This window comes from Rhamphochromis sp. 'chilingali' (assembly GCF_963969265.1).
Source record: "Rhamphochromis sp. 'chilingali' genome assembly, chromosome: 18".
Taxonomy (NCBI): domain Eukaryota; kingdom Metazoa; phylum Chordata; class Actinopteri; order Cichliformes; family Cichlidae; genus Rhamphochromis; species Rhamphochromis sp. 'chilingali'.
Window position 1 is genome coordinate 17,503,907 of NC_137945.1, and position 68,158 is coordinate 17,572,064.

At 40.3% G+C, this 68,158-nt stretch overlaps 7 protein-coding genes and 1 long non-coding RNA gene across 16 annotated transcripts in view; 3 read left to right on the top strand and 5 right to left on the bottom strand.

Annotated features, from left to right (window-relative positions):
- Nucleotides 1-2,183: 2,183 nt before the first annotated feature.
- On the top strand, nt 2,184-11,566 carry sgk3 (serum/glucocorticoid regulated kinase family member 3). Its single transcript, XM_080864972.1, has 17 exons — nt 2,184-2,422; nt 6,332-6,502; nt 6,627-6,710; nt 6,865-6,937; nt 7,020-7,095; nt 7,298-7,373; nt 7,560-7,609; nt 7,706-7,763; nt 7,983-8,066; nt 8,155-8,286; nt 8,625-8,737; nt 9,219-9,255; nt 9,598-9,684; nt 9,941-10,036; nt 10,189-10,344; nt 10,534-10,623; nt 11,259-11,566. Exons 2-17 carry the CDS (start codon nt 6,407-6,409, stop codon nt 11,427-11,429), a joined length of 1,479 nt encoding a protein of 492 aa, XP_080721098.1. The 5' UTR covers nt 2,184-2,422; nt 6,332-6,406; the 3' UTR covers nt 11,430-11,566.
- Nucleotides 11,567-12,507: 941 nt separating this feature from the next.
- mcmdc2 (minichromosome maintenance domain containing 2) lies at nt 12,508-19,441 on the top strand. The gene is made up of 14 exons (XM_080865188.1): nt 12,508-12,644; nt 12,721-12,851; nt 12,935-12,994; nt 13,198-13,393; nt 13,486-13,608; nt 14,714-14,815; nt 15,902-16,030; nt 16,168-16,405; nt 17,022-17,227; nt 17,312-17,469; nt 17,807-17,986; nt 18,060-18,199; nt 18,603-18,712; nt 18,900-19,441. Exons 1-14 carry the CDS (start codon nt 12,548-12,550, stop codon nt 19,064-19,066), a joined length of 2,037 nt encoding a protein of 678 aa, XP_080721314.1. The 5' UTR covers nt 12,508-12,547; the 3' UTR covers nt 19,067-19,441.
- LOC308385957 lies at nt 18,786-22,405 on the bottom strand. The gene is made up of 6 exons (XR_013969676.1): nt 22,303-22,405; nt 20,970-21,021; nt 20,680-20,746; nt 20,156-20,217; nt 19,448-19,510; nt 18,786-19,034 (listed from the first exon to the last, which is right to left on the bottom strand). It is a non-coding gene; the product is annotated as an uncharacterized lncRNA (long non-coding RNA).
- A 1,382-nt stretch (nt 22,406-23,787) lies between these two features.
- On the bottom strand, nt 23,788-27,032 carry tcf24 (transcription factor 24). 3 transcript variants are annotated; one of them, XM_080865590.1, is made up of 3 exons: nt 26,913-27,032; nt 24,600-25,034; nt 23,788-24,349 (listed from the first exon to the last, which is right to left on the bottom strand). In XM_080865590.1, exons 1-3 carry the CDS (start codon nt 26,913-26,915, stop codon nt 24,239-24,241), a joined length of 549 nt encoding a protein of 182 aa, XP_080721716.1. In that variant the 5' UTR covers nt 26,916-27,032; the 3' UTR covers nt 23,788-24,238. The 3 variants fall into 3 exon arrangements, with proteins under 3 accessions (XP_080721716.1, XP_080721718.1, XP_080721717.1); XM_080865592.1 differs by lacking the exon at nt 26,913-27,032 and adding an exon at nt 25,488-26,674; XM_080865591.1 differs by lacking the exon at nt 26,913-27,032 and adding an exon at nt 25,403-26,674.
- On the bottom strand, nt 26,809-32,402 carry ppp1r42 (protein phosphatase 1, regulatory subunit 42). Its single transcript, XM_080865589.1, is given in 10 exon segments — nt 26,809-27,123; nt 27,500-27,581; nt 27,905-27,956; nt 27,958-28,037; nt 28,212-28,329; nt 29,907-30,023; nt 30,866-31,004; nt 31,091-31,257; nt 31,342-31,564; nt 32,265-32,402. Coding segments are annotated over 9 exon segments (912 nt in total). The 5' UTR covers nt 31,474-31,564; nt 32,265-32,402; the 3' UTR covers nt 26,809-27,098.
- A 1,638-nt stretch (nt 32,403-34,040) lies between these two features.
- Nucleotides 34,041-39,383, bottom strand: cops5 (COP9 signalosome subunit 5). Its single transcript, XM_080865815.1, has 8 exons — nt 39,099-39,383; nt 38,609-38,843; nt 37,760-37,888; nt 37,289-37,354; nt 36,969-37,054; nt 36,717-36,828; nt 35,876-36,024; nt 34,041-34,331 (listed from the first exon to the last, which is right to left on the bottom strand). Exons 1-8 carry the CDS (start codon nt 39,233-39,235, stop codon nt 34,241-34,243), a joined length of 1,005 nt encoding a protein of 334 aa, XP_080721941.1. The 5' UTR covers nt 39,236-39,383; the 3' UTR covers nt 34,041-34,240.
- A 227-nt stretch (nt 39,384-39,610) lies between these two features.
- On the top strand, nt 39,611-53,136 carry cspp1a (centrosome and spindle pole associated protein 1a). 6 transcript variants are annotated; one of them, XM_080864295.1, is made up of 30 exons: nt 39,611-39,656; nt 40,349-40,424; nt 40,524-40,607; nt 40,722-40,819; nt 42,448-42,528; nt 42,931-43,032; nt 43,271-43,614; nt 43,732-43,809; nt 44,426-44,511; nt 44,613-44,709; nt 45,180-45,219; nt 45,432-45,760; nt 45,844-45,968; nt 46,555-46,678; nt 46,880-46,991; nt 47,081-47,231; nt 47,336-47,437; nt 47,548-47,606; nt 47,759-47,905; nt 47,980-48,120; nt 48,203-48,301; nt 48,387-48,444; nt 48,535-48,661; nt 49,448-49,572; nt 51,204-51,338; nt 51,413-51,447; nt 51,579-51,642; nt 52,155-52,234; nt 52,319-52,430; nt 52,650-53,136. In XM_080864295.1, the coding sequence occupies exons 3-30, from the start codon at nt 40,562-40,564 to the stop codon at nt 52,775-52,777; spliced, it is 3,225 nt and encodes a 1,074-aa protein (XP_080720421.1). In that variant the 5' UTR covers nt 39,611-39,656; nt 40,349-40,424; nt 40,524-40,561; the 3' UTR covers nt 52,778-53,136. The 6 variants fall into 6 exon arrangements, 4 of the variants coding, with proteins under 4 accessions (XP_080720421.1, XP_080720420.1, XP_080720422.1 ...); XM_080864294.1 differs by lacking the exon at nt 39,611-39,656 and having other exon boundaries at nt 40,102-40,424; XM_080864296.1 differs by lacking the exon at nt 39,611-39,656 and having other exon boundaries at nt 40,102-40,424; nt 46,555-46,642; nt 52,650-53,132.
- A 143-nt stretch (nt 53,137-53,279) lies between these two features.
- Nucleotides 53,280-68,158, bottom strand: part of arfgef1 (ADP-ribosylation factor guanine nucleotide-exchange factor 1 (brefeldin A-inhibited)) — a 53,953-nt gene continuing 39,074 nt past the window's right edge. The window contains exons 17-40 of one of the 2 annotated variants that reach the window (XM_080864292.1): nt 68,098-68,158; nt 67,904-67,988; nt 67,599-67,764; nt 67,194-67,345; nt 66,960-67,088; nt 66,706-66,864; nt 64,630-64,774; nt 64,448-64,538; nt 64,239-64,279; nt 63,927-64,096; nt 63,260-63,411; nt 60,596-60,768; nt 60,295-60,455; nt 59,742-59,872; nt 59,363-59,492; nt 59,073-59,208; nt 58,669-58,807; nt 58,229-58,301; nt 57,893-58,052; nt 57,655-57,794; nt 57,386-57,557; nt 57,076-57,214; nt 55,792-55,909; nt 53,280-54,633 (exon numbers count right to left, since the gene is read on the bottom strand). The exon at nt 68,098-68,158 is cut by the window's right edge and continues 145 nt beyond it. In XM_080864292.1, the coding sequence (XP_080720418.1) occupies nt 54,427-54,633; nt 55,792-55,909; nt 57,076-57,214; nt 57,386-57,557; nt 57,655-57,794; nt 57,893-58,052; nt 58,229-58,301; nt 58,669-58,807; nt 59,073-59,208; nt 59,363-59,492; nt 59,742-59,872; nt 60,295-60,455; nt 60,596-60,768; nt 63,260-63,411; nt 63,927-64,096; nt 64,239-64,279; nt 64,448-64,538; nt 64,630-64,774; nt 66,706-66,864; nt 66,960-67,088; nt 67,194-67,345; nt 67,599-67,764; nt 67,904-67,988; nt 68,098-68,158 (3,230 nt within the window). In that variant the 3' untranslated portion in view covers nt 53,280-54,426. The remainder of the gene's footprint in view (nt 54,634-55,791; nt 55,910-57,075; nt 57,215-57,385; nt 57,558-57,654; nt 57,795-57,892; nt 58,053-58,228; nt 58,302-58,668; nt 58,808-59,072; nt 59,209-59,362; nt 59,493-59,741; nt 59,873-60,294; nt 60,456-60,595; nt 60,769-63,259; nt 63,412-63,926; nt 64,097-64,238; nt 64,280-64,447; nt 64,539-64,629; nt 64,775-66,705; nt 66,865-66,959; nt 67,089-67,193; nt 67,346-67,598; nt 67,765-67,903; nt 67,989-68,097) is intronic. The other variant, XM_080864293.1, reaches the window with a different exon arrangement.

Below are 68,158 nucleotides of genomic sequence, written 5' to 3' on the forward strand. Positions count from 1 at the left end.
AACTATTCACACTCATACAGATACAGTTTTGGTTACTATCAAGATGACTTAAAGGACAGCCGATTTCAGCAACAACAAAAAAAACTTTTTAAAAAAGTAAAAACTATTTACTTCTCACTTTAGCTATTAAATATATGTAAATATTCAGTCAAAATGTAGATGTCAAACTTTTCTTTTTAAAATATTTACATTTAATGTTGGCTTAGCTCTTCAGATTTGTTGTGGAGAGCACTACTGGGGCCTTTCTCTTGTATCAGCTCTGTCAGGTCTGACCTGGACTACAGTGTGTTTAGGTGTTGACCACAAAAGGTCAGACACAAAAGCACTGAAAGTTTAAATCACACTTTTTTGTTAAAAAGGATATTACCACATTTATGAAGCACTATATTAAATAATATGAACTAACAAAATATTAATAATTGCATTATTATTAAATGATTCATAATTGAAATAATTCATCGTGGATACTTCATAGTTGCTGGCCTTCAACTGTCTGAATACTGTTATGATTGTTGGGTTTCTGTTGCCTTCTTTCCTGTTGGTGGCGCTGTTGAACTGTTGGATTTCGTCAGAATCAGAGTAAACCAGCTGTGCCAAGCAAACATGACCGGAAGTTTTTGTTATCCCAGGAAAATAAGAGCCCAAAAATGTTTATTGCGTAATCAAAACGTCGTGATTTTATTAAAACACAAGTTTTGAAATTTTAACCAAGGACATTTGTGTAATTACATGCATACAGAGTTATAGGATAGCTGGCCAAAATTATTTTTAAATGCCTTTTTAATCGCCAGAGTAAACAAACTCATAAAACTAAAGAAATGTTGGCAAATTTGCTAATTTAGTTAAAGGTGACTGTGTCCTTGAAGGCCAGTGTAAATTGTTGTGTAAATTGTGTAAACCACTGTTCAGGGACAAAATATAGATTTTATAAAAGGTGTTCCAAAGCATTTGAAATACAAAATATCTCTCAAGAATCCAAACATATCACAGATTCTTGATAACCAAAATTGCATGTCAAATATAACAGTTAAAATGAGTTCTAAATGCATACTTGTTGTTCGGATTTTGTTGACGCATGCCTTTATTTAGATTGGAAAGGGAATCAACAAAACAGTGAAAATGACAAAGACGAATAATGCAACATTTCAGCTCCCAGAAGTCAGTCCTCTTTGATGTGCTTTGTATTTTTTCTAATCTTTTCTGACTAGATTGAGTTGCACTCTCACCAGTCCAACCCTGTTACACACATTTCCAAAGGAAGGCAAATTAATTGAAAAGATTCCTTATTTATATGACTGCATGTATCCTTGACTTTCCATCATCACATGTATCATATTCTACAGCTCGCACCTCTTACAAACACATGCTAAAAACATATATGTAAACATAAATAACATAAACAACATTTCTGTTGTCTGAAATATATATAGCTATGTACAAGCACAAGTTCTATATGTAATAAGTCATTATGTCTTGTGTAAATGGTTACTCAAATTGTAACCCTGTTACCATGTCATGTTAATAATATAATCGTAAATGTTTTTCCTAGCTCTGAATCTATTATCTTTGCACTGGTTTAAATTATTAGATGAGTTTATTTGAGAAATTTTTTGAAAATAAACCAAAAAAGTGGGACTATTGAAAAGTTAGATGTGGTAAGGTTCAAAAGTTGCTAAGATTAAGTCTAAGTCTAAATATTAATTAGTTAACTAACTAAAATATCTCATAAAAAGTGAACCTTTGATGCCTGAGGTGGACAAATTTAAGGGGTTTTGTTTGTTTTTTATGGTTTATCATTTGTTTTTCTTAAATACATAGATTATAAAATAAATGCATTATCACTTATTCGCCACTTTTGAAACCTAAACTGCCCAATTATAGAATGACTCAAAAGTATTATATGGGTTGGGCTCCAGCAGAAAGCACAGCTTTTTATCTCAGAGGCTACAGTAAGATGTGTTTAATATGTTTAATTAGAACTATGATTGACGTGAGGATACGGTGGACGGGAACATTAAAGTAAAACAAAGTGCTTAAAATGTGTTTGTTTTTAGCACAGCGGCTAAGCAAAAGACATCAATTCAGGAAGTTTTATTCCCCTTATATTTTGAAAAGCAGCACCGGAAGTAAAGTGGTGTCTAGTGTGTACTTCACGGCGGTCGCGTCTGTCCGTGTGAGGTCCCGTGACAAATTTCATTGGAACTTTGTGCGGCCAGGAAACACTGATGTTTCCTGCTGCGCTCACTTGTCGGACGGCTGTGAGCAGTGAGAGAAAGCACACTTTCATTTGGAGGGTTTAGGGACTTTCGTCCCTGCCCGACCTGGACAAATGTTTGCTACCTTAGCAGCTTAACTGCCGTAGAGCGAAAAATCCCCGCTGGAACTGCGAAAATAAAGGAACACCGCGTCAAAATCCTGAAAGGTACGTGATGTTCACGTAACTCCTAACGACGTGTTGGCTAGCTGTAGCTGTAATATTTACTTCAAATGAGGAGAACTGGTGCCAGTGTAATGTTAAGTAATATAATGCTAGTTATAACATTAACCGTTTGTTGCTCAAATATGTCACTAAAGAAAGTTTAGCCGAGAGACGCTTAAAGTTACTAACTTGTGTTTGTGTTTGCTCATCTACTGTTTAGTACTCATCATGTCCTTATAGCTTAATACTGTATTGTTTATAGTTTGTGTTACATTTGCGGTCTTGTTAGAGTGTATGAAGCTTATCGTTTAGTGTCTGCCGGGGGTTTATTTGCGTGTGTGTGTTGAGCTCCTCCCTCCCCTGTCTCTTTTTTCTTTTCTCTCACGTCCTCGGCTCGAAAATGTATTATTAAGAAATTATTTTCCCCTCAATACACGTAACATGTGCACAGATTTAAAAGTAGTACCGGTGTAAGTACACCTGTACTCTTTGTAAGCTTTTGCCGATACTTTTGGCAGAATGAAACAGAAATAGTAAACGAGGCCTTTTTCAATGCTGTCTTCAAGGGAACTGTCATCCACATAGCTCTACGTAGCTTTCAGACTTCAGAAGCTGTCACAATGAATGTTCACCTTGAATGTTTATCCAAGCTTGTGTGATATTAACACGCACCAAAAAACTCAAATTTACACTGACAGGAAGGTTGCTTCCCTTGGTGATCCCTCTTCATCACTCCGTTTCCTCTTATTATCCAAAGAGTATATTTAAACTCACATGTGGACTCTCATCTCATCTGTCCATTTGCTTTGACTGGAGGTCAACTTCACATTTCCTTCCCTGATGTTAATGTGTGGTTTTATGGGACAAATACTCACATTACAAAAGAGCCAGCTCAACATCTGTCATAACAGAGCAAGCTCCTTAAGGCTGCTGAGCGTGCTCTCTTTGAGTTCTTATTTTCTGCAGCTGATGAACCGGTCATTTCTTGTCAGTGCACACACTGATTCAGGTTTGCTGCGAAAAGGAAGTCAGTAGACACTGCGGCTGTCTCTAAGCTGTCTCGACTGTCAGGTTAGGGTAAGAATTTGGTCATGTGCTGATGCACTATGTTTGTGCTCCCCGCACTACTCAAGCTGCACTTCCTCTATCAGAGATTTGCCACTGTTGTGGCAACGCAGACTGGTCTGAGTAAAGGTTAGAAATTATCTTTCGTCCCCTCAAAACTTTGCCTTTTTTTTGTTGATCAGCAGCTGCTTGCCTGACTGAGCTTTCGTGGTCTTCTAGTGTTGCTTATGCTTTACTGTACATAACCACAGATGTCCCTATGTTTGAACTGATCATTGAGAAGTTTTTTTTTTTTTTATCCCATGTAGTAGGCTGTAATATTTTGGGTCTGTCATCACAAGTTAATTCATGTTGTGATGTGGGCATAAACTGTGGCGAGGACACATGTTTAACAATAGTCTCATTCCTTCTTATTCGCATTGTGATTCCCACTCTTTGTTTTCACTTCTTATTATTTAACTTGACAGTGCGTGCTGGTGGGTGTGGTGAGCTGCAGCATTCCATACTTAGGAGTAGCAGCCTGTGTCAGGCTCCAAATGTAGGTTTCACTGCACGGTTATATGTTGTTTCCCCCCATCAACAAAAAAAAATTCTGGAATGTTAAAAAGCGGGTCCTACCCTGTGAGCTTCACAAGCCATTTAAGCATGAAAAACACGCACAGATGTGAGGCAGCTCGGCGATGTGCACAGGCATTTTAGTGTGTGCCAGCCACAATGACGCAACCTTTTTTTTTTTCCATTACAGAATTGGTGTACACCGATTCTGTAATAAGATTCAGTCAATTAGATCAATACATATCCTAATTTATCACCAGAAAATATGTTTTCCTGCTTTTACCTGTTTTTATTTTTTTTAAATCTTAGGTGGCGGGTGTCACGAGAATTACACATTAAAAGGTCACCTTGGGCTGAGGCTGATGGGTTTTGATAGACTGAACAGTCTCAGCAAAATGAAAATATTTCCTAGTTACAGCTCTATTTTTAAACAAATGCTTTGCATATGTGGACAAGCAGTTGTATTAGAGGGAAAAGTTAGTACTGGTAATACTGGCTCTTTGTGTTCTTATAAATGTGAGTAAAAGTGAAACTAAAAAGAAAGTTTTACAGTGTCGTGACAGAACAGAAAGAACGCCTAGTGATGAAGAGGGCATGAAGGTCCCTCTGACTGCACTCATGCATTTTAAAGAGGGCCGCTCTTTTACCGTTTCCTCACCCCAACGTGAGCAGAATGAGATGCCCACTCAGGATCCACTCAGGATCCGTACGCGGCAGGAGAAAGCTGTCACAGAGCAGGTTTTCTGTGTGTTTTGAGAAAGCAGCAGGGCTCGGAAAGATAAAACTACTAAACAAAACTAGGCTGACCTCACAAATCTCAGACAATGGTCAAGTCAGAGCAGCAGACAAAGAGCTTTGTTCTAAAACAACAGACGTTACATAACGGACAGAGAAGGATATGCCGCTCTCTGTGTGTTCAGTTAGATTACACAGTGTTGAGTATTTACAGTACACATGATCGTTTCAGGTCCCCAGTTAAGCTGGAGACAGAAGACACTTCTGTTACAGTTTATTAGAATTTACTCATTAAGACTTATCAGTATTAACTTGCTCCCCCTTCACCTTAAATCAACTGAAAGCCTGACCTTTTGTTAATTCAACAGTCAGGGGAAGGAATTTATTGGATCCCAGCAATTTGCTTTATTTATTTCCTTCTAATGTTTTGCTTGCTGTGTAACTCTGGCTTCAAAAACCCCTGCAAGGTTTAAAAAAAATTATACATTTTTCTACTGAGCCAAACAAGGGAGAATGTCACAGACTCAGCATGTTTGAGAGCTAGTGTGTGAATCACTGTGGGCTTGTATGTGCTCAGTTGTTAGGGGAGACATGGAAGAGATTGCATGGATAGAGTCATCTGGAAGAAGATGGCACGATTAACAGCAAAATAATAGCTAGTATGTGCTGTATTGATATGTTTAAGTGTTATGTTATTAAAACTGAGGGAGGATGGGATATGCTCACAGTAAGGAGTGAGTTAACTGGTTGCCCAGGAGGAGGGAGCCCACCTGCTGCCATGTTGCAGCTCACTGACCCATCTGTTGTCCCTGTACTCTCACCACAATCTTCCCTTTTTAACTCTTTACCCCTCAAAAGCCTAGCAGGAGTAACCCTTGAAGCTCTTTTATGAAACTAATGGTTTCTGTCATATTTTAAGCCTGCTTAAAGAACAAAATGACTGGGTGTGCATCAGAGGCAAGTGAAGGTGGTCTCTGCCTAGGCAGCTACCCTTGGAAAAATCCAGAAACTTTATTTCTTAACAGTCAGATGATATATGATATATGATATAGTCATTTTTATGGGTGAAAGAGTTAAGAAAGCCGAAGGACTTGTAGACAGACTTTCAGCCAAGACTACATTTGAATAACGTCTTTTTAAAAACGATTACCTGTAATGTAACAGATAGTGACAAAAAAGAAGAAAAATACTTACACTCTTCAACGTTTTAACATACGGTGTACATAACCTAGTTTAAAAATAACTAGACCGGTGTTACATATTTTGTTCTGTTGTGTATTTAACATATCTTAATGATATGAATGTTTGATCCTTGGCAAAATAAAACTGAGCGTTTCTAACACATGGGATGATACCATTTCGAGAACTGAGTGCTTATAAAGTGCAAAGCAGTTACAACAAATACTGTGCCGATATAATCTGATTAATGAGCAAAGGCTGCCACCTCTGAAGTGTGCAGTGATGTAAGCCCTGCAAGCTGATATGTGTAGTGAGCAGAGCAAGACCAGTTTCACTTCCTGTATAACAGAGTAAGCTCTTCTCTTTCCTCTTTTGCAGTAGAGACCCAGAATGAGGATTGGCCAGTCGTATACTTGAAGCCTTTTCCTGGGGGACACATTACTGCACCTTTGAATGCTGACCGGCCCTAAGATGGAGGACCAACCCAGTTTTCCCAATGTCAGCATCCCTTGCCACAATGAGCAGAGGGACAAAAAAAAGCGTTACACAGTGCGTACATTGGTTCATTCATATTTTTTCTGCAGGAAATGTAATCCCAGAAATGGTCATTTAAATTAGGACTTGCTACTTTTCTTAATGTTTACATGAATTATGGTTGTCTGTTTTTTTTCAGGTTTACAAAGTGATTGTCAATGTTGGACAACAGGAATGGTTTGTCTTCAGGCGATATGCAGAGTTTGATAAACTCTTTAACACAGTAAGCAGTGGAACATCTTGATCTTCCATCAAATCTAATTTGGGGGGCAGATGTTGTGTTTTATGATATTAAGAATCATTCAGAATAATTACAAATATGTCAGAATAATCTTCTCCCTTCTAAAATAATTTTCTCTGTTGCGCTTTTAACACAGTTAAGGAAACAGTTTCCATCTATGAACTTAAAAATTCCAGCTAAAAGGATATTTGGGGACAACTTTGACCCGGGTAGGTGTTTGCATATGACTAAATAGGCCCTGCTTGATCTTTGTTGCGTGCAAGTGATTGATTGTAGGTTTGTTTTAAATAGAGTTCATCAAGCAAAGAAGAGCCGGGTTACATGAGTTCATCAAAAAACTCGTCTCACATCCTCAGCTTTGCAACCAGTAAGTGTAGCAGCTCCTACTGTTATTATACAACACTATATTATATATTGATGTCTGATGCTAACTTTATTAGGATGAGTTGTTCAGATTTTTTTAGCCGTGCTTTGTGCTTATTTAAATTAAAAGTTGTACTATGTTGGCTGTCACCTGCTGCTGTTAGAATGTTTTTATTTACCTGCTTGTCCTGTGTTAAACTTCACAGTCCAGATGTGAGGGCATTTTTACTAATGGAAAAAAGGGAACAAATATCAGATGCCTCTGAGGATGAAGATGAAAAGGTATGTAGCAGTTTTGGATGATGGTTTGCCTGTCCTGATGATAGCATCTTGTCTGATAACCCTTTTTATACATGCATAAATATATCTATATAAATATTTCAGACAGTTATTTTAGGCTGTTATGTTAATATGGCAGCTGTGGGTCTCACTGGCTTATCTAAATGATGTTTTTCTGCTCTACAACAGAACAACTCTACCTCCAGAAACATCAACCTGGGACCCTCTGCAAATCCACAGTATGTTTACTAGAACATAGCTGACAAGGCCTTGATGTTTTTATCAATTATTTCTATCTGAAATGCCTGTAAATTTAAAAATATTTTATCTTTCAGAGCCAAGCCCACAGACTTTGACTTTTTAAAAGTCATAGGAAAAGGGAGTTTTGGGAAGGTATGTAATTGGTGCAATACTGGAAAATATGTTCACTTTATCTTCATCCCAGATGTTAGACAGTGACAAGTTTTAATGTCATTACTGTTGAGGAAGCAACAGGTTTTAGTTCTGCATGTGTTGCCCTTTCCATGTAGGAAGTGAGAATCGGATAAGGAATTATTTTGGTTTTCAGTGTTGATGAAATTCTCAACGTGCTCTGGTTCTCTCCTGATGCAGGTTTTCCTCGCTAAACGAAAACACGATGGAAAGTTTTATGCCATCAAGATCTTACAAAAAAAGATCATTCTCAACAGGAAAGAGGTAAAACTTTGATCACCACTGAGTTTATCTGTATTTTGGCTTGGATATGTGTATGATAATGGTTCACATATATTGTTGTGCCAATCAGCAAAAACACATCATGGCAGAACGCAACGTTTTGCTGAAGAACGTGAAACATCCTTTCCTGGTTGGGCTTCATTATTCCTTCCAGACTAAAGACAAGTTGTACTTCGTGTTGGATTTCATCAATGGAGGAGAAGTGAGTTGTTTCACTTTTATTTGTAATAAAATCACACAGAATTGAGTCACACTGTCATGAACAGCTGAGAAATGAAGCAATAAAGAAACTTTTTTAAAAATCCCCCTTTACTGTTAACACACCTCCATGTGTGATATTTTTATTAGCGATTATAGCATTACTTAGAGTAAGGGTGGCTTTTGCATGTTACTGCTTCAAGTGTGATTGGCTTTTTTAGCTGCGCTGCGTGACAATCAGCATGCCATTAAAGCCGAATCTTACTCTGAACTAGATGAGCAAAACATGCCAAAAATGAAATATCAGTATTTATAAGTTCTCCATAACTTTTTTCTTTTCAGCTTTTCTTTCATCTTCAAAGAGAAAGGACGTTTCCGGAGCCCAGAGCAAAGTTCTACATTGCTGAAATGGCAAGTGCGCTGGGATACCTGCATTCTCTCACGATTGTTTACAGGTATGCTGCTGTTCAAGTGTCAGTCAAGCCAAATATGTAAAGCCAAGATACAGTCATGTGAAAAAGAAAGTTCAAGTGATTCTGTGAAGTCATGTGAAAAACTAATACTACTACTACTAGCAAATAGACCGTGCAGAGAAACTATGAGGAGAAAAACCCCGAAGAGCTACGTCTCAGACATCTCATGATTGAAATGCTATGGTGGGGTCATAAAAAAGCTGTGCATAAATGAATGCCTGCAAAGCTCACTGAACTGAAGCAATGCGGTAAAGAAGATGCAGTGTGAGAGGCTGATTACTTCAAGCTAATAAAGCTAAATGTGTTTCTTTAAGCTGTTATAGGATGAGATATACTTAGTTGTTTTTTGTTTTTTTTTACAAGACTTTCTTCAAGTGTAGAGCTTATGAAATTAAATTGAAATTACATTTACTTCAAACATATGGGCGTTTAAATGCAACTGTGTTTGAAATTATTTTTTCAGAGACTTAAAGCCAGAAAATATCCTTCTTGACCACGAGGTAAGTGTTCAACGAATCCCGAAATATATCTCAATGCCACTTTTGGATATCATGTTAGGGTTATAACTGGTGGAGGAGTTATTACATAAAACACGTACAGGACACATTTCATTCTCCTGCTGTCATTTCCAGTTCCAGCTGGACAGAAAGCGTGTGATTGGATTAGGTCTTATTAATGATTTTCCTGCCTAGCCTCATTGAGAAAGTTAGGAAACGGTGAATGTGACTGACTGCTGCAGCCAACATTCCTAGTAAACAATAGTATCCTCAGTCCCGGGGGTTAATGAGCTGCTTGTGTAGCACATGTTATCTAAAAACATCCCTATGTCCTCCCTTTTCTAGGGGCATATCGTACTCACAGACTTTGGATTGTGCAAGGAAGGCATTTCCCAGAAGGACACTACCACTACATTTTGTGGAACACCTGAGGTTTGTGTTCCAAGAAAGCCTTTTGTTTAACATGACAACCATTGAAAACCTTGTTACAAAAGTGAAGTTAATAATTTTCCGCTGTGTGTGTGTTGTAATTTGTTAAACTACTGGAGAATAAAATACACTTTCATATGCAAAAGAACTGTAGCATTGATAACTGTGTTTTAAGCTAGAAGGAAAATGTGAGAGTTAATGTCATATTATTATGTGGGGTTTTTTCTTCTTCTTCTTCTTCTTCTTTTTAAATGAGCAGTACTTAGCTCCAGAGGTCTTGAAGAAGCTGCCGTATGATCGCACAGTAGACTGGTGGTGTCTGGGCTCAGTGCTGTATGAAATGCTCTTTGGTCTAGTGAGTTTTTACTTTGACATTTCCAAAAATAACTCTGATTTGTAAATCTGCTTTAGTGATAAATGTTGAAACATTTCAATGAGTTGCCACATTTTCCTACTCACTTATAAACCTCTACTTCCCCCCCCCCCCCCCCCCCCCCCATATTCTAGCCACCTTTCTACAGCAGGGACACACACGAGATGTATGACAACATCCTCCACAAGCCGCTAACCAGGCGTCCCGGTGCCTCCAACACAGCCTGGTCTCTCCTCGACGGGCTGCTGGAGAAAGATGGCAAGCGCAGACTGGGATACAGGGAAGACTTTGTATGTCTCATTTATTAAATTGATTTTCACTACAGAATTTGTAACTTTTGAGCTCCCTCTAGTGGCCCATACCTTTAATGTATATGCGTGTCACTGTCTCTAACACTAATTAAAAATGAGTGTCATTCTTCTCTTCACGCTCTGTTAGCTGAAAAATCATGTTGAGGTTTATTTACTCTTGACTTTCAGATTGAGATCAGAAGACACAGCTTCTTCTCTTCCATCAACTGGGATGACCTTGAGCAGAAGAAGATCCCTCCCCCTTTTACACCACTTGTGGTAAATATTTTTTCCTGTAATCAAAACCACCTGGGTATTTTATACTTATTTTGACTCTTCACAAGACATAATTCTCTTGGCTTTGCAGTAGTATAGACTTACAGGATGTTCTGTACAGTACATTGTTTATATACTATTCTAATCACACTGAATGACTAAAAACATCTTTGTGGAAATGGAGTAGCTTTAATATTTGAGTTATCATGTTTATAGTATGAGTAGATCTAGTTCATAGTAATTCTTAAAGAACAAACAAGAATAAACTTGTAACAAGCGTGCACATACATGCAGTCCAACAAAATTAGATATGCAATCTAACAGAGTATTGACACAATGAAAAGGTCACATTTCGCTTAGGTAAGCTTTGTTGCAGGGGTATCTTGTTGTTTGTACAACTACAAGTCTTGATTTTTTTTTTTTTTTGTAAACTGGCAACTCCATTTATAATTTTTTATGATTGCCGTGTCTTTTTGGAGCACAGTGTAAAATTGAAACAATGCTTTTCTGTCACGGGAGTAAGTCACCCTTAGGTGACCTACTCTGTGATGGTGTTTTGTATTTTTTAACATGAATGATAATGTGACCTCTGCACTTTTTTTTTTTTTTTTTTTTTTTTTTTTTTTTTTTTTAAACAGAGCTCTGTCAGTGATATCTCAAACTTCGATCCTGAGTTCACAGAGGAGATGGTCCCCAACTCAGTGTGCTGGTCTCAAGAACAGTCGATTGTCAACGCTAGTGTTATGGAAGCCGATGACGCTTTTGTGGGCTTTTCTTACGCACCGCCTTCTGATGATTCTTTCCTATGAAACATTCCCATAGAAGCATTCAGTTGCCTTAACCATTCTAACTTTTTTTTTTTTTTTTTTTTTTTTACTAAAGGGAAGCAGTATAAATGGATTAACTTGTTATGTGAAGCCAAAGCACGCAGCTGAGAAGGAACTGCACTCAAAATAGATTTTGGTTGAAACAAGGTATTATTTTACCTGTATTTATAATAATAAAAAAAAGACAGATTCTATTTTTTAGATTTAGGGACCACTGTTCTTTATTAAAGTGATTTCTGTCAGTTTACAAAATAAGCCTTTATATTGCCTTAAAATTATCCCTTAAATAAAGTCAGTAAGCAGTTTTCTGACAAACTTGAACAGTTCACTGGATTTTAAGTGACTCAATTTGACTCTCAGACACAATTGTGTTTGTTTATGTAATTACTGTAAAAAAACAACAACTATTGTTTATATTCACATTCACATTAAGCTGGAAGTGGGGATTACTTGAGAAACCAGTAAATGCAGCATTTTGGTTTGTAGGTCACATTTGCAAAATGGAAAAGACTGTCTTCTGCTTCATAAGTTACCTTTCTATGTGATTTTTTTTATTGAACTGTATGTGTTTATTTTTTCTGTTATTTGCATTAACAGTTTTTTTAAATTCAGAAATTCCACAATGCTTTTCTTTGTCTGGCAATTAAGTAGTCCTGTATTCCTGCACAACAATAAAAGAAAATTTAAAAAAAAAAAAAAATCGGTTTGAAATGTTTGTGGATAAATTTAAGCCCAGCTCCCTTGTTTTAATAACATCTTCATTGAAGTATGCATAAAAGTGTGTATTTTAAATTTGCTATAAATTAATATTAAGCAATAACGTCAATTAGAAACCACTGAACTGACAAATTTTCGCATTATGGAAACCAATTTATGAAATTTTCTTAACAAAACAAGAAGTTCCATAATTTTCCTTAAAATATTTTCTTTATAGCCGGAAACCGAAACTATATATATTTTAGTTTTTCTGTATGTACAGTTATAAAAAAAATTTTTTAAAATTATTACGTCACATTTTGTTGAAGTTAGCTCCCCCCGCTGAACCCGGGCTAACCTCAACTAAACATTAAACGTCTTCATGATATAATTTGTTTTTAAAAATGGCTGACATTTTATCGCTGAAAGAATCGGTTTTGGTGTACTTAGACAGAAGCGGTGGTCTTAAGAAACTTTGCGAAAACTGCAAACATTTTAACGGTATGAGGTTCCGCTCCACGGCAGCCATGACAGCTAAAATCACCGAGTTTTTAACTTTGCTAACGGTCATTTTCAGGCACACAGCAGACCGAGGCGGTGTACAGGTTTTGTATAGGTGTTAATCCGGCCGATGTGCTGGAGCTGGATCCTGTACTGGGGGACTGTGTTCTCCATGACCCCCTGAAAGCCACGGCTTTGTTTCAGTCTGTAAGTGAAAACTGTGGGCAAAAATGAAACGTAGCTACACTTTTGCTGTCAGCTTAACTATATTTAACCAATTCCTCATTTAGGTTTGTTTCCTGGCTATAAAGACCCTTTCACTTATTGAAAAAATACACATGGAGAGTCAGGTAAACAACCGCTTCCCCTTTCACCGAAACAATACTGTGTTTTGTATAAATCCACAAGTGAAGGGCTCGTTTCCGTTTACTGTCCCAGTAAACAATGACTCCTAAAGGGAATGCAGCCCTCATTAATACACCTGGGCTTTTCCTAGTGTAATAAATCAGATGATGCCTCTGTCCTCTAACAATGTGTGTGTGTTTCTTTTGAGGTGAATGTTATTTTGAAGTTCACACACCTGCCTCCATTCCCCGAGTACACACTGGACCTTTCCAGTTTTCCTCGTTTATGTCGCCCTTTGAGGCCTGTCTCCATGGAGGGCCTGGTCATTTCCATGACAAGGGTCACAAAGTACACCCAGGGGGCGAGGTTCCTCTGCACTGATGATGACTGCCCCTGCTCTACAGGTACTGCAGTACATACACATACTCTGTGGTTTTTAAGTCAGACTAAGACAAATGCAGTATATAAATTCTCATTTCTGTGATGCTGCTTGTAGGTTTTCACCACATTCGAGTGCACGCACCCGGAGCAACAGAGTCAGCCACAGTGAGAAACGACTTCAGCTGCATGATGTGCAGCTCCCAATTGAAAGAGGATGTGAAGTTTAGAGTTTTAGGAGGTACTATTGATTCAGAATGCTGCAGTGCGTTGTAAGGTTTGATTTTAACATATTACTACTGCAAAAATATCAGGTCAACCCCTCATTTTTTTATGTTTTGCTTCCAGTGAGCCAGACATTCTTGTGATTTTTTTTTTTTTTTTTTTTTTTTTTTTTTTTTTTTTTGCTTGTGCTCTCTGAAGGTCTTTCAAAGATTTTCTTTGGACATTGGCTGCTTTTTCACTCAGTTTAAGGTCCATACTTGTATCTGTCCATTTTCATAGGAATGTTGTTTTGTTTGTTTTCTGTTTGTTAAATCACCTAACACTGAACTATAAATCATTCAAGTATATTGGGTCACGTCCTGTATACACATACAACAAAACTTGGTAATAAACCAATTTTAAATTTATCTTTAGACACTATGTTACTGGCAGCCTTTTACAAAAACACAATTTTTATTCATTTTTTAAGTGAATCTATGAAAAATGCAGCAATAACACAGTTTGAAAGATATAAAATAGTATTTTTGCATCAACAAAATCAGCTGAAAACAGCCACAATAACACAGTGGAGGCTATGTCATGGTTTGGTGCTACATTTCAGCCAGTAGTGTTGGGGATCTTATCAAATTTAAGCAATTATAAATGCTGAAAAGTTACATCGGACTTTATTCCACCATGCAGTGGCATCTGGAACCCATCTCACTGGCAGCTGTTTCATTCTTTAACATGGCAATGATCCCAAATAAACTGCCAGTCATAGATTGGTCTCTCCAGAACCTGGTCCTCAAAATGATTGAAGCAGTGTGGCATCATCTTGAGAGAAAATGGAACAGAAATGCAGCCATCATGCAAAGAAGCGCTTTGAATGTCCATCAGGAAGCCTGGAGAACTAATCCTGAAGACTACTTAAAGAAATGACAAGAAAGCTGCCTAAGAGATTCCAGGCTGTGATCTGTCTGGAATTATAAGAAATTTGTTGCTGCTTAATATGCTGTATTTCTAATGTATGCTTACCCATGTTTCAGTAAATCATTGTGCCTATTTCCCATTTTCCTTGCAATATATAAAGTGGCTCCAGACTTTTGCACAGTAATTATGTATGTGTGTTTTTTTGGGTATAGACAAGCAGCTGGTGGAGCTGATCCATGTCAAAGCACTGGATGTTCTAAGAGGCCACGAGCAAAGCTCAATGAGATACCAGTCTGTTACCCTGTTTCTCAGAGGTATGTCTACAGTCTGCAGTGTGCAACTGTTTTAGCAGCGTGAATAACGGAGAAGAAAACTCATAGCTTTTTTTGGGAGTGGTGAAGGCAGTGGCAGAAGATGAAAAATATGCACTAGCATGCATTACAATACATCATGATCACACTTAATAATACCCAAGAGCAGAAACACAATCCATTACCCAACGTTTACATCAGAGTAGCCTAATCCTAAAACAGACGATACAAATCATAACACCAACAGTACTGAGTGTGACGGCTCCTTCGTGAAGGTCAGCACTGATCTGCTGGTTCAAACAGGACTTTGTGCACCTTGGCTTTTTGATTCAGAGAACAGCTCCGTAACAAAAACATATCTTCGCTATAAAACATCTGAACCACGCAGCAGAAAACCAAATAGCTTGTTATTTGAAAAGACTAACGGACATTTACCCCCACTCTGTAAGGTGATTAATCCTTTTTCCTTGGTTTTCATTTGTAAACTGAAGCATTTAAAATCAAACTGCACTGCAGATTAATATCCTCAAAATGCAAGTTTATTGTTTTGTTTGGAAAATAAGATCTTAATCCATTACTCTTGAGAAATGTGGTTATAATGGCTTATATTTACAGTCAAATGTATTGAGGTTTGCCATTAATTTTCTCTGGCTTGTTAAACGAGGTTCGCTTTGAAACACAAACTTGGTGGGGGAGAGTTCAAATAAATAGATTTTAGTGCAGCCGGCTGAGCACGGTGCCTCATGGTTGGATATTAAGTGTTTCTGTCCCCTCGAATAACATTGTCCCGCCAGCACCCCTGAGAGCTTAGCAAATCTCTGCAGCAGGATTAACATATTCTGTTGACCCAGTCCTGTGGAGGAATTCAATACAGCGAGCTCCCGTTACTAAACATATATGTTAATAAGTGCAAAGAACACTCATTAGCTGGCTGTGCAGTTCGCACACAGTGAAATCTTTGTTCTGAAGTCCTCACTCTGTTTCTCTTGGCAGTGGCTTGTAGGTGGCATGCATGTTTCTTTAGTAATCACCGGGCAGCCGAGAACAACTCCTTTGAGTGTTAATGCTTTGTTTCCCCATCTCATGTAGACGAGCTGTGTAACTCCATGAGAATCGGGCGATATTACCGGGTGTTGGGCATTCCTGCACATGTGCACCAGTGGCCCAACATTACCTGGAGTGTGGAGGCAAATAGTGTCCAGCCGTGGGAACCAGTGTGTAAGCCTGTGAATTATCTCCCATTAAAATTACAGAATGAATAGCAGATATATTAAATTTGTCTTCATACAGTGAAGTCTCAGGTTTTATATTTTTTAATTGTAGTAAAAGACCATCTTTTACAACTCAACTTACAGGTGACTGTAAAGTCAGCGCCCGCTTCCAGGAGCTGTTGAAGGGAACGGCCTCGTCTCCATGGAGGTTCTCCGCAATTGTAGCTCACTGCTTTGGGTTGGACGTGGCTCCTCTAGGCTTGTACGACACTCTGAAGCTGAGCTTGCTGCTTAGCTTGGTGCAGACCAGAATAGATGAAAAGGACACGTTTCACAACTTGGATCTTCTTGTTGTCACCACTGACACGCTTATACTCGACAGGTAAACAAATTTAAATGATCTGAATCCTGAAACCTACTGCGTCCTAAACAGGGATGTATACTTAGAACAAAAAGTAAGGAAATTTTGTGTTTGATCAATTATGTCTGTGTTGTAACAATGATTCTTGGCGATAAATCTTACACTGTTGGAAAGCCTGTTTATTTCCCCTTAAATGGTGCCACGTTTGTAAGGAAATGCATTTGTGGGTTGTGCCCATAAAAACTTGCCAAATCTTATCTGCCAATGCCAAACAGCTTTTTCTGCTATTTACTCTTGTTTGGTCTCGTTTATTGGACTGGAGGATTGAAGTCTTAAGAAAGAAGACATAATGGCAATTTAACAATTTGTTAATTAACAAACCACGACCTCAGTAACATGTGGAAGGACCATGAACAGCCACAACAGCCCTGGCACCTCCTCCTCATGCTGGGCACGAGCTTGGTCACACACCATCACACAGCAGTGTGTAACCACATGCTTGCGTTATGAGTGCTCAAGTAGAATAGAAAAGTGCTATTTAAGAACCAGTCCATTTACCTAAATGGACCCACTAGGTACCACACTTGTGATCAAATCGTCCTCGTTATCCATCCATCATCTTATCCTTTTGTGCTAGATTGATGACATACAGCTTGAGTTTGGCCTATCGTGGGATCAGGCATCAGGCCACGGGGGAGATGTTCGCATGCCTGTCCCGGGATGAACATGGGGCAGGTACTGCTAACATCCATGCTGGTTCTGTCCTGCTAGCCACTGGGGGTGTTTGCCTGTTGGGAGATCTGAGCTATTACAGAAAGGACAAGTTGGATTCCATTAAGTCAGGTAACGAATGTAAGTGCTGCAATAACCTTAAAAGGATGTCAGCTATAAAAATCATGAATCTTTTTTAAACAAAAATTTTTCCAGTTATGGAGACCCGCACACTATCAGTGTTCATCCCTGGAAAGAAATATGGTGAGGATGCAGACCAGCAGCTTTCCTTTCCAGTCCAGTGTAGCTTCTGGGCCGCCACAGACTCCTCCCGTCGATCTGGGAGGGCAGACTGTGGCGCACTGGGAGCAGCAGTGAGTTCAGTTCCATCAAGTTATTGTTGTATGAATGTGCTTTACTGGGTCTAAGTTTAGATTTATGTTTGTAACTTATTTTGCCTATTACACAGTTTTTAAAAAAAGGCCCCTTTCCTTCAGCTTAGATGCTGTTTGTTGGTGCTACAGGCAAAACAGGAAATTGAGACAATTTAGTGCTCTTGAAGGAAGTGCCCTGCCCAGGCAATTATACTTCACAGCAGAACCCTTGAGAATAATCAGTGCTTTGTGTTGCTCTTTTTGTAGGCAAGGGGTAAATAATGAAATGTAACCATTAAAATAAAGGTTTATTGACAGCTTTCTTTACTGTGAGCAGGAGATGGGTGCTGTACCAGCTCAGTTGGCAGATGCCTTTGGCCTTGTCATTGAGTGTAGAGACAGGGTTGGAGAGCAGGCCCTGCTTGCCCAGACTGTCCACACCCTCCAGCATGCAGTACAGTCTGGAAAACCCCATGACCCACCCTGCTGGGAGTTTTCCACTGAAGACTATCATGAGGTTAACAAACATGTTCTATTACTATTATATTATAAATTATGTTATATTGCTAATATACTATTATATTCTTCAGCTGGTGGCCCATGCACAAGGTTTGCAAGTGGAGCTCAGCCCTGCAGCAGAGAAAATAATCCATGGTTACTACATGGCGAGCCGTAGAGTGCGATCACAGGGTCAGGGTGTCAACATGTCTGTGGCCTCTATCAAGCTGCTGTAAGTGCTTTAATGGCTTTTTACATTCAATCTCTGCTTTCTGCATATTAAACTGCAGAGGTCAAAGTCTGCTGTAATGTCAACTTCATCCACCAGGTGGTGCAAGCCCACTCTATTGCTGCTTGTAGATGACCATTTTTCATGCAACTTTGACAAATGTTTACAAATCTTTCCCACTGTGGTGACACGTTTTATGTTCAGCTAAAACTATGAAAATAAATGTTCTCAGTGAGAAGGCCAAACAGGGCAGGCCACATTATACTGTCCATACACAGCCAGTCTTGATTTATCCATTTACATTTTAAATGTAACATTTTTATTGATTACTTGTCCTACAGTGTATTAGAAAGGTCTTACTGAATACAGAGGCAGACATTCACATTGTATATTCATTTTGTCACAGGATCTCTTTGGCTGAGGCCCATTGCAAGCTATGTCTCAGAACTCAAGTACTAGAGCAGGATGCTGTGATCGCTGTACTCCTTTGTGAAAGCTCAGTCTCACTCAAGCATGGTATTTATTTCATTTTTACACCTCATAACACTAAAAGGTAGATATTTAGCAATTTAATGACATTACTCGATGGTTCTGTTCATAAGCATGGTTCATTTTATTGATCAATATATAACACTCAAGATAATAAAGCATCAAACACCAATATAATATACAATATATTCAGGATTTTCTCTTCTTCATACAGGCGCCTCTGCTCTCATTATTCCACCCGATCCAGTGTTTCCTTGTGACCTGGGAGATGTAGATGGTTTGTGCAAGCGAGACGCTGCTCTGGATGAGCTCCATCAGCTTATCTTACGGTTCATCTACACCAACGCACCTGGAGCAGACACATACATTACAGAAGAGTGAAGCCTCTCTAGGTTGTTTAACAAAATGCAGGTAGGCAACACAAGATTAAACTCCTTTATTTTTACATTTCAAATCTGTACGCTGATCAAATACAACCAAACAAATAAATACGTGCTGAATGCAGATAAAAAGATGGATTACCCAAAATCTGAATCCAGTACATGTTTAAAAATATTGCATCCAAGATTAAATAACCAAAATACACTTAAGATATTTTTTCTTGCAGACAAATCCCCCCACCAATTGTGCATATCAAATAAAAAAAGAAAACAACTATCCATTTTTAAATTGTAAGCACGAAGGGGGGGAAAAAAACTGAGCTCAATGTGGCATGTGCAGGTCTGAAAAACCAAAGTGACAGAGCTAGAACCTGTTACTTACCTTTCAATTGTGGCCACTCTGTGTACTCCCAAGTCATTCAAGTGTTTCCGAAACCTTGCACATCTAACAAATATACAGTATATAGTCAGTCAAATGAGAATAAATGATTTATGTGGGTTTAAAAGTAATTTTAAGTTCAGTTAGTCACATTCTCAGCAGCCCATTTTGGTCTGATGGGTAAACGGCAAAAAAGTGAACTCATCATTACAAGTTACATCAGCAGACATACCAGTGAAGTAAGCTGGCAATTTATGCCTCTTTTACACTAGTAACTACTCAGCTCAACTAGACTCTGTTTCAGACGCTTTCCATTACAATTGAGTCCTAAAATGTGCTTGCAGTCGTTATAGCAACGCATCTGAAAGTCCAGTAACGACATCTGTATGTGACAGAAACACCACAATGTTTGTTCCTATGAAGCCATTTCTGTCATTGCCAGGTTTCAAAAATGGAAGAAGTCACTTTCTTGACTTACTGAGTGACACTACTAACTGGCCAATTAGTGGTATTCTGTCTGTTGACGTCATATTTTTGGACTGGAAACCCGGCTGGGTAGGTACTAAAAATGTACCTGATCCCAGGTACTACCACGTAATGGAAACCCCTAAAATCCCAGTCTAGCCAAGGCGTGCCAAGTAGGTACTAGAGGAAAAGGGCTATTAGAATACCAGCTCCTGAATACACCAGTCTACTACTGGCTTTACTTACCAGGAAAGGCATGAAATCACTGCCAGTCACTGTGTAGCTCCATTACTGCTGCTGCTGTTTATCTGCAGAATTAACAATACACAGTGTAATTTTAGATACAGGTAATGTAGAAATAATAGGCTCAAAACTGAAGAATTTCAGAGGTCAACTGAAATCAGATTAACAAAAGAACAAAATTTCTAAATGGAAAGTAAATGCCAAGTTTGGCAAGATGAAATTTTCTGGCTATGTGTGAAACTATTACTGTATTAAATAAAAACTGGGGTAAACTATGTGACACAAAGGCTGCAGCTGGTAATTCAGTAGTCCCAAATCTCACCACTTAATTGTCTGATGGGTAAACGGCGAAAGAAGTGAACTCATCACTATTCCAGCTGCAGCTATAGAATAGCTGCCGCAAAGCAAATTAATATAACTTGTTGTTTGGGAATCCTTTTAACCACTGAATCAGTATGAGCAGACAAGATTTGCAACAATTACTGCAGTTACTCATTTTTCCATTTTACTGTTGTGAAACCACTAACCTGTCCTCAGGGAAAGGAGACAAAGGATTAGGCATCTCGTGCCTCTCCTGCAACCACAGCATGAGACCTGAAGCAAAATAAACCACTGACATGAACTTCCTGAAAATCTCTTCATACAAATCAAATATGAGGCTGTCTGATGTTATGCTGGCTATTCAGTTAGTCACAGTTTCACCATGTTATTGTCTGACGGGTAAACGGCAAAAATGTGATCTCATCACTATTCCAGCAGCTGGACTGAGCTACAGTTACACCAAAACTTAAATATGGTCAAATATTTCAGCTCTCACCTTAAAGGGTCAACACAGTGAAGACATCAGGTTATTTGCAGCAGCATAGCATCTGAAAAATAAAATAAAATAAAAAATGAGTTAGTTTAGTATGATCTTTTGGTTTTATTAAGGACCAGCCTAATAGTTCGCTCTAACTTTAAGTTTTTAAATCAAGTAGTTACTCCCTTTCAACAGAAATACACCCCAACCACCTCTCAAGATCAGTGAAAGTCTGTCACTGCATCTTTTCCAAACCTTGCAACTAATTGCTCTCAGGAGTGATGGGATATTGATTTTCAGCTTGAATAAGTAAAATGTACTGAAAGAAAAGCCAATACAGCGAGAACAGATGACTGATCACCTGAAGGTCAAAGGTTGCAAAATAACACAGCCCAGGAGCATGGCTAACACCGCATGTCTGAGAATGGGTTCAACAACAGGTCACGACCTCTGCCATGACCTTATGTCTTCATTGGGGCCTTGATGACTTTCCCCAGTAAACTAATGAGAGGTGGTAATTCCCTGACCAGCAGCTCTTCTGGTGACCCCTTGACAAGATTAGACGTAGCGTTCAGTAAGATGCTGAATGACAGTGAGTCCAGAAAAATGATTTATTACTTTACTTCAGGGATGAGACCTGTCTATTATAACGAGACATGCACACCAATGAACAAAGGTGGCGAAGGAAGACAAATCCCCAATATTACATTTGAGGTGCAAATGCAAACTTTTTAAATATGCTATCACTTGCTTTTAGGCAACCAAGAAACCAGAAGTAACCAGAAGTTTGTCTTTAAGCCCTTATACGACTCTTTAAACTTATAAAATTCCCCATCTTAATATCTAATACAAGTTCGCCATCATTTCAGCTTCGTTTTTAGTTTACGCAGGCATACATCCACAGATCTGCAAAATAATACTTCACGCCACGTGTTTCTTGTGAGCCTAACGTGTTCACATTTGTAAACTGGAACCAATGAGATCGTGGGACCGGGAGACGAGAAATAAAAATGTCTGCCACATGAAACGATTGTATTTTATTACCAACACACTAACGTGTTTTTGTAAGGACAGAGTTGGTGCAATGCTCAAAATCAGGAGCCAGATTAGCTTTACTATACAAATGGAATGAAACACCTTTTAGTGTTTTAACTATGATGAGAAACAGTAAAGCGAGGGGAGGAAAGCTACGCTGTACTCCTTTCACCCACGTGGCTGAGTAGCTAGCTAGCTTCATGCTACCGACTAATGGCCTGTTTCAAGAGCAAATTCATATTCATCTTGAAAACACGCTGACTGATGGTCCATTTTAAGCTATGCAAACGTACACAAGCGTGTCTCTATTGCTTACCTACGTGTTGAATCGCGAAGAAGTTAAATGTTGAGAAGAGCTGAAACGCCGCACTGCCTTCTGCAGCCATCTCCAGGGGAAGAGGAAGAGTTTCCGGTCCGACCTCCTGTTTCTACGCACCACGGCTGCGCAGTGCAGCATGCGAAGTGCACAGCGAAGCATTTTTTAAGCTTCTCTTTAACATCTAAAGTGCTCTTATTTATGCACTGTATTGCATAAAGTTTTAATAACAATGATGATGGCCTGTAAAGACATATACATATGTGGTGATTTTTGTTCAGTTGTCGTCATTCTATATTCTGACCGATGGTCATTCTGGGCATGCGCTCACGGGCCCATGTAAAGGTGTGTGTGTGTGTGTGTGTGTGTGTGTGTGTGTGTGTGTGTGTGTGTGTGTGTGTGTGTGTGTGCGCGCATCAAAACTTACATTAAATTTATTATTATTGGTAATTTTGCCATTTAATATAAGGTACTTTAGAGCTTTTAGTGAAGCTGTACAATCATGGCCACTTTTCGTTTTTTTTCAGGAAGGTACGATGCTCTGAATTTGGAACTACTTCTATGTACTTGTATATGAACGTTCCTGTGTAATATGTCTGATTACTGAAGAAGGAACAGAAGGCCGAGCATAAAACAAATGAATAAAAGTGAATTTAAAAACAAACAAACAAACAAACACAAAAAACAAACAAAGAGGGGTATGTAACTTGATGATCTGGACATGTGACAGCAAAAAAATCAAATTAAATCAAAATGAATAAATAAATAAATAAAAAATATATCATAATTTCTGTTTCTATGCTCTTCTTTTATTTAATCCGCACTAGCTAAATTAGGGAAATATCGTCATTTGTTTCATTGTAGCCTAAAGGGATTTACACATACCTTTATCAATATTTTAAAAATTACATCATGAAATCCGATTAATCAGTCTAACAGAGTCACCAATAAAGATATTTTGAGTGAAGAAATTGGTATTATAACACTTATCATAACACTTTAATTCATAGTGAAGTATTAATATTTTAAATGTTAGTGATAAGAAAAATAATCAGAAATAAGAAAGCAGTCATCCCTTTTAAACTGTATGGATTGTAATTGTTTTTACTAACACTATAAATTATGCATTCATGTATCGTATTTTTTTATATTTTCTGATAAAATAATACCAATTATTATTGTTTACATAGACCTTTTAGCCAGTCGGATTTCTAAAATCAGCTGCAAGACAAGTTAAAACGTTTCTTTATATTTGAAATTTGTGTTATCTCCAAATTCTTAATCGAGCACCACAGATGGATTTGATTAAAACCTACAGCCACACAATTACAGTGACTGTTCAGAGACCACAAAAACCACAATCACTGTCCAGCAAATGCCATCAGTAATAATAATAATAATAATAATAATAATAATAATAATAATAATTGGAACACCTTTAAAATGTTTCGTTCAAACCTTGGAGACATATCTTCTTTCATTGTCAAGTAATTTATTCACAAACACATTTACACCCATGCATGTAAAAAATAAGGAGGAACATGAGACTCGGAGCCTGCATTGTGGGCTCCCTGACAGACCACTTCACATGACAGATGTTAAGTTATTCACACATGCATTTAGTGCAAATGTCTCAGCTGAAAGTGCACACTCAAGCATGACGGGCTCGTTGCCCCGAGGAGTCTCTGTAAATATACCTGGGACGTGTGTGGAGCTGCACAATGCAGGCAGGATTAGTCGAAATAACACACAGAAATATAATGTATGCTTTCTCAAAATTTATACAATAAAATTCACGTAATATATTAATTTACAAGGTCTTCCTAATTTGCGGTGCTTTAGTGGGAGCTATTCTACAATCATGTGCCGCTTCGGAAGTAAAGCATGAACTCATGCACAAAACGAAGCTGTTCGGTACAAATGAATTAAGCCTATTTTACTGGGAGGTGGACGACGATGGGCCTTGATCCTCTGACTCTGAAGGACTTGAAGTGTTTAGGAATTGCCCGGTTGCTCCAACGTACAGCCTGGATCGCATTGGCCATTTCTGTAGGGGGAAAACAGAAACTAATAAATCGAAATATTTAAATTGGTAAAATAATTTCTAAAAGCAGAGCTCGGTGGTGTGACAGGATTTTCTGCATCTATAGGATAAAGGCTGTGCTAACTTCTTATATTTTAAAAAGTGAGAAATTTCTAACAGAACATGATCACCAAAATAATTTTAGAATAAAACAATTAATGAAGAATTGAAAACAAAACTAGATCTCTAGTGATTAATGCTTATTAACACTGACCTTCACCGGGTGCAGGTAGCCTTCGCCTTTCAGTGAGTGTAACGCCTCTGTTTGTTTCGTGCCCTCTCCTTCCTCTGTGCCTTCTTCCTGCAGAGTTCGAGTCAGATGGGCAATATAGGTGGTGGCCAGTATCAGCACGTCGAGTTTGGACAGCTTGGTGTCCGGCGGCACTGACGGCAAAGTCCTTTGAAGCTCCAAGAAGGCGTTCCTCAGCGTCTGTACCCGGCTCCTCTCCCTCGCCGCATTCGCTGCTGCCGGGCGTCCGATCCCGCCGCTCTGGAGCACTCTGGCCCGGTGGAGCTCCTGACGACGACCGTCTGGACTCGGGCTGGAGCTCGGGCTGGATCCTGGACTGTCATCCACCACTGCTCCGGAGCAATTACCGCTGTCCATTCGGAGCGTCTGTCTTCCAACCATCGGGGTGCACTTACTGACCTGGATGAAGAGGTTTTAGGTTAGCCTATACCTGCCCACTGTAGCTGCACATTTTATTTGAACTCTAGCTGTAACTTTCAGCCATTTTACAGACAAATTTGAATATTTAATTGAGTCCGCTGTTCTGTAGCAAATGTTCTAATTTGAACTTAAACATTTATACTTATCTACACTATTAAAGTTGCTGCCTTTTGCATTTATTTATATCCATAAGTTAAGTTCTGTGATTAAATGTCAAACTGTATGATGCTGCAAATAAAACAGGAAACACACTTCAAGTCTAAAAAAATCTTTCAGCATCAAAGAAAAACAAAACAACAAAAAAGAAACCTAATCCAAATAACTGACAGCTGTCCAGTTGCACTGACATAAATTTATGCTCAGTAGATTTCCAAACCAAGTCTTTCCCGGCATGAGAGCTTTATCTGTTCGGTAGTCTGATGGGGAGTTTACCTCTGGTACTTCTCAACGGCTCTGCCTCAAAAAACGACATGAAGGCAACCCAAAGAAGACGTCGTTAGGTCGGAGAATTTGCTCGCCAATGTAGAAGAGGTCCCTTTCAAAGTCCAGTTTATCCTTATAAAGTATGCAGGAACGCTGCGCCGCAGTCCCCGTGTACGCACATCCAACACTTCACCTGTGTGCGTAAGTCTCGGGAGCCCTTAATTTATTGGATACACAAAGCGGCGGACAAGTATTTCACTCCGACGTAATTAATCTTTCGACCCATAACACCCGCTCGCAGCGGAGAAAAGGCTGCTCTTTCCCCCTTCCCAACTTATTTCTGTCTGGGGGCAGCAGAGGCTCGTTTTCAACGCCAGAGGCAGGGCTCTCTTTTGCTTCAACTCCGATATGTGCAGGCCGTATCCCACTCTAATTGGCTGCGAACTTGACACTGTATTTTCTTCATAAGCCTATCACCAAAAAAAGAAAAGAAAAAAAAAGTGGCATTGGGGAGAAGTTTGGTCACAATTACCTCAAATATGCTCCTTAAGGTCAGAAACAAAAGGCTGGTCTACCAAAACACTATTTGCAATAGACCATGAAGCCAAACTGACAAGGGTAAGGTGATATGCAAAACATGTGACGAATTGCCAGAGTGTCTTGAATTGCAAACTCATTGGAACAGCTAATAAATAAACTCCAGCACTGCAATCAACAGGCAGGCGTTGAGGAAATTCTTGTGAGACTCATAAATTAATCACTCTGATTTTCAGGGCTCCAAACAGAGATGTCGGCAAATTAATGAAAGGAATTATTCATAATATGTGTATCCTCAGAGTGTTCTTAATAAACATTGTTTTTGTAAGGATGGGGTAACAGTATTGCTTCGGGCCACTAATTATAAGGAGAAGTAAGGGAAGGTTAAGTAAGCTTGTTTCCCTAATTATCCCGCATCTTTCAGGGTTACGCACCCACGTGGCTCCCCAAAAACTCAAAGTAACGACGATGAGACCAAATATGTCCGCGTTGTGGCTTTATATGTTATAAAAGAGGACGGAATCATTTATCACGGCTGTTTAAATAGAAGCACACGCTGTTAGTTTTGGATAATGTAAAGACTTGTAATAATAAAGCAGAGCGATCATTTAGATTGTGCCACTCTGGATCTCCATGTTCACTTATTTGCTGACATGCATTTAGAAGAAAAATGACATCACAGGAAATGCATTGCAACTAGCAGTTTGGGTTTGGACAAATTATTTAAATCATCAGACACCCCCCCCCCCCACTCACACAAAGCAATTATCAATAAAACAGCTGTAAAAAAAAACATTAAATAAGTGTCTTTATTTTTTCCCCACAATGGTTATTAATTTTAGTTACTTATTATTTCAATATAATGAAATCACTTTAGAATATGCTGTAAAAACATGCCATAGGTGAAGGAAGCTGCAGTGACTCTGAGTTCCCTGCAGTTTTGCAGATATAATAATCAAGATGGATAAACAAGGCACAAGCACGGTTAGTCGTGGGTGAAGATTTTGGTGCACTTGTAGGTTTGTCTTAAAGCAACCACATGACTGCAGACAGCTGATGAGACAGCTAAAAGATCAAGGGTATTTACAGAAACTGGAATTTTTCTGCCCTGGAAGATAAGAGAGAGAGAGAGAGAAAAAAATCAAATGCTGACAAATAAATATTATCTCTATAATTGTTTTATGGCTAAACTGAAATGTCTTTAATCTTATGTAAAATCAGTAAAACTGATGGTTCCTTTCAGGTTTTCAAGAAAAAAAGATAGGAAGGAGAATGAAGCAAAACTAACTGACTCTTACAATAAAATATGAATTTCTCTAGCAATGTTCACTTTTTTTGGAGGCAGGGGGGGACTTTAAGAATTGGGGTCAGCCTACCATCAGCAGTTATTACTTATGATTTGGATTCAGTCTGCAGTTAAATAATTTAGTAAGTCATGACATAGATGTGCCGAATGTAGGCTTTTTTAAACTGTGATACTGGACCTGAGAGACTGCTGTGGCTTCCACCTCTGCATGTTAGCGTGGCTGTGACCAGGCTGCAGATCCTGACCCATGTTAAATTCATCTGAAATATAAACAAAGCCAAGTACTGCTACTACTACTGAAATTTGCATGGGTGTGAAGTCACCCAGCGGCCTTATGAACTTATGTAAAACTCAATTCAGACTTTTTTGTGATTTTCACATTAATCTAAAAACTGATAGTATGGTTTTCCAGTATTGTTATACATATTAGCAGATCCACAGTAGCCTTACTAAAGCAAAGAAGTGACTTAATGGACCATGCAAAGACGAAAGGGAGAATTAAATAGCAAAAACAGGAGGGAAAAATGACTGTAAACAAGGTTGGTGGATTTTTAAAAAAAAATGTACAAATAAAGTAACTTACTTGTTAGAGAATAAGGGATGAGTGCTCCAGACATCATGCTTATTATTTTTTTTCTTCTTGGCCTCCCTGGATGCTTTCCAGTTAATAAGAAACTCTCTGGTTAAGTCATTAATCTCCCTTCCATCAAGAGCCTCTATAAGAAATGTTTTAACCAAACAAACATTGAAAATAAAAACATAAAATGAACTATTGTGAATGTTTTGATTTTATCCTTAAGAGTGTTTCCTAAATTTAAGTCACAGCAAAATAATGAAAGCGTATTTTCAAATTAGAAGTGAACTGAGCAAACAAATGATTATTATTTTACCGAGGCTTGTGCACACGGTTATCAGGCGGTCTCTGTACTTTGGTTTTTTACACACAGGATTTCCACTCAAATCCATTAGAAACAGCTGAGGCCAGTGGCTGAACACATCTTCTAGCTCCTGAAAATAAACACAGAGCAGGAAATCTGCTATAATCTGTTGTGTCTGAATCCCTAATTATTCTACTGGAAACACTGTGTCTCTAAGGTTATTGTCTACACATCAAACAATAGCCCAGTTTGTTTAAAACAGATATAATGCAATCTTATGATTGCTATACAGATGATCATAGGGAAAAAAAGAAAGGTGTGAGTGAATGGTAATATGAAGTATAAGGGCCAATAGAAAGTGCATAAACAACACATCAGTCTGTTTTAATAAACAGTGTCGCCGGTGTCATGTAACTACAAGTTTTCTCCTGGGGCAGTGTGAGGCTGGCTCCTCCAGCGAGTAGCCTGCAGTTGTATGTTTATCTAAAGGCACATTAATCCAAGCCTGGAAATATGAATACTCTCTGGACACGCTCTGATTGTTCATTGCCTTCCTGTCTTGGCCAAAGCGCTTCCACTTTTCCAGCTTGAGCCGCAATCAGTTCAGAGGGGGACCCCTGAGCACCACGCGCTCCCAGGCTTTGATAAATGATCGTGTCAGGGCCGTCACTCAGAAGGCCCTCACTGAAGAGGAGCCCAGCGCCAAATTGCCCCCCACGCGGGGCGTGGAGAACAGCAGAGGCTGAATGCTCACTGAGCTTGGCCGGCTCTCTCACTTCCACTAATGATGGGCCAGTTATGAACCTGTATTTGACCAGAGCTTCGATTCCCCCTGTCCTCTCTGCCCCGCGCACAGCTAACTGCCTCAGAAGATGCTCCCCATTTGTCACCCGGGCTGACCGCCTGTCATAATCTATTTTAAAAATCCATAATGTTTCCTCTGGACTCTGACCAAATGGTGCAGAAGAAAAAATTGATCCTTTGGAGGGCTGTCTTTGCGCAATCGATAGTGGCAGACGGGTTGTATAAATTATAGGAGACATCTGTTAAAAAAAATGACACGTGTACAACAATTACCTGCATCAACGATCTCCAAAGAAAGTCTTCTGTTTTAAGAAGGTAGTAAAGTCAACTACAAAGTGCTTTCATTGCGTCATCCTGCTATTAAATGCCAATACGAAGCAAGAATTACACCCTTTCAAATAAAGCCATCAACTTTTTCAGTTAACAGATGAGTTTAAACAGAGATATCATTGCCATCATAGCGTCAGGGAGTCTAATAAATCTCATAAAGTGATACAGCGGGGGTTTGCGACATCAAATAGACGATTCCAAGGCAGAGAGGAAAAATCAACCTTCCAAGGAACGGGAGAAACTTGTGCTTGTTTGAAGCTGTCAGCGAGAAAATTCTCGGGGGAATGGTTCGCTGATTTGTTGAATAATTCTGACCCTGTGCGAGTCGTGGAGACTGGGAAGCTCTGGCGGGATTTGCAGGATTTAGTTCCTTACAACCCCGCTATCCATATCATTTCACACATCAGTGCAGAAAGCCATGGAACAATGTTAATGCTGACCTGATCAGGCATGCATAGTTGCTGTGAAGGGGTAGTATTTACTTTGACTTCACGTGCACTCACTTTCTAATTGAGTCACACTGCAGCAGGAGCCTTGAATGACATCAAGTAAGTCCTGAAAACGTATATTTACCTCAATACTGCACAGCTTATTGTCTGCAGCAGAAAAATGCTGGAGCTCCTTCAGCACCGCCAGGTCTCTGATATCATCGATGTTGTTGTTATTAATATTCAGGACACACAGAGATTCCTGAACAAAGAATTTACAGAATTCATATGAATGTAAAGAAAATAGTTCATGTTACAGTCAGTACAATGACAGACTACTACAAACAGATCCTAGACTATAACGTATATATGAAACATATTTTTTATGGTCAAATCAACTTGATATTAAACTACAGGTATTCAAATATGCAACGCAACTTCCAAAGAAAAGACAAAAATCATTTGCACCCACCCAAGGAAAATATCTGCAATACCATATATCAGAGCTTAAAGGAAGCAGTACTAGTTGGTCCAAACTACATTTACTTTTATCTCTTTATTCACTTGTAAGCACTCTTAAGCATGTGGATATGTTGTCTTTACATATATATATGTGTGTGGTGCAGTTGCAAAATGTTCACCCTGGTTAGAAGTTTCACAATGGCTCATTTATAAAACGCTGGAACTCTTTAAATTTGCACAGCAATTTCTTTAATTTATCTAAACAAACAAGAAGCTGAGACTTCTGGTGTGTTTATCCATAGCATGGGCAGTAAACGAAGCAAACAGACTCAACTGATTTGTCAGACCAGAGGGAGCAACAGAGATCTCTTTGACATCATCAAACCCTGCACAATATTGCTCTTACACGGATCAGGGGAAATCTCAGATCTCTCTTTCACTGGATGTGATAACCTACACATGGGTTGACAGCTCACACACATCTTTGTGCATGAAAAGGGAATGTCAGACCTTCGTCTGGTCTTTCGATAGCTTAAAAACGTATAATGAATCAACCAAGGATAACTTAAGTTATTTGGAAGTGTGGGAGATGTTTTGTTCTGATACTATTAGTGAGCCGAACAGAGTAAAAATAGGTCATACAGCGAGGGAGTCGAGAGTCCTGGGGTCAAAGAGCAACTTTTCCCCCGGTGTCAGTCTTTGATTCTCCACATGAAGCTCTTTGAGCTGATGGAGCTGCTCTAAGCCCTCCACCACAGCAATTCTGTTCCCCCCGAGATACCTGCAGAGCAGCGAAAATAACATACATGTTCAAACACACACCTCCCACTTCATATATTTATCACCAATCAGTTGAACTTTACTTACAGTTTAGAGAGGTTCTGCAGATTGTGCAGATTGTCTATATGGGTTATGCTGTTGTTCTGCATATAGAGATGCGTGAGGTTGGAGGCAAAGCTGAGGTTGCCAATGTAAGTGATGTTATTATCATACAGGTAAAGAACGGTGAGGTTTGTACACATTGAAAGATCTCCCTTGAAAATCAAGAAAATTAGGCATTAAAATTAGTAAATTGAAAAAACAGAATTAAAGAAGTGTTAAAGATGCTGGTTACTTACAATATCTTCAATATTCTTGTTAGAAAAGTGGAGGTGGGTGAGTGTCTTGAGGTACTCTGGGAAGGAGAGGCCCCTTTTCTTTTTGAAGTGCTTTCTAGACTTAGCAATCAGATCTACGGTCAGATGTACCATGTTGGCTTGTCACAATCTCGGCTTCAGAGAGGATCCCTTTCAGCTTCAGCCAAGCATTCAGCCCACAGCAGTGACTATGGGTTGGCTGTGTCTAAAACATATAAATATTTCCTCTGAATATTTGCTGACAGAAAAGTATTCTTTTTACATTTGTAATAACCTTGTACAGAAATTTCAATGGTCTAAAACCTAATCACGTCATGGTTTGAAATAACTAATGGAAAATTATATGATTTTAGGTGACCACTGTGTTTTTATATAAGGCTTGTGTACTAAAATGACCTGACCGTGAGGTATACAATTATACTTTTTGAGTTTAATTTCCTCAGGTATTAAGCTTAGGTTGTATTAAGTATACAACTGTGTACGCGTGTAGTTAAAAGATAGTGTTGGGGAGAGGAGAGCAGAGTGATGTGACAGCAGGTCTCATCCACGCTTGATCTCAAGGCTTCAGGTCGGTGGTGTAAGGAAAACTAGACACTGATCGATAACTGAACTCAAACACTCCTGGGCCTGGGGTTTTCAGGGACGGCGGTTTGTCACTGTCAAAGAAAATCCACGCTTATAGCAGTGCATACGGGCAGGGAGTAACATACTGAAGTGGATAAACTCCAAAGCAACAGTGAAAGGAAGGAATCGGGTCCTTTTTATGTTGTGTAGCTTCGCTAGCACAACAAATATAGCCCCAATATTAGCCTCTTAACTACATCTAACACGAAGTTCTACGTTTCCGCTAAATATTCTTCAGGTGTAAAAATCAAATATATAAATAGTTAACTGCATTCTCCTACCTTTCAACGCCGGCAAGGGGGTTTAAAACGTATGTTATAGCTACACAGTTTTCAAGCGTGTTGGGCTTTTTTGTTTGAGATCGTGAACATGGTTTCTATGGAAACAACGGAAGTAGCGTCCGCGAGACACAACAGAATTCCACGGGTCACTGAAATTGGCGCAACACCAGCGAAGCGGAAGTAGGCTATTAAGTAGCTAACTGGGGGACTAGTGTACTGAAAAGTCCCGAACAGCTAACATGATAGTAAAACTTCCAGATTGAAAAAAGCTTTTTTATGTTTTTATTTTAGGGGAAAGTCGGTAAACTTTAAATTTTGTCATGACCTGGGTTTCCTTTGAAGGAGTGACTTGCCTCTGCTTATGCAGCAGCCCTTGGTGGGGAGGAAGCGGGATCAATCATTCTCACAGCAAAACTGCTCTTTCCATCTCCTGATTAGTGTGGTCATTAGATCTATGCCGCCTATTGGACAACAGCAGGCTTTTAACTATCTGTCAAAGCAGTGCCATATACATTAAAAACGCTTCTTAAATCATTTTATTTTACGATGTTTCTTTTTCACAGTCATGCAAGCAGAAACCTTTTTGTACTAACGGGAACATACTTCAGAATTAGAAATCTGTTGAAAAGGATCGTTTAATTTTTTTTGGCTGCCCACAATTTGACTTGATTAGAATTTACATAAATGTTCTTATTGCAGCTTTAGTCATGCATACAAATGTCCATCTGGTGATAATCACAATATTTACATATCCAACAAGTTCAACATGTTTCTTAAATCATGAAAGACCAAACATTAGGTTAATCTATTTTAGAAGTGCATATTTTAAATACCTCCTCAGCACTGACAGTCAGACATGTAATACATTTAAATATTTGGCGAAAATACAAACTAGTCAATAGACTGACTGCAAAAACCTTACTCAATGATTTCATATTCCTAAACTTCATGAAATCTAATCTAATAAGTTCCATCTTCGTAAACCAGTACACCAAAAGTTCTCAGTTTTAAGACACGGGTTAAATCATGGTTAAGTAAAATCATTATAGCAAGTGGTGCCAAAGCTCATGCTTATGAGAAAAAACAGGCACCTCCACTCTCCCACTGGGATTCTCTCCTCTGCAATACATGACATCAAAAATATACATGTAGCCATTACAATACCATAGAAAAAGACATCACACAACCCCAGGCCAAAGGAACAGGAAAAAAAAAAAGGGAAAAGAAAGAAAGGCAGACTCGGCGAGTGTCTGCTTCGATGGAGAGCAGGCGCGTCGGGTGAATGGACCCCAGTGTGCACGGCTTCTGTTTCTGCCCTGCATCACTGCCACACCACAACCTGACGAGCTGGCCGCTCTGCCACAGCGTACCACCGAGGGCCAAACTGTGCTGGGAGCAACTCCGCAGAGACATCTCACGCATGGCAGTCGATTCCCGCTGAGCCTAAGCAGAAGCTGTAGTTTGTTGTTCCATTATGTAATGCTATGACAGGCTACACCACTTGAATGACTGACTGGTGCTAGGTTAGACTGAGCGTTAAATGTGACCACACCGATGTGTTATTTAAATGTTGTGCTGAATCAGGGCTATGTGTGAAAAGATGCCGCCGTGCCTTGGGCATTGAGAATATAATATTATGCATTAAAGAGTAAACATTTGGACAGCAGTGTACATCTAATCCACCTTCCACTGAAACCGATCACTGTCCCAGCTACACTTTGCCTTATATAAAACAAAGAAACAAAGAAACAAAAAAAAAACAAAAACACAAAATGCTGCTTTTTTTAAGTTTTATTTTTTGCACGTGTCTTCTAATTCTTACCTACATGAAGGAAAAATGAATAGAAAAGCACTCCCAAGAGAAATAACAGATGATGCTACTCTTAGCAGTTAAACATACACCATGAATCAGTAAGCACCGGGCATGCACAAGAACACATTTCCAGGTGTAATTCAAATGGCCTTGTGGCTGAGGTTTAATTGCCAGACGTGTTGATTTGATTGAAGAGTTTGTCCTTAATGACTTGAGACATCAGACCATGAATCGCTTCTATGGTTGTCTTGCAGCTAAAATAAACCACAGAGAGAAATGAAGATCAGCATTTAATCCAGGGGGGAAAAAAGAAAAGGAAAACAGATGCCGCATAAAGGGATATGACATTTAAAGTGGTGTCAGCAGACTTTTTAAAGGTAACGTTGCTGTTTGCAGACATTCGTAGTGGGTGTATGTATCAGATATCACTGAAACTAAAGCTACTTTCGACTGCACTCGTATTCACGAGGGGTCGCCACAGCAGGTAGCTCGCCGTGTGTGATTTGGCCTTCCTGTGTCTTATCCTGAAACCGGGGATGTTTAGCTTGACAGCTGAAGGTTTAAACCACTACATTATAGAGCCACTAAAAGATGAAACTGAAACTGAAACCACTATCAACATTATTTGCCCTGATGAAACCCGTTTTTTAAATTCATGTGGATATAGTACAAGTGTAGCATTTACTTCATTGTTTAGTTTAAATATTTAATAATAAAAAAGTGAAAAAAAAAGGTTTTTCCGCAGAAGTTTGTTTTTAAAAAATACTTATTCTAACATATTCTGTGTATTCAAATTACGTATTTAAACAGTTATAACCTATTATTGTAATGTGCATAAAAAATTCATAATATAGTAACGTGTTACTTAGACTCTATATGTCATTCCTAATATGCCTCTATGTTGTCAATACAAACAATTGCTGAAAGAAACTGTTTTAAATCTCTCTATATAGCATCATTATCACCTTCAGATCAATCTATTGACCCTGAAGGAGAGGTCAGAGGTCAAATATGACATGATATTTTAAATCCTTATATGGTGCTTTTTATACCACACTTGTAAGAATCATAGCTTCTAAGTTATAAGGCTTTTTGTCAATTTTCAGGCAATAAATCATTAAGTTGACCTTGAAGGCCTGAGTGGATGTAAGGAAAATCTTAATGGATTGTTACCATGATGCCACCTTACACCCCAACAAAGTTTATCTAAATGAATTCAAACATTTTGAAGCTGTTTGCACACAGAAAGAATGACACACGAAAATGCTCCCAAAAACATGACCACCTTGGCGGAGTTCATAAAGACATTACTGAGCTGGATTCTATTAGAAACTATATCAAGAAATTTGAAATAGCCAAATGGGGTCAGTTTGCATAATAACTGATTAAAAAGTATCTTAAAGCACTGAATTATTACTGCTAAGCAACACTGGTCTGATTAAGAAACAAATTTTAGATTAATTTAGCAACAAACACAAAAATAAACTACTGTCCTTAACACCTAATCAATGCCAGATTTAAAAAAGACTGACATTTAATTTGAGGATGTGATAAAAATACTGCTCGAAATAAAAGAAAACAAGCCAGTTATAAGGTCAGTGGAAAAAATAATATATATCACACAAGTAGAAAATATGATTACATAATTGAAAGCAACACCACTGACCACTTTATTCATCTAGTGGGATATTATTTATACATTTACAGTCATATTATATCATACTTAAGTTACAGTGCCCAAAATAAATTAAGCTGACATTTAATTTTACTAAAGCATTCTATCGAAAATAAAACCCACCTGTCTCGTGTTGCTTTGGCCAGTTTGTCCTCAGACTTTCTGTCGTGTGTGTCTAATCCGAGCATGAAGCAGCCTCTGCCCAGCTGGGCCTCCGACTGCTCCAGCTTCTCTGACAGGTCGAACACCTGGCCCGTGGTGTAGTCCGAGTTCTGACCATGCAACACACAAACACACAGAAACTGACTCATGCACAATTTGCCACTAAAAGCTTGATAACAGATTTTCCTTTTTTTTTCTTTTTTTGCAGAATGGCAACAAATATGTCTAAAAAGCCAGAGGAACACTTTATGGGTTGTGGTGAATGAAAAGAAGTCAGTGAAAGGTTTGCTTAAGGTGAGGCCGTGTTTATGGTAGAAAAGATAATTAAAACACAATGACAAGGGAGGCCCCTGGCTGGGGTGACAGTGTAGCAACTGACAAAGCCCGTCACCCATAAAGCAGCCCGTTCTTGACATCTAGTCAATTCATCTTCATCCAAAACGCCAAAAAACCAACTGTTTGGACAAGCCTGATGCCTATTTAGACTGTTTAGTCAAGCTCAGGACAGAGTTCCTGCATCCACAATGCAAATTTACATGAGGGGCAAACGAACAGCAAGGGGGAAAAGGAGCATCATGGAGTCGGCTCCAGCTTTAATACTTATCTCCATTGTGAAAAAAAGTTCATGTACAGCTTATTACTAAAATCAACAAACACGGACGCTTAGCTAATAAGCAGCAATAAATCATGACATCACAAGCTGGTGACCACATGTCTAAATGAGTTATAGAGTAATAATTAACCATAAATCAAAATGTCAAACAAATAGCAAACATTTTGATTTTTGAAATGCCCTACATACCGTGAGGAGACTTGAAGAACTTAAGGTATTAACCCAATATTTATTCCAAAGGAGTTCCAGGAGCTTTCTATCGAGGGAGGACTTAAAGTAAGTAACCTCCAAGGCGTAATACCTAAAAAGGAGAGCGACAGAGAAAAAAGAAGCGCATATGCAAGTACTGAAAATAAAGTAAACAATAAAAAATGTGTGATACGGTACATGCTACACAAGTATTTGATCCGGTACAATACTGTAGCAAATATAAATACTCACTGTTTACAGTGTACACCAAAGTCTTCAATCTTGTTCAGGGGGATAGTCTGATATTCTGAGGGTCCCTCATCAGGGGGTTTGTAACCCTAAAAATCCAAAAAGGAAATACTAAGTACTTACTACAGTAATAAGGAATTAAGAATACAGAGTGACTGAAAAAAAAATATAAATATATTCTTAACAAATACACAACAATAAAATCAGTATATAAAAATGTCTCAAATAATCAAATACAGCTATGCACAAGAAGAATGAAAAAACAGATATTTTGTGATTTTACTAAAGACCAAAGAGGACTGCTGCTAAAGTCTTTGCTTTACCTTCGGGTAGGTTCTGAAGGCACCGAGGTTGACTTTCCCTGCAGAAATAGTCCGAGTGGGATCAATCTATAGGAAGCAAGATACAGTAGAACAGGAAAACAGAGTCAGGGGTCACACAAACCTCTAGGGACTACTCAAATGTGGCCACCAGGAGCCTTTTTACTGGGGCTGTCAGTGTGCTGAAAATACACACTTAATTACATGACGCCCCTGGCATTTAAGCGCCGCTAAACCAAATGAAGTGTAAATAGCAAATGTGGTTGTAATAGCAAAATATTCATCAGTACTACATGCAAATCTACAACTCATCCATCAGTAATCTTCCCCCCTTCTCAGTTACACCCACATTAATGGGATGTGGGATATGGGATAAGCTCCATTTGAAAAGTGGGAAAGTAGAAGTCACAGTTAAAAAAACAAACAAAAAGCCATTAGCTTCAAAATAAAACTGGTTACTATTTCCCATCTTACCACAACAGCCACAAAAGGCTCCTGAAACTGTTGGTTGAGCATCTGGGTGCTGACATCTATGCCGGAGAGCCAGCATCCATAGCCTGGATGACTGTGGTACCAGCCTATCGCATTCTCCAGCCGGCCAACCTGAGGAATTGTAGATAATATAAAATCATATCTTCTTTAGGGCAGTGTAAGATGTCAGTAACATGATTGTATTTGACACAGTTTGCAGTTTTTATCCTTATCTAAAGTAGCATTTTCCTATCTTTCCTTTTTCTTTTAAGAAAAAATATCTCCACATTCGTGTAGTCACTTGAATTCATTAGAGTATTGGATAGTGTATGTTAAACAGGGACTGGAGAAACCTCATAACATAGTACAATTTACACAAAACTTTACAATTATTCCTAGATAATATAAAAGAGTGCAAATCATATTAACCTTATAATATATTTATACTGTATTCCTGCTTCTTGGGTTGCAACATTAACTACAATAAAGTGCTTGAAAATAGGTTAGAGGTAAGTAATCGTATACTCAGCATGGGAAAAGGCAGACAAATGTGGTTATATATGGTTATCAGAATATTAATACTATCAAAAGACAGTAATGCTTCAAATAATCCCTTTATAGTTTGTAAAAATCTTATTGATATTAAGTTAAAGATTTTTCTAAAGCAGCTGAAACACCCTTCCTTAAGTAAAAAAAAAAATGGTTGTAAGCCAGTGACATTCACAGAAAGTATTAAGTTAATGTCTCAGATGAAATCAAGTCTGATTTTATTTAGGCTATAGTTCGGTTCCTTCTTTCTAAGTCATAATTCAAACACGATGCTCTTTATGTGCGTGGAAGTCAATGTCCCACCTGTTTGGCATTTTCAATATAGGCAGCCATGTATTCATAGGCTGCCGCCTGGGCGTTAACTCTGGTCTCTGTGCCCTCCACGGGCAAAGCAAAGCTGTCCATGATGATCATGGTTTCACCGTCCACCTTTCCCAGCATGAGGCCCATCACCTCCAGGTTTCCTCCAGATCTGGCATGCATTACCATCTTCAACAGGGCCAAAGCTGAGATTTTGCAGTACTTGAAGTAGTGGTGACTAAAAGGTGAACAATGACAAATGTATTTGTATTGATGTTAGATAATATTAAGCAGTGCGTATATTGTAGATACACATCCAGTTTGCTGTACTGCTACTAACATAAAGACCGGTTTGCTAGTTTGTAGCTAAGCTACCACTAATGTTCCAACAATAAACTACCAACGAACACCATTTAATACGAATACGGCAGCTCAGCAATCACCTAAATACTTAGACAGAAACCTAAATACCACAATGTTGTTTTGCACCCACTCTTTCGTCCATGGTTTCGCAGCGAGGATTTCTTGTTGTTGCTTTTTGTCATATTTGTAAATTTCATCAATGCTCTGAACTTCCTGCATGCTGTTAGACAGCTCCCATGTTTTCTGAGCCGTATTGCTCCCCGCCATGTTAATAATGTATCCAAGCAAAACCCGAGCCGTAAAAAAACCCGATTTTTTTCTTTAAATAAGGGAAGAAGTGCTGTATTTCTCCCCCAAAGATTTTGATAACGTTTTAGGAGCTGATAGCCACTCGCTCAAGGAGCCATGACAGTGAGCGATACCAACGCAACAAAGTGAAATCGACGGGGACGTTCGTTTTCATATTACACATATTTACCACTGATGTGTTTATTTGTTATATGCCATCTCTTAACACTACAACGCAATGATATATGGTGATATTGCATTCATTAATCATATTTGTATCTTATTTATTACTCTTATTAGAATATATTTACCCCTGTGACGGAAGCCATGGTTTAGTCCTGCGACGACGTCAAACTAACTTCTGGGGACGCACTGACATCTAGCGGCGCTTTTTAGAAAGGTACCTACATCTATTTGTCAGGGCTTTTTTCTTAGAGCCTCAGCACTGTACTGGGAGCTGAAGTATTTAATGAGTCAATAAAACTGAAGCTAGTATTCAATAATTAGGCAATACTATTCTGGAGGAAGGCCGTAGCTAGTAAGTTAAAGGGCTATTAATTAGCCTAAAGGGCTGCTGGGTAAGGCTAGATGGTATCATTTTTAGACAACAGCAGTATGTTAAGTTTATTAACATGTTGTTAATAAACTTTGCCTGGTTTTATGTTGTTTAAAGACGATTAAAAAGAAACCGAAAATTCAGATCCTAGTGTTAAATATTGCAGAGTTATTAAAGACTTAACATTTGGACTATATTAGACATATTTTTCTAGAATGTTTGTGTTAGATGTGTTTGCTAGCCTCTCCCAGGAGAAGGTTTGTGTCATGGTTGCCCATGGCAACGGAATGACGCTTTGGGCTCGCTGTGAAAGATCGGTCGGATAGGTTTGAGCTGTGTGTGGAAATTTAAGAATTATTGATATATATCGTGTTATTTGGTCTTGTTATTTGTCTAGCCAGAGTTACATCCGAACTTTAAAATAGACGCGCATGTTCATATACCCCATTATGGGGTATATGAACATTAAGTCCAGTGTTTGCCTTATTGGGTGTATTGTGTATCACGATTGGACGTTTTTTTTTTTTTTTGAGAAGCATGAAGAAAAAACTCCCCGCCATATGTGATCAAGGACTTGCGAAGCAACGTTTATAGGTGTAAACTAATCAACCGGTGAGTAAAAACAAGCAAACAAACAAACAAAGGAATTCTTTTAATCACATGTTGCTTTTTAATAAACAAATCGGTGTTTCAGCGAGTTTTTCTCCACAGTCAGGGTCAGATGGTGCAAATTACACAATGCTGTAAATATGACTTCAGCAGCAGCTCTAGGAGTAAACCCCAATCCCGACAGAGGTACTGTACAAGGCTGTAGTAGTGAATTGGCTGCATTATTTAAGCCTGTAGTGTTTAGTGAATAGTTTCCTGTTTTTATTGTACAGTCTACTCTATATATGCCGTATTTCCCAGGTATTGGCTTAAGCCATCTGCTGGGTACCGAGTATGAAAGGAAGAAGCAGAAACTTCAGCGGGAGCTCCAGCTGGACTACAGAAACTATATATCCAGGGTGTGACGACGCAAAATAAATAAATAAATAAATAAATAAATAAATAAAATAAAAATCTGAACATGTATAGATAAAATAATATATAGTTCATTTAGCCAAAACAATAGGAATTTACTGTTACATCAGGCATATAATTATATATAACCTATAAGAAAAGGTCTTAAATAAATCAGAATAGCTTATTAAAATAAAATTTAAAAAACATGCCAAGACAAACTGGCTTAGTGAGGTAAAAGATGCACAATTTAAAAAAACAAAAAAACAACAACAAGCAATCTCAATATAAAAAAAGAGAAATAAACAACAGAGCACCACACAAAGGCATTAGAGTATAAACCTTTTACTGAGTTATTTTCATTCACTGTTGTAATAAATTGTTAAATAGTAGACTAAACATTATATGAAAAATAATTAACCTAAAGTCAGAACATCAAGTTAGATAAAACTGGAAATCTTTGCTTTATGTAAGTGCCACCGAAGTGACAATTTGTAGCTCACTGTAGAAGGAAAAGCACAATGAATCACAGTCACAATGAAATTTCAACAGCTGATTACTTATATTAAGATAATAATTTTATGTATTGCAAGTTTTTTGAAGCTTATGCTGAATTATTTTTAAAAAAAAATTGGTGTCCGATTAACATAGATTAAATATGTGCTAATTTGCATACATATCCAATTGACAGAATGGAATAAAACACCTAAATGTGCATTTTAGACATTTCCTTTTTATTAGTGTTACATTTAAGACTTAATAAATCTTAAATCCTAATCTTAAAATTGTCTGGAACACGGGAACTTGTTATCTGGAATGACATATCAGAAATCGTTACGAAAATACATTCACCAGCCACTTTATTAGGTATACCTTCCTAACGCCACATTAGAACCATTTTGGCAATCTAAATGGCATAGATTGAACAAGATTTTGCCTTATGACATGGTGGAGTGTTTTCCTGCTGAAATCAGCTATCGGACGATGGATACTCATGGTCATACAATGATGGCCATGGTCAGCAACAATACTCACGTAGGCTGTATATACGTAGTATCATCAGTTGGTACTAAAGGGCCCAAAGTCTGCCAAGAAAACATCCCACACACCATTACACCACCACTATCTGCTTTAGCTTATCTACTTCAAGGTTCACATGGTCTTCTGCATACCTTGGTTGTAACAAAGGGTTATTTGAGTTACTGTTTGCTTCCTATCAGTTTGAAGCAATCATTGCTATTCTTCCCTTATCTCACCTCTGGCATCAACAAGACATGTTCACCCAGAGAACTACTGCTCCCTGGATTCAGACTGACCCAGTAGATCAGCAGTTTCTGAAATACTCAGACCAGTCCATCTGTCACCGGCAACTATGCCACATTCAAGTAGCTTAGATCACCTTTCTTCCCCATTCTGATGCTTGATTTGAGCTTCAGCTGATCGTCTTCACCCTGTCTACATGCCCAAATGCACTGAGCTGCCGCCATGTGATTGGCTGATTTTGTATTTGCATTAATGAGCAGCTGAAAAGGTTTACCTAGCAAAGTGGCTGGTGAGTTTATGTCTGTGTTTAACTAAGTTGCCTCTGTGTTGCATTTGCGTACACACAGCAAATCTCTTATTCTTCCTGCAGAAAACGGATCTGAAAAGTAAAGAGCCTCAACAACAACTTGATGGAGTGTCACTACCGATTGATGAGAGGATATCTGTAAAGGTGTGCCTGCATTCATTCAGTCATCAAAGTAGAGCTTTAGCTCTTCAGCTAGAACTGATACAAACTGCTGACTGCACAGTGCTGCGCGCTTCATGGCAACTGATTTTCTTTATATAAGACCGTGAACTTACAAACAAAAGTTAAGAGGGATTTCAGGCGTCTATATGTGCACGACAAGCTGAATGTTGATAAGTATTGATGCAAGCATTTTTGAAATATTGAGGCAAAAAATATAGCCTTAACCTCATCGTCACTCGAATGTGTGCAAGCAGAAATATGTATCTTCTTTTGATAGAAGATGGTATTCTTTAAGTTTTGTATTTCCTTAAATTCTAAGTGTCACATGAGCTTAACTGAGCGGTGTGGCTGCTTGACTCTGACTTTTTGTTTTTTCTCTTGCAGGAAAAACTGAGAGAGGAGAGAAATAAAGAATACAACCTCTTCCTCCAAGAACAAGCTCAAATAAGAACGGTAAAGAGGAGAACGTCTTCTGTCAGTCCCAAGGTAAGAAGACTGATGACTCAATAGGCAGATCGTGCACAATAACGCTAGTGTGTTTGGTGCAATAATCCATGCAATTTTTATAGCACACTTTAAAGGATTCTCTATCAGTAGAAATGCTTCTCCATTTATCAGGTAGATACAGCTCACTGAGTACTTGAAAGACAAATAACGAAAAGCACTCTGTTACAAAGTAAATGTTTTTTCACATTGAATTTCTTCCTCACATTTTCATTTTCAGCCTGGACAGATTCACGCTTCAGATGGCTTGAAAATTTCTCCCCCAGCCTCTCCCCTGTCATCCCCTCACAAACATACCCACACAAACATAGTCCCCAGTCACAATGAGAGGAAAGATGCTTCCACTCTGACCGAGGTGTTCAACGATGGAGAAATCAGGAGTCCAGTTCAGAGGCGGCGAAGACGCTGGCAAATCTTCAGAGCAGAGCCCTACAGCTCTGAAGACGAGCTAAACACAGACAGAGGGGATGAGTTTGATTTGAGATACAGGAGGAGGAACGACAGGCACACTCAAGAGCCTGGGTACAAAGAGGAGATGACAGCGCAAGAGTGCAGAGTGAAGAAGTATCCTTTTTTTTCTGGAAAATGATTTGAATTACTGGTAGTTTCATCCGTTACCATATAAATGAGATCAGATTGCTCCTCTGCCAAATTTCACTGTCCTGTCTGTTTCTATGGCAGGGCTTCTCAGGACATAAAGGAGACAGCGGCTCCTACAGTTTCTCATCAGAAGACCAATGACACAATTTGGAAGTCTGAGTAAGCAAGTTTATGTTTTTTGACCCCTGCTTCTAGAAAGATGTTAATGATCTCAGCTCCTAACTGTACACTAGCAATAATGTTAGCTCATAAATGCTTTGCCCTGGGCAAAAGGTTTTGCAGCAATGTGATTTATGATGATGAAACAGTGGTCACATATAGACAAGGGCGGCCAACAACATCCCCCTGGAAAGTCTCATAAATTTTCAGAATCAATACCATCAGTACCATAATTGATTATACTGGTATCTGCTGCCATATTCAGTTATTGCTCTTCAACACTTTTGCCTGCTGTTGCATTTCATTGTTCCTGAACTACATTCAGTAACCTGGTAACATGAGGTGCTGTGATAGAGAGTGAGCCTTGGCCCTTTTCCAGGCAAAAAATTGCTCACCCTAGAGTTTATCAGAAGAGCTGGATTGATGAAGCACAAGCCTTTGCTCTCTGTCTCTGAGTTATAGCCCTCAAAGCTCTGCAGCCACTGTGTGACATAAAATCGTAGCTGGGTGTGGCTTAAAGAGGAAGTTATTGCAGTGATGTTACCCTTACATGCTGTCAGTAATTGGGTGACTCTTATGGAGAGTCCCGTTCTGTTTGTGTATCTGTATTCAATAGTGTTCAAGTGCCAGCCAGCATGAAGATGGCTGCAAGATCTGCTGTCAGGAAGGATAAGGCTGATTTTGCTACTGGACTGTTGATAGGTAAAAACATTCTTACTACACAGATAATAAATGCAATTTATCAATTAAAGTCATATTTCAGAACTTAAGCAGTATTTTAATGACTCTACGTCTTGATGCAGGAATAACAGAAGAGCAGGAGACAACTCAGATGAGGAAAGAACAATACAGGCAGGAGTTACTGAGACAAATTGCTGAAAAGCAGAGGAAGAAGATGGAGTAAGTATTTATTCTCAAAATCATCATTTTCATCAGAGTCCTTTAAGCTAGCTCAACCCTTATGATCTACAAAGCATGAAATCAAACTACTGATCGCTGGTCACCTCTCTTCTTAACTTAGAAAAGACCTGTCGAAGCTAGGTTAAGAAGAGAAGTGATGAGAGTTAGAGGGGGCAAGGATGAGATGGTTTGGACATGTGGAGAGGAGGGATAGCACATATATTGGACGAAGGGTGTTGAAGATGAAGCTGCCAGGCAGGAGGAAACAAGGAAGACCACAGAGAAGATTTCTGGATGTCATGAAGGAGGACATGTGGAGGGGTGTGACAGAGGAGGATGCTAGGGATAGGGTGAGATGGAGGCTGTTGATCATGTTGTTGAGACCCCTAAAGGGAGCAGCTGAATAAAAAAGAAGACATAGAAAACAACATCAAGCCTGTGACGTTGTTCTGTCCTTTTTTTCTCTTTAGGGAGAAAAGACTTGAGCTGAGAGTTGACCCTGAGAAAGAGGTAGGAGAATAGCATTAAAAGATCTGGCTAGCAAAACCTTTAAACAGCAGAAACATAATGTTTGTGTCAGGTCTGGATTTGTTATTATAACTTTCATAGGTTGTGGAGTCTTGGAGAAATTTCTTGAAAGAAGTACCACCTAATCTTATCCTCGATATATATGTTGTCTTTCTTTGATGATTGTGTTCTGGACCACACGTAATCTGTTCCAGCCTGACCGAATACAGCAGCTAGGGTCTGTGAATCGTCACTATAACAGCCTGAGCCAGGATGTTCTTCACAAGCTAGGAAAAGATCTAGAGGCCGAAGGGAAGCACCTAAATCCCAGTCTTGAAAATGGCAAACCCACTGAGAATGCAGATGAGAGAGCCCCCCCAGGAAAGTCCCAGGTGGACTTGATTACAGCTCTCAGACAACTGTCTGGGAAGACTGTGCCTTCAAATGGGATGGAATTACCGCAAGGTGTCCCCTCACTGGACTATTTTAGTGAGGACTACCACAGAGACTTCTCAAACATCCTAGGAGAGGTGACCATCCCAAGGTAGCTCACATTTGCTTCGATTAAATGAATAAAATTAGCAGCCCTGCTATACACTCACTGGAGTGTTGGTAACTCTGTTTCAGGGTTGCGAGTGTTGCTCCTCCTTTACCTCCCATTGTACCTCACAATTACAAGACTCCATATGATGCAGATTATTACTACTATGGAACCAGGAATCCATTAGATCCTCATCTTCCTCACAATCCAAGTAATGTAACTATCTGTTTCACAAATATGTATTTACTAAATGTTTCTTGTTTTTATCCACATTTTTTTTAGACTTATGTTGTTGATTATTGCTAGCAGTTTTTAAAGCAGACAACGACTGGTTTGATTTCAGTGTGGTGATGTTTAGATTGCTGGAGTTGAAAAAACGTGTTGCTATCCAGTTTGTGTAAAGTCAACATTAAAAAGAAACTGCAACAACCTATTAACAAAATTAAAATAAACCCTTACATTTACTGTGATAGATGACCTGCTGCACTTAACGCAACTGTCACCTCCATGCAAATCATATGAATGTCGCTTTAAGCTTCAGAAAAGCTTAAAGCAACATTCATGAAAACAGTAATGTTACTGTTTCTCCTTTTCTACAGCTGAAGGCAACATTAATGATAATACTATATGCGAGTGGTGTGTTTGGTTACAGTTATTTCTTTTCTATTTTAATATTACTGCCAAATTCCTGCTCTTTATTTGAGCTTTGTTTGTGGCAGTCAGTGGCAGCAGATAGTTCATGAAGCTCTTGAATCGTGTGCATTCTTTATCTTATATTTTTGTATTTTCTACATCAGATGGTCTGCCCGGGGGGAATCGGCAGTCTGAGAATTCCAAGATTCTGTCTCAGAGAATGCGTCCTCTCAGATCCAGTGGCCAAAATGAGTCAGTGACCTTCCCAGCACCTTTGGAGTTTTTTTTGTAAAACATGTTAATTTTTTCAGCATGTTGATGTTAATATAGATTTTATTCAGTAAAGCTGCATTAAATGCCCTCATCTCTGCTAGCAGCAACCCAGTAGATCTTTTCTCTCTTCCGGAAGAGGGTCTTCACAAACTGAATACTTATCACTACCTTCTGTACTTATATCTCCTTGCCATTTGCTACTCTGTCTGCTTCCAGAGAAACTCATCAACATGGAGCATCTGCTCTGGTTTTTGAAGAACTTCATGCAGAAAAGTCAAAGCAGAGGAGAGAGAGTGTACTGAGCTACCAAGAGACACTCAGACAGCAGGTACATTGTTATAGCTCCATGAAGAAACCACATGTTCTGTTATAGCGGTGTCATGGTTTCATCCTTTGAAAATTGTGTCTGGGGCCCAGATTAAAGAAAGAGAGGAGCACAGAAGACTAGAGAAAGAAGAAACAGCACGACTCAATGCCAAGATACAGGCTGAGATGAGGGCATACAACCCCTGGGGGAGAAGTGGAGGAGGAGGCGCTCCAATTAGAGACCAAAAAGGCAACCTTGTTAGTAAGTTTTATTGTAATGGTGTTCACCGGAGGCCAGATAATTTAATGTGTTTGATCAACAGATATTAATGTAACATGTTTTAATGAATGTTTTGCTGCCTTTAGGTGACCTGAATCACATGCACAGGATCAATGAGGCATCATATAGGAATCCTGTGCCCACTCCTGGCACTGAAACTAGTTCTCCCATTTCCCATCGACTAACAGGTAATGTTATCTTCCTAATATTTCAGTGGCTGTGCATTTTATATGCTTTGTAGATCTATAGCTTATGGCTTTCTGTCTTTTCTGTTTTAAATTGTTTTCACCTTTTACAGGTTTCAAGGATGAGACACTTCAACAGCAGGACAGTTACAGAGCAGCCCTGAAACAGCAGGTAGGTCCCGGGGCCTCAGTCTGTAGATGGATGATAGGAGAGGGTACTGATGAACTGCAGGATGAAATGAAATGCTTTTAGACTTACAGCAACCTGTATTCTCAACACTTTAAAAAAGTTGTAAATTAACTGTAACTGTGCATTTCAAACAGATAGAGGAAAACAAGAGAAAACAGCAAGAGGAAAGAGAACAGATTAGAATTGAGGAGGCGAAAGAAGAGAAGAGGCTCGCCATGCAGAGGGCACGCTTACAGGAGGAATATGAGGAGGAGCAAAGGAAAGAGAAAAGGAGGACTGAGGTGATGAGCTTGTTTCTTTTATAAAGAGTCCTTCATCATTTCTCCTTCTTTATAGTTTTATCTACTCTCTGCAGCATAAGCTGAAAAACCAAGGCTGGATCCATGAAGCTGAAACACATCGCCAGAAGCAAGAAAAGGTGGTGATGCAGGAAAAAGAGACTAAGAAGGTACCTCAGACCACCAGGGTGGAGAAAGACTCACGGTTGAATTATGAGGTACAGTAAGCACGAAAAGACAGGAGTGCTATAGCTCGCTGTGTCTTTGTCAAAGAATGACATTTTACTTGTTGTCCTGCAGAGGCAGCCCTCTCCGCCTATCCCAACCTTGCAGAAAAAGCTGGCAAATCTTGCGCCATATAGGCCCTCCTCTGTTTTGAGCCAGCGGTCATCCAGAACTGTGAGTAACTCATCGCAAAGATTGCAAATATTTTCACATTTTACCCTTTATGATAACTCTATAATAAAAAAACATGCATTCACAGAATCGCTCAGTGTCAGCACCGCACCACCGACCACCCGATGAAATTCCCAGCCAGCAGGGTAAGATTTGTCTTAACCTCTGTGCGTGCAAATCATAAACATTTATTTTTCTGATCCTTGCTCTGCCTTCACTCCCCTGTCATGCTTCAGATGATCAACAGGAAGTAATCAGAAAGCTGTCAGCCCTCCGTGGTTATCTGAGGAAAGAGCAGCGACAACTGGAGGTTCAGATGGGTCGCACGGATTCACACGAGACCCACTACAATCTGGTAAACAGGTACTGCAGTCAGGCAGCACTGAACAGCAGGGGGATGTGTGCAGGTATAACAGACCCAAAATAACAGGGATTTCTATCTTTTGTGCCAGGCTAATATTAAGACATTTAGAGACGCTGCTATGTTGAATTTAACCCAATTAACCCCCAGATGTTGTGAAGTGAAGACACAATACTAACTCTGGGCTGTTAAAGTGTGATCTTGATTTGATATTTGTAGTGAAGTATGTATTACTGTGCTTGGAAAAAATGAAGTGACCCATGTCTTTCCTCAGTGAATTGCTGTGGAGCACTACAGTAGCCATGTTGCTATTTAGAATATTCTCAACCCATTATTACCAAGCCCAGCACGATATGTCGAGTAACTGCATCCCTCCCTGCTAAATTACAGGAATGTTTTACAAGCCACTTGTTAATCTGTGCTTGTATTCAAGTTTACAGCAAATCATCTGAGAAATGCCTTTGAACTGGTGCCAGTCTCTGGGCTTTTCTTTTGTCACAGACTGCTCACACAGAAGGACCAGCGCTTTAGGGAACATAAAAGCTTTGGAATGTATTCAGCAAGTACAGGTCAAGCGTAATGCCCTCATTGTTTTATAGCAATGCAGAATTAATTTATGTCACTGCAGGGACAGTGCAGCAGGTGGAGCTAAATGGTATAGTTACTGTGCACAACTAGAAAGCATTTGGCATAGTGAACTGCTGCTACGTTTTCAGACAGACATCTGTTTGTTATTAGAGGTAGTTGTTCTGTTTAATTTGGGATTTTCCTCCTTTGCTCATGTGTAGAAGACGACCACATAGAGAATCTGCACATAGAGAAGCTGTCCTGTCTTCAGCTAGGAGTCCTTCTCCAGCTGATGCACATGCTAACAGGCAAAACATCAGGGAGTTCATCCAGCTTAAACACAGAGGTAATAAAAGACACAGCTTTGACACAGCTTTTAATGCTTCTTTGAACCACTGTTGTTCTTACAATGTACCAACCTGAAGTAAGTCTGATTTAATTTTCATTGCACAAATAATAATAGATTCAGGAATGTATTCACGGGAAGAGGCTGGCAAAGAAAAAGTGGGATAGTCGGAGAGCTGAAGAAAAGAGTACTGGAAGGCTAGGCGCACAGCAAAGAGAGAGGTGGCCCTGGCAAAGGAAAAGGCTTGTAGTGAGTTGTATGTGAGGCTGGACACTAAGGAGAACATGACTTGTAATGAATGACTAGGCAGAGAAATTGTGCTGGAAGAGATGTCCACCAGATTAGAGTGATTAAGTATAGAGGTGGAAATGTGCTAATGTGAAGAGAGTGTGTTGAGAAGATGGAAGGAGTACTTCGAGGAGCTCATGAATGAAGTTAATGACAGAAAGTGGATGAAAATGGAGTTAGAGAATCAGGAAGTGCAGAGAATCAGCAAGGAGGAAGTGAGGGCAACTCTGAAGAGGAAGGAGACGGGAGACATCGAGAGGTCTAGGAGCGAGGGCCGTGGACCTTTGAACAAGAGTGTTTAACACAATCTTGGAGAGTGAGGGGATTTCTGAGGAATGGAGATGAAGTGTAACCGTACCACTTTTAAAGAACGGGGTTGATGTGAAGAGAGTAACTACAGAGGAATAAGATGGAGAAGTGTAGAGAAGGACTGATTGAGTTGCACTCTTTGTGGATATCATAGGGTGCCTAGACAGGAACTCTGGTGCTGCATGAGGAAGTCCTGAGGGGCGGAGAAGTATGTGATGGTGGTGCAGGGCATGTAGGACAACAAGACAATAGTGAAGTGTGCGGTGGGAGTGACAGTTGGGGGGTGAAATTACATCAGAGATAGGCTCTGAGCCCCTTCTTGTTTCACTGGTGACAGAGAGGCTGACAGATGAGATCAGGCAAAAGTCTCTGTGGATGATGATGTTTGCAGACGATCACAGAAAAGATTCATGGATGAAGTGAAGGAGGACATGCAGGGGGTTGCTGTGACGTAGGAGGATGCTAGAAATGGGGAGATGGAGGCAGATGATCCAATGTGGCGACCTCTAAAGGGAGCTGCCGAAAGAAGAAGAAGAAGAACAAATACGTCTAATAATGCTTTTCTTTTATTCTCAGTACTAAGCTACATAGAGGAAGTTAGTGTTTATTCTGTTTACAATCACTTTGGTCATGCTGTTCTTGTAAGTGTGGAGGACACCAAATGGTTTAGACTTTTAACTGGTGCTCTATCTCCCTTTATCTAAACCAAAACTTTAATCTCATGAGGTCATTTGAGGCCTTGGTCAGTGACGGACAGTTTGCCCATGTGTACAGTGAATCTCATGTAAGCTACCAAAGAAATGACTGGATGTGTTCCCAAACTGGAGTTTGAAACACACTCAGAGCTGCAAGCTGTAAAACCAACAAAAGAGGATAAAGGACTAGATGGGTTTTTTGGCTTCACTAAACACTTTTTTTGCTTTGTGTTTATTATTTTACTGATGCAAATATTTAATTTATTAGTCAATTGCTTTGCCTAGAGCTGCCCTATAGTAACAATCCCTGATGTGACGTAGCTTGCTTTTATCCTACAGGTACAACATCTCGTGAGGAGGTTCGAACCCTGTACCCTGACCCTCCCGCAGACACACAAAGTCTGGACATTCAGCAGCAGGCCCTTCTACGTGAACAACAGCACAAAATCAGGCTAATGAGGAGACAGGAAGATGGTCAGTGAGCAAATACAAATCAGTTTCACCTCAAATGTTTGTCCTCTAACTCCTCCTTCTGTCTTCCTCTGTAGACTTCTTGGGCCGTCAACTAGGTCATTATTATCCTGTAAGTGATCAGCACATTACACAGTAACTATATTCTGCACTTTCACCCTGGCAGATAATTCAGTCTTGCATGGCTTAATTTTAATTGTAGAGATTTTATTGTTTTCTGTCTGCATTTGTGTCTCCTCCCAGATCAAGAACCCTGGACGTGCCACTCACAGAAACCCCATATTGCCATCAGAGAGTTCTTTTATTGGTGAGTTTGGCAGAATATGGTCCGTCTGTAAAAACAGTCTTTCTCATTTATTTCCCTTCTTGTGTTCACATGACTGGGGACACAATAGACTTTGAAAAAAAATCCCAAAAGCACCAGATGTTTTACATAAAGGTGACACGGTTTGGGAAGTCCTCTACATACAACCTCATAATACCTTTCTACGACACTCTGTGTGCCAGGCCATTTTAGCTCTTGGTTTCTCTGCCAGGCTAACTGTGGTGCGTGCCAGCCAGCTGTCTGTGTTGCAGCTGGTGCTAGTTGCAAGGTGACTACGCCAGCTGCAGGGTGGTGATAGCAGACTCCCAGAGCACAGGCAATTCGTACATTAGAGAAAAAAAGACTGATGGCTTTTGAATACTTTTGAAGCTCAGGGTTTTCTCACTATTTTCATATTATGCATGGATAAACGGAATAAAGTTTAGGTCCCTACCATCTGTTTGGCTGTAAAGACATTTGCAATTAATGATACATGGCAATTGGGTTTTTGTCAGGTTACAGTGGTGAGGCACGTGAGCAGAGATCCCTTCAACCATCAGCAGAGCACCAGGAGAGGACGGCACTTAACTATGATGTATGTCTGATATGCATCTTGTGTTTTACTAAGATCAAAAGGATCACCATCATTAAGATATCAAAGCTCTGTATATATTTACAGGAGGTGGCTGACAAGGGGGGTGATAATCTGCCAGCAGTACCCAGTCACAACAACCAGAACAAACGCCACATTACGAGGCCAGACTCCCACTCTGGTGATCACAGCGTAAAAGGTAAGACGAAAGAATTCACTACAGGAAGCATTTAAATGATCAGGCTTATAACTAGTATAGCAAGTGGGAGCTAATCTTAAACACCGTATAAATTAGTGAAACATAAAAATCGTGCCACTTTATATACTTGTTGGCTTTTAGCAACATGTGCAAATTTTAAGCGTTTTTTAGTATCACTGAAAAAAAAAAATGTGATGGATATGCCCCTGTACCCTACAGACTGGCTGCCCGGTGATGAAGCGGACATGTCGTCGCTGGGCTCTGCCATGGGGAGGCGTGTCTCTGTGGACACTGTTGCCACGGAACTGTGGCTGCGGCCCGGAACGTCAGACGCTGTAAAGCAGTGAGGCTGTAGCAACAGGATAAACAGGCGGATGGGAGCTCCACACAGACTTAAACACTGCATTGCACAGCTCCCATTGGTGGCTCTCTAAACTGGAAATGCACAGCCACCTTTTCTGCAAATGCAGGTGGGGGTTCTCATGAGAACTGATGTCCTTCCTGTGCAGTGCTTTACTGACTTACACTTTACTTGTGTGCTGTTTCTATTTGCTCTCATTGGAGACCAGAGTCTGTAAAAACATTAATGACTATTAGATCACAGAAGAAACAGTTAATACAAAACTCACTGTGGCCAATTCCTCTTTACCTTCTACATTTAGCACATTAGCATTTTGTAAAGGTGGGATTCAGTTAATGAATAAAGTCATGGTGTTTTTGAGCAATAAAAATGTTACTGTAATGTTGTCCTGGCTGATCATTCTTAAACAGCTGGCAGCAACTGTAATTCAGTGATTCAGCATTTCAAATCAACCAAGTTCAAAAACTTTATTGACCTAGAACCTGATTAGAATGCCAGATGATGTAGTGTACAGAAAGTTGTACATATTCTTTTGCAACATAGAAAACTTTACATTGCTGTATCATATACATTTGTTTTCTACATCCATGAGCAGGAATGCACCCCAGTCATACTTAAAGCACAGCTAACATTTGTCATTTTCTCTATACATATATCTTTCCCCCAGACCAAAGAAAAAACCATTAAATATATTATTAACTTCTGATTTTTATACACAAGAGTGAAAACTAAACTCACATGAAAACAGACTAGTGACTCAAAAAAGCAGCTAGAATCAGTTTGCTGTCGTCTTCCAGTTATAGAAGCCCCGTTATCGTCTATTTCGGTTAAAAACCTCATAACATATAAAATGGAATAATTTAACCCATCACTTTCCGCGGTCTTAGTTTAATTACAAATCGTACTGTTTAGGACAATCTGCAGGAGGTGGTACAGTCAAATAAATTATCACAAAAGTAAAATCTCCAGTGCATTTGAAAAACAAAAACAAAACAGCTCAAGTGCAGCAAATCCAGAGAAGGAAAACAAATTTAAACAAAAATAAAAGAAATTTAGTGTTATAAGATTATATTACACAACGGCAGATCAGATCTGTACAACTAGTATCATCCAAGAGGCTATCCATACTAATGTTAGCCATCTGCAGTGCAGACAGAGAGATCATTACTATCAACGTGTGACAAACGTCACTGTCATAGTTGCAGAATATGTCTTTTTGCATGTTGCTGAAACCATTCATTCTTTGTTTTAAATATACAGTAAGAAGCACACCTTTTTTTTTTTATATCTTCCTTCTGAGCAGATCAGATATGGATAACTGTCAGTTGGTTATCAGTAGTTTTATCCAGTAGAGGCATCGCTACACATGGTACAAGACATGTTTTTATAGTGTTAGCAAGGACTCCGTCTGGGCTGTTTGTGTGTACAGGCGTGTCTGTGTGTGTGGTGACAGGGTTAAGGGAGCGGGTGGATGTTAACAGATAACTGACTGACAATCAGCCAATTTTAAATCAAGTGTTCGGCATAAAAACACACCGAGGCCCCTGAGGCAGCACAGAGCACCAGCACGGCCATGCGAATCTACGACGGAGGCCTCGGTAGGGCTTCGTGCTCCAGGCTGTTTGCGGTGCAGCGTCACTGGGCCTCCTCCCCAGCCTCCTCCCCAACCTCCATGTCAGTCTCTGGCTCACGGGCCTGCTGAGGCTCTGGCAGCTGTGCAATGTTAAACACGATGCCGATACGCAGGTAAAACTTTCTTAGGATAGCTCGGAGCTCGGGGATCAGGTCGAACTGCATGATCTCACACAGAAGAGGGTAGTATCTGGATGCATGAGCTTTGAACTACAAGGTGAGATGAGAGAGCAGGAAGAGACAGAGGAAGACAATGAGAAGTTAGATCTTTAAACACATGCTCATATTCTTTTTGATGTACACAAAATCTACAAAGAGAAATCTGTAATGGCCCAGTCACACTAAAGTGAAAACAGGATGACAACCTCACTGTGACCAGAAAAATAAATAAATAATAAAAACAACTGACTGGGACTGAATTTAATTTTTTCGCGTTGGGTGACTAATTGCAGGTTTTTTCAGTGAATAGTTTTGTTCACAGGGTGACTTGACAGGTTGCCTTGTAGGAGGCAGCAGAGAATGTAATCACTCACAAACAAATTTGCAAAGGTTTGTAAATAAATGCCTCATTCATAAATGCACAGACTGCCAACATGCTGCTGATGAATGCAACACTCTACAATCTCTTTGCATTAGGGAACTTGACTTAACTGGCTGCCAATTGGTTGTAATCTGGTCATATATTTATATATGAAAGCAAGGTTGCAAAGTGTTTGTGTTCTTTTGCAGTCAAATTGCATCAAATTTTGTGGAGGACTTTCTGAATTTTTGATTCAGATGTATGAGGTTCTGGTTGGACTCTGAGCATAAGGTGGCATAGATGGCAACAGATCTTTCCCCCAATTTATCACAGTTCATTGCCAAGTTATCACTAACACACTGCATGTAAATACCAATTTGACCCCATTTACTTGCAAACAGACCATAGTCTAATTCTGTCACGTTTCCATTTTATTATCATCTTCATGTGCCTCTGACTGCAATGGTTTGCAGACCAGGTCTCCATCTTTGAAGCATCTATTTCAAATGCAATAAGATGAGTTCATTTCACTTGATTGTAATAATTTTGCTGTTATCTTCAACCACCATTTCCCATACCATAATACTCAAGGAAAACATGATGATGAATGTAGTGGGATTAAGGTTTAGCCTGCTCAGTTTTGTTTGTTGTATGCCTAACAGGATAGGTGCAAGCATATGTAACAGCACACATGGCCAAAAATATGTTTGTTTTGCCTCCGACACCAACAAAATACAAAAAAAATATAAGTATTAAGTATTAAGCTACATCACACGTAGACTTAAAAGGTCTTGTCTGTGTGTGCGCAGCAACGAGGAAGAGCATCAGTGGGTGTTTTGGCTTCTTACCCTTTCATCATTGATCTTTAGCACCTTGGTGAGGAAGAGCAGCAGCAGGTTGGTCCACGCTTCTCTGTGGCTTTCTGAGGTCAGGGCCAAGAAGTATGCTACAGCCTCGCTGCACACGCTACGCGAAAGAGAAGAAGAAATCTGGATTAACACACCGAACAGAACAAGCCTGGAAGTCAAATATGAAGTCAAACATAGAAAAGTGCTTCTGATTCCTGTGTTGTTTTCTAACGTACTGTAGCAAGGCAACATCTGCATCCCCCGCCTCACTTGTCACATGAAAAATTGCTGCGAGGATGATGAAGGTTGCTCTAGCTCAACGACTGCTAATTAAAACCCCAGACTGAGGCTGGTATGAAAACAATTGGATGTTTTTCTCCACACTTAAAGCTCAAGGAAAACTGAAGCCACCTTTTTGTCTTTGATCCTGCAGCTGCCTGACAACATCCACTTCCTCCTCTCCTCCCTCCTTCACACTCACAGCTCTCCCGCCTCTGTGACTTAATGGCCACCCAAATCTGCTTTGGTCCCTGCGCTAATCAAACTAGCATGTGAGCTGCGTGGCCTCTGGTAAACAGAAAAAGTGCTTGTGTGGAGTTCAGACATAAGCCTGTGCTGCTGATGTGGTGTTTTAAGTGACACACAGCAGCATTTCAGTGAATTAGGATCTGCATGCAGGCACTAGCCTCCTCCACCCGCATCCATTCTTATCTCCTCTCTAATAATGAATGCAACTAGGAGAGACGAGCAATGATTCTTCTTCATTTTGACATCATCATCAATATGAAGGCGAGGCAGGGAGAGAAATGGGATGACAGCAGTGTGTGGGGCGTTGAATAAAGACAGTGTGATGACAGCAGTGCTGACTGAACAATGAAACATCTTATGCGCTGATTCCTTTGGATCCAAACATCACACAGCATCCACTTCAGACAACCTCAAAGCAGCTAACATGCTGGGCCTTCGCCACAAGTAACCAACTACAGTTACCGAAATCTCAACAACCCTCCCTAATGTCATAGCGACAACAGAACAGCCCTTTCCTTCAGACGTCTTGAGCTTCATTTGACCAATAAAATAGTTTAGAACTACAAAATAAATGCAAATAGACTTACGTACACTTAGACGAAGGGTTAAGCCAGTCCTTTTCCTTATAGTCTCTAATAGATTACTATAATAATATTGAGCCAATAATAAGATTTGGAATGTTTACACTCAGCTCCACTGACTGCCTCAGTAGATGCAAAGTTACCGCTGCCCATCAGGATAGCATGCGGTCCTTACTTGAGCAGTCGTCTCTGGACCTCCTCCCAGGCGTCCCGGCGGCTCTCGTCTGTGTACATGCGAAACAGGATGCGCAGCCCACATGCCAGGCTGCTGGTCTCCTGCTTCAGGAGATTGGGCTTCGACTTTCCTTTGAAACCTTCAAAATGAACAAACGCAAGCAAGTCTTTACAGCTCAGCATATTAAAGTTTTCGAGTTTTTGTCTGTCAAACCTAAAGAGACTCGAAACAGACTTTGTGTTACTGTAATTTTTGACTACATGATCAAAAGCAAAGGAGAAAAGATGGAGCCCATGTTCTCTCGCCCTACCTGCTTTCCACAGCAAGGTTCTTTGCTCGTTGTTGGAGTTGAAAGCCTTGGCAAAGTGGTGCGAGTCCAGCAGGCAATCCAGCAACTTAAAAAGCTGCTCAGAGGTCAGGTAGCGATACATTCCCTGGTCCTGGGTCTCCACGGAGACGTCTGCTGAACACACAGCATCCCGCTGCGAAAAGACAAATGAATGATGCATTACTTTGTAACACAAAAACAAAACACGGCCGCATTTCTACGCAGGAGTGGGAGAAAACAGCTGTTTGTACCTGAGCAGCTGCAAAGTTCTCCGCATCTTCCTTCTTACTGGTGGCGGGGAAAAAGACGATGTTGTCGATGGTCTGGATCAGCTCCAGCTGCACGACGCACTTTATGAGTAAAGCCGAGAATAAACGCTGCTCCTGGATCTCTGTGGGATACGCAAGGGGGGGGGAAGTTAATCAGAAAATGTACGCAGGCAAAAAACACACAGGGGTCAAAAATCTCTGAGTGAAGTGGCAGACTGACTTGTTTGGGTCCTACTCCTTGGACCGTCCTCGGTCACGCCTGAGGCTGAGCTGTACTGACTCTGCCGACGATTCTCCATCGCAGCTCTGTCGGAGCTGCTGATGGAATGCTGGTCATCAGAGCGGGACTGGATGTCCAATGACTTCTGGGAAACTGAGTCCTGGGAGCAAAGTAAACAGAGGTACTGCTATAATGCAAGAGCTGTACGTGTAAATCAATCAGTTATAGAAAATCTAACTTGTGTTCTCGTTTTTAAAAGGAAAGCAAAAATGCAACAATTTCATCACCTGCAACAAGCAGAGGAAAGAAATAATTAGTGATATAAATGAAAAATACCAGCTGTTTGTCAGGCAGGCTCTGTGTTGATAAGTGCTCTCCCTCTGCCCCCGCTGGTCTCCATGTTAAAAGCCTTTGAGACAGGAGAATTAGTCATTCAATAAAACCCAACAAATTCATCTTTTCATGCAGGGTAATAAACAACATCCAGCTTTCATTATAGAAAAGTACCAGAGACGGCCGGCCGATTAAACCAACCAAGGTCTTAATTTAAAATCCATTATGATTTTTAACTTAATTATACATAATCTGAAAGAATGTGATTACACTGAATTGAGAGTGAAACATTAAAATCTAGACGCACAAAGCGAAAAATTAAGACTTTTATTCTTTAATTCGATCTGCCGCTTTCATTTTGCAACTAAGCACTGCTATAAGAATAACCGCAGGGATTAAATGCTGCATTCAAAAGCATGGGTGTGTTTTTGGCAGCAGCTTACGCGTGTGGGATTGTTGTCTTGAAGATGTCCAGCATGCAGTTACATGTCTTGTCCCAGGTTTCTGGGGAAAACTTCTCTCCATTAAGGATGACCACATTCTCTAGACAGTTTGTGCCTGAACGGGCGAGCTGCTCATTATCTGCAGAAGAAGAAGATAAGAGGAGGATGAGGAGGAGGAGGGGGAAGAGATAAGGAAACGGTGAATTGGAGAGGAGAGATGTTTCCTTATATTGCAATACCTAAGGGACTAACTGTGCAGCTAAACTACTTGACATTGACAGAAAGGGGGTTTTCACTGGTCCGGCCCACCTAAGTGAGCTGCACACCTCCCTGCCCCTTTATTCTGCCACTTTTTAGATAATTCTGCCTGTAAACATTAGCCAAAAAGAGGGATGTGCACTCACCTTGCTGCACACACCAGTAGAGCTGAGCAAGGATGTCATCCAGCAGGACGCCATTGAGGGACTCAAAGTATTGGGTGAAGACATCGCAGATGGCGTAAAGTGCGTGGTTGCAGGTAGTTGTCATCCACTCTGCTTTCTGAGGGCGCAGTGAGAAGGTTTCAGCATGAGACCAAAAACAAATATACCGGGAGATTAAAGATTGTGCTCTGACATTTTCTGAGTGCATCTGGCTGAGCCGTTCAAACACAGGATGTGAAGCAGAGGATGTGGATGAAAGCGTTATTGTGTACCTCAGTCTGTTGCTCGGGCAGCTTCATGTTGTCAAAGATCCTGAAGACAATTCTGAACAGATCCTGCCACCAGTGTTTTTCAAAGGTGTGCCCATAGGTCTTCATCACTTCAAACATCACTGTAAGCCCCCTGGGAAATACGCAGACACACACACGCACATTTTGTTTTTCTTAATACTATAGATGATGTGTTTTTAAGTCTTTAAAGTCTATAATCTAGCATTAACTCCAGCTGTGCAGCAGGACTATGTAGAACCCCATGCAAATTTTCCATTTCCAATCAGCTGAAATGTGAAAGCGTTTTAAAAGCACACTTGTGCATACAGGTACCCACCCTATAAGCTCCTAAACAGCAAGCTAAAAGGTAAATCCCGCCTACCTGGTCCTGACATCCAGTTTACACCTGTTGATGATGCAGGAGAGCTCAAAGAGAATAGGGAACCAACCCCGCACCCACACACGGTCCTCGGGCGCTACATTCATATCATCACTGGTGTAGTCTTTGAAGGCCTGCCAGAGAAATATGAGTTCACCACTGCACCATTTCTGCCTCAGGAGACAATTAATCCTCCCACACATCCATACATATTGTTCATGCCCCTGGTACGCACTGCACATGTTCTCAAGTTATTACGTCAAGCACAAGAAGGTGTTTTTTTTGCAGACAGTAGTAGATGTAGGATAGATTACAGAACTACATATATATTCATAATGCTAATGTCATGTATCTTAAATGCATTATCTTTAATAGTGTCTCTATATTGATGTCTTTATTATGACTTGAATTTTTTTGCTGCTTCAACCAACCATTTATATTCTGACTATCTGAGCTGATGCACAAGTCGGTGCATTTTGCATCATAATCAATCACAACACGCCTCCCGTACAGTATTAAATTAAGCGATCTGTATAAGACGAGGACTCGTATTGACCTGTGGCCTATCTGAGACGTATTTGGCGCAGTGTCGGATGAGGCGGATGGCTTCCATGCTGGTGTCTGGGAATGAGGCATTGCAGGCAAACTCTGACAGACACTTCACGGCATCCTGGAAGGAGTCGATTGTAGCCGCAAAGTGCTTTTCAAATACATTCGCTAGGAGGCAGACAGAGGAGGGAGCAAAATTAGAAGAGTGGTGGGGGTACAGGGGAAGCGCAAATTAAACCAGTCTGCTGACTACAAGGGAAATGGAAGTGGTTAACGATAAAATAAGTTGGGGAGGTTGTTGGACTTACTGACGATATGACCAGTGGTCTGGAAGGCCAGCTCCACGATGCTCTCATCTTGGTCAGAGGCAGCCAGGTGGAAGACGGAGAAGATGTTTTTCCATCCTGAACGGATGTTCGCTGCCTGGGAGTTAACCATCTGGGCGATACAGCGCACCACCATGTCTCGGATGGTGGGAGACCTGAATGGGAGACAGAGAAAAGAGGTGAGTGATGAAGCAGAAGGAGAAGGGGTCAAAACAAAGAGGAAAAAGAACAGGAAAGGAGGAGCCGCAAAATAGGAGGAATAAAGTAAACAAATATTTAGTATACCACATACATAGTATATGTAGTAACATCCTGTTATACAGTTTAAACCTTCTGTTTAAGGATGGAAGCCAATCAGAAGCAGTCTTAGGATATTTTCACACCAATGGTTTGTTTACTCTGGTCCAAATCAGTTGATGAGTTTATAAACTTGTAGCTTTTCTTTAGTTTGGCTTCTTAACACATACAAAAAAAAACTTACAGGGGTACTTGAAGTGTATTGGATAGATGTGTCTGGGGTGAGAGCAACAAAAGTAAATACAGGAAGAAGGTGCTGTGCTCTGGACTGCTGGAGAACATGCTACCCCTGATGCATCCCACAATGCTAAGCATACAGGATGTGACTACAGAAAAGCTTTTAACTTCAGCCTGTAAGGTGCACGTGATAGTTTTGTTGGATGGAGGTCGGATCACATCCACGCCATAAAGACACACTCTTAAGGAGAGGATGGCCTTAAAGGAATAAAAGCTAACATAGCTTGTTTCAGGCAGTGAATGTGTTAGAGTTATCACTGGGATGCCGGTGTGATAGCTCCCTCAGGACAAGGACTCCAGTCAGAGAGTTGGGCACAGAGAGTGCTTTCCAGATATACTTTAATGAACATTAACTGATTGAACAGCAGGCCAGTAGTACAGCAACTGGCATACTCAGTGAGAGTATAAGGGTGCGTATGTCTGTGGTTCTAAATAACAAGAAAACAGGGAGAATAATTACATGACAAATATAACAACCATTACTTTTCAACATCATACATCAATAACTAAATGCTCTGGCTTAATGAAATCTCACATTGGCAGGAATATCTGCTTATCCAAAACAACAGAAAGGCCTAATATCTCAATATTAGCAAAGATCAGCAATTAGGTGGTCATCACAGCCCTCTAGTGGCCAAATAACCTAACTGATATACATGGATCTGACCTGTGTCAAAGGCTACATGCTTCTGCCAATATCAGTCGAATCTCCTAACATACTCCATATCAGGTACATGTCTTATAATGTGCTACCTCCTAATCTAAAACCCCTAAAGGATGTAAACAATATGTCAGAGTATAGATCAGTCTCCTCCTAGACCGCCTCAGTGGAGATGTATACTTTAGCAACATAATACCACAGACTTCTAACAACTTCCTGAAATTAACGGAAGTATATATGTGTGTGTGTGTGTGTGTGTGTGTGTGTGTGTGTGTGTGTGTGTGTGTGTGTGTGTGTGTGTGTGTGTGTGTGTGTGTGTGTGTGTGTGTGTGTGTGTATCCAACCTATTAATTTAGGAATTGATCCTTAGAGCTACAGAGGTTCTGAATCACACTGGAAATCGCTATTCCCCCGTGCTTAGCGCTCCTCGGACTCTTAGTACGGCTGGACTGTCGTAAAAGCATGTGACATCATCACCCAGCAAACAATAACAATGAAAGTGAAAAATAAGGAGACTTTCTGACAGAATGCGTCGAGGCACAATATAAACTAAATAAGCATTATTTTGAACTCTGGATGACAGCAAAGCTACTCTAGTAGAGTCAAAGAAGAAAAACATGGAGCTGGTGCCTGCATAATTGGTCCCTTTTAAAGAGAAGAAAATGAATCCCGTCATTGATTTCAATTAGCTTTAAAGGCTCTTGATGACATCCACAGCCCTGTTCTCAGAGAGAATGATTATTCCAGCTTTGGCTAGAGTTGTGGCCTCAGTGAAGAGCAATCCTAATTGCTCCGTAGCTATGAATGAGAGAGGAGTTCTGCCTCCACTCACCATTACACACACCGACACAGGGGAAGGCAGCATGAACGAGCATGAGCGAGACACACTGCGCTGCAGGGTTTACGTGGCTGCCTGCCATCTCCTCTCTGTTGAAGCTCTCGGGCTGTTCAATCTGTGGGTGGATTTATACTTAAACTGCTACTCCTATTTCATATCAATGAAACGTGTGCTGTAACGAAACAGCTTTCCTCTTTGACGTGCCGCGCAGCAGCCTTTACGGGAAAATCGCTCTCATTTATAAATGATAGCTGCTTAAATTCCAGCTGAGATAGATTCGGAGCAAACGAGGAAAGAGAGGCTTTTACGTGAATTCACTGAAAGGGTAATGCAAAGAGACTGAAATGGGTCAGCTGAAATGCTGGGTTGCTACTCGTCCCCACGTGAGAAAGCAAACAACATGCCAACTCACTGCTACAGGGAGGAAGGGAAGGAGGCACAGAGCTGCAGATGAGGTTAAAGGGAGAGGTTTGAGTGCGTTATTTCATTCTGTGCATGCGCCCAAGAACAAGGGGCGATTCCTAACTTGTCTTTACACCACCAGGAACTACAGATTTCCACTTGCAGAGTTAACGTGATCACTCACTCACACATGACTGCACTCCTTCTGTACCTGTTCTTCTTCATGATGTGCTCAAAAGGCCTCAGGAAGTCTTTCTGGAATCTGAAGTTAGCCAGCTCCCCCTTTTCCAAAAACTTCATGGACAGCTGCCGAAGAGAATCCACCGCGAAAATGGCCACATCTTCATTGGGATTGCACCCAACCTACACAAAGACAGAACAATATTGTTAACACTGTATTATTTTTCACATTTTTTTCTCCTAAATTCAGCGCATGATGTGCGGCTCTCTGAGAACACACTGTTCCTTTACTGAAAAGTAAGCCTCTAACATTTCTTGAATAAACTTTTCACATAACAGGCACTCCTTCGCCAAAATCCAGGCTGTAGCTGCGCCGTGAGACTCGAATCTTGGTGAGAGACGAGTCCTTGGAATATCAAAATGCCAGAATTTGGCAACAATCGGTGTTTATCATTACAAAACAGAAAGTGGGAGAGAGAAGGAAAACAAGCCTTTGTAGCTCAGTTCCTGCAAACCTTTGGGATAGATTTTCAAACCAACACTTTATGGAGGAACAAAGCTACCAAAACATAAATTTAAAAAAATAAAATTTGTATTGAAATATCTATAAAACCAGTGTTACTCACTTCCCCTGTCAGTGATCGTAATGTTGTGCCCGATCAGTGTATTAAGCTATGAGTTATCTAGTTCTCGCTCACCTTGTTAAAGTGGTCTCCAATAACCTCCCAGATCCTGGACCACTGCAGCCTGATGCGACCCATGTTGTAGTAGGAGATCTCCACTATCTTCTGCAGGCTGAACATACGTGGGTGTGTGGGCGAGGCCAGCTCATCCATGGACACGGCGCACAGCCAGCGCACGAAATCAACTGATGAACGGACAGAAAACGTTGGCAATGAAAAGCGGTTTGTGCAGGACGTGATTCATGCCAATTAAAAACAGCTAGCATGTACCTCTGCTTGTAAGCAATAAGGAAATTACATGTATAATAGTGGATCAGCTGGACTCACCTATTGCATTACCGTCCAGTCTGGTAGAACCTGTGAATATCCTGTACAGAAACACAAATTACTTAAGAGCTGCGCTGTATTTTCATTTCTTTTTACTCCAAAATAAAGGTAGATAAGAGGATGTGATCCTTGCTACGTTCATTTACTGCATGCTTCGTTTAAGGACGTTAAAGTCTACAAATAAACAAACAACAGCAGGAGGTGCATACCTGTCCACAGCCACCACCACACTCTGAGAGCTGGTCTCTCCGATGGACTCCTGAATGCTGGCAATCTGCTTACGGTCCACAGTCCCTCCAACTGCAGAGCAAAACACAGGTGGTTGTTAGGCTGATTTAGGCTTTAACGTTGGTCTTTGTGTGCACGATGCATTCAAATGATGATCGCTGACCTAAACCCAGGTACTCATCGCTGCTCTGCTCCTTCGTGCTCGCAATGAAGCCCTCCTTGCCCCGCACCGTCCCTGAGATGTAGCGTGCCTTGACCCCGGTACCAATCAGCTGAGCCAGCTCCAGCTGACTGATGCACTTCAAGATCTGCAAGGAGAAACAACAGTGAAGTATTTGGAGGAAAAAAAAAAAACAGATGCAGAAATGTAGAAAGAAGTTAAAAAACAAGCAAGCGCAGCAAACTATCATATGTAGAATAAAGTGGGAAAAGGGTAACACCAAAATTCTACAAAATGTGAGCTATAAACAAAGTAAAGACAGGTCTCTGCTCTGTTCTACAGTGGGGCAAAAAAGTATTTAGTCAGCCACCGATTGTGCAAGTTCCCCCACCTAAAATGATGACAGAGGTCAGTAATTTGCACCAGAGGTACACTTCAACTGTGAGAGACAGAATGTGAAAAAAAAAATCCATGAATCCACATGGTAGGATTTGTAAAGAATTTATTCGTAAATCAGGGTGGAAAATAAGTATTTGGTCAATAACAAAAATACAACTCAATACTTTGTAACATAACCTTTGTTGGCAATAACAGAGGTCAAACGTTTACTATAGGTCTTTACCAGGTTTGCACACACAGTAGCTGGTATTTTGGCCCATTCCTCCATGCAGATCTTCTCGAGAGCAGTGATGTTTTGGGGCTGTCGCCGAGCAACACGGACTTTCAACTCCCGCCACAGATTTTCTATGGGGTTGAGGTCTGGAGACTGGCTAGGCCACTCAAGGACTTTCAAATGCTTCTTACGGAGCCACTCCTTTGTTGCCCGGGCGGTGTGTTTTGGATCATTGTCATGTTGGAAGACCCAGCCTCGTTTCATCTTCAAAGTTCTCACTGATGGAAGGAGGTTTTGGCTCAAAATCTCACGATACATGGCCCCATTCATTCTGTCCTTAACACGGATCAGTCGTCCTGTCCCCTTGGCAGAAAAACAGCCCCATAGCATGATGTTTCCACCCCCATGCTTCACAGTAGGTATGGTGTTCTTGGGATGCAACTCAGTATTCTTCTTCCTCCAAACACGACGAGTTGAGTTTATACCAAAAAGTTCTACTTTGGTTTCATCTGACCACATGACATTCTCCCAATCCTCTGCTGTATCATCCATGTGCTCTCTGGCAAACTTCAGACGGGCCTGGACATGCACTGGCTTCAGCAGCGGAACACGTCTGGCACTGCGGGATTTGATTCCCTGCCGTTGTAGTGTGTTACTGATGGTGACCTTTGTTACTTTGGTCCCAGCTCTCTGCAGGTCATTCACCAGGTCCCCCCGTGTGGTTCTGGGATCTTTGCTCACCGTTCTCATGATCATTTTGACCCCACGGGATGAGATCTTGCGTGGAGCCCCAGATCGAGGGAGATTATCAGTGGTCTTGTATGTCTTCCATTTTCTGATGATTGCTCCCACAGTTGATTTTTTCACACCAAGCTGCTTGCCTATTGTAGATTCACTCTTCCCAGTCTGGTGCAGGTCTACAATACTTTTCCTGGTGTCCTTCGAAAGCTCTTTGTTCTTGGCCATGGCGGAGTTTGGAGTCTGACTGTTTGAGGCTGTGGACAGGTGTCTTTTATACAGATGATGAGTTCAAACAGGTGCCATTCATACAGGTAACGAGTGGGGGACAGAAAAGCTTCTTACAGAAGACGTTACAGGTCTGTGAGAGCCAGAGATTTTCCTTGTTTGAGGTGACCAAATACTTATTTTCCACCCTAATTTACGAATAAATTCTTTACAAATCCTACCATGTGAATTCATGGATTTTTTTTTCACATTCTGTCTCTCACAGTTGAAGTGTACCTCTGGTGCAAATTACTGACCTCTGTCATCATTTTAAGTGGGGGAACTTGCACAATCGGTGGCTGACTAAATACTTTTTTGCCCCACTGTAGATATACAAATTGATATCCCAGAGGAATCTGAGGCTCGGGAAAGATGATCATTTAAATATGAGATGAATTATAACAACACGTTCCTGCGAGCCAACACAAACGCCAGTTTCATGTGACATAAGTGGAGCGAACCTCATGCCAGGAGTTTCCCAGATAGTTTCCATCTGTGTGGGCCACAGTGATGAGGGTCTTGATGGTGTCAATGTTCTTCTGCTTCATTTCTGCAATGCCTGAGGTGGCTGTGAGCAGGGTGAACCTGGCCAGAGCCTGCACATACGCATCCCTCTCCAGCTGTGAGAGGCAAAACAACAACAATGCTTTGTGTCAACGCGCTGCCAGGTCGGTAATACGGTACGGCACTAGTCCTACAAAACAGATTGCAGTACCTGAATGGAGAAGATGCACGCGATCCTGATGGCACAGCGGATTCCTTCAAGACACAGCGAGGCCACCTCAGTGTCGTCGCAGTCCTGAAGCCCCACGCTGAAGGCGGCCAGGAAGGGCGTCCATGCCAGCTGAGGAAACAAACAAACAAACAACAACGGCAAGGATGATTTGTTTGCAGCTGTGTCTGTGCCCAGATGTGTCTGAAGCACATGTGCATGCGCTGGCGTTATTACCTTGAACATGGGTCTGACATGCTCCAGATGTGTGGCACTGGTGAAGGGAGCCTGCACGTGGCTGACGGCCTCCATCAGAGCTTTGGCCGTCTTAGCCATCTGCTCCATCTCCAAGTTGTACAGCAGGCGCCTCTGCTTCTCGCTGGCCACACCTGAGCAATAAACCCCAGACATTTTTTTTTTTTTTTTTTACAGAAAGTGGAAAAAAAACTGCAGCTTTTCTTTTAACAGCTGCTGCAAAGTGTAAATCAGAAGTGTTTTTCATAGAATAACTGATTTCTGATAGCTCCAAGCCTCATCCAAAACCATTCCAGCAACAACGATATCAAGTAAATGACTCTGGATAATATCTACAATCTCCTTTTTCATTACACCTTTGAGAACTCCTCCAGCACTGAGACTCACTTTGCTTGTTGGATTTCATGGTGAGCTCTTTTGTCTCCTTCATGGCGATCTTTTTCCCCGCGATCTCGTCGTAGATGGCTGAGAGATATTCCTCAGGTAGGTCTTTGCTGTCATTGATGCCCCGGTTCATCTTGATATATTGCTCTTTTGTCATTTTATTCTTAACCTTTGCAGATAACAACAGGGATTCGGGTCAAAAGCTGCTTATTTAACTTCTGTGATTTATGCTGAACAGATATTTAAGGGAAGGACTGCTGTCTAAACACATCCCGAAGGCCGTTGCCTCACTGAGGCGGAGCGCTCACCTGTGGACTGTGAAGGTCTGTTGTCAACATAATGATTGAGTAGGCAAGGACATACGCAGTGTCAGCGCTGGCAAAGAGCGTTTGCCTGGGAAAGGGACAGGAAAGCAAGGGTAGGAGAGCAGATTAATTTAACAGCACTGTGTTTACTGACCACAGAGAACCAAACGCAAGCATTTCCAGAGTCATAAACTCACCCCTGGTTGCATTCAAGATATCTCGCCGCAAATTTCTCCATGAGCCGGTCGATTTTCTGGG

Coding starts and splice junctions, on each gene's coding strand:
- sgk3 (XM_080864972.1), top strand. CDS start 6,407: ATGCTGACCGGCCCTAAGATGGAGGACCAACCCAGTTTTCCCAATGTC. Junction 7,096..7,297: donor CATCCTCAGCTTTGCAACCA/GTAAGTGTAGCA, acceptor TAAACTTCACAG/TCCAGATGTGAGGGCATTTT. Junction 10,345..10,533: donor TGGGATACAGGGAAGACTTT/GTATGTCTCATT, acceptor CTTGACTTTCAG/ATTGAGATCAGAAGACACAG.
- mcmdc2 (XM_080865188.1), top strand. CDS start 12,548: ATGGCTGACATTTTATCGCTGAAAGAATCGGTTTTGGTGTACTTAGAC. Junction 12,852..12,934: donor CCACGGCTTTGTTTCAGTCT/GTAAGTGAAAAC, acceptor TTCCTCATTTAG/GTTTGTTTCCTGGCTATAAA. Junction 17,470..17,806: donor GTGGCGCACTGGGAGCAGCA/GTGAGTTCAGTT, acceptor TACTGTGAGCAG/GAGATGGGTGCTGTACCAGC.
- tcf24 (XM_080865590.1), bottom strand. Junction 24,350..24,599: donor GCTACCTGCACCCGGTGAAG/GTCAGTGTTAAT, acceptor TTCCCCCTACAG/AAATGGCCAATGCGATCCAG.
- cops5 (XM_080865815.1), bottom strand. CDS start 39,235: ATGGCGGGGAGCAATACGGCTCAGAAAACATGGGAGCTGTCTAACAGC. Junction 37,355..37,759: donor AGCCTTTTGTGGCTGTTGTG/GTAAGATGGGAA, acceptor TGCTTCCTATAG/ATTGATCCCACTCGGACTAT. Junction 36,025..36,716: donor GTTCTTCAAGTCTCCTCACG/GTATGTAGGGCA, acceptor TTGCATGGTCAG/AACTCGGACTACACCACGGG.
- cspp1a (XM_080864295.1), top strand. CDS start 40,562: ATGACTTCAGCAGCAGCTCTAGGAGTAAACCCCAATCCCGACAGAG. Junction 40,820..42,447: donor ACAGAAACTATATATCCAGG/GTGTGACGACGC, acceptor TTCTTCCTGCAG/AAAACGGATCTGAAAAGTAA. Junction 51,448..51,578: donor AACTAGGTCATTATTATCCT/GTAAGTGATCAG, acceptor GTCTCCTCCCAG/ATCAAGAACCCTGGACGTGC.